The sequence below is a fragment of the Aplidium turbinatum genome, chromosome 3, assembly GCF_918807975.1.
Source record: "Aplidium turbinatum chromosome 3, kaAplTurb1.1, whole genome shotgun sequence".
Classification (NCBI taxonomy): domain Eukaryota; kingdom Metazoa; phylum Chordata; class Ascidiacea; order Aplousobranchia; family Polyclinidae; genus Aplidium; species Aplidium turbinatum.
The window spans coordinates 29,666,615-29,727,562 of NC_137474.1; the positions used below are offsets into that span (position 1 = coordinate 29,666,615).

Consider the following 60,948-nt stretch of genomic DNA (forward strand, 5'->3'; position numbering starts at 1 on the left):
GGCCTAATTTTATCGGACCCGAACCGGAACTTATAAAACCGGTTTTAAGTTTCTTCGAACCGGAACTGAACCAAATTTTGAAACAATCTTTGAACCAGAACCGGACCCGAACCGGAAAAATCAAACGGTTCGACTCCCTGGTATTAAGTCAGGTGAATTGCTCCTTTTACATTAGCTACTTGCTAGTTTTTCATAAAAAAAGCATTCAACTACATTATTTAACAAAGACACATTTTTTTTATTTACTTGTTTAAAATAACATTTAGCAACGATTTGGCAGTTTTTTTAAGTGCGTTGTCATTTTTTGATATTTAGGTCTGGCAACTCTTTTATTGGGCTGCTTTCCTGGTAACAACTAGAACATCACACAAATAAGGCGTAAGAACCATGTCCATTGAGTTCTGTCTTTGTCATGAGTTACCAAGGGGTTGGGGGGGACTTATATACCAGTCCCAGATATACAAGTTCCCCATCCCCCTTCGTAACTCATGACAAAATCAGGACTCAAGCTGCGTGGCTCTTTCGCCTTAGTTGTGTGATGTTCTAGTCGTTACCGCTTTCCCTTGACTTGTTGTGACTTGTGAGAGTAGGCTGGGCCGCTGGGACTGGGCACTTTTTGATTGAAAAATATAAAAATTTTTAAGTCGGTCAAAAGTTTTTCAAATATGAACTGCTTTTAACAAAAAAACAACAACAAATGATTTAGTGTGACTGTCTAATTGTCTTTATAGGCAATCGGACAACTCAGCAATTGATTGCTTGAATCTTTATCCTCAGACTGGGAAAGCTTTTTGCAGAGCTTAATCCTGGCAGTTTCGCATACTTGTAGAGGCTTCGGATCACTGACGCAGGCCCGCGGTCACCGAGATTGACAGAGTGAAGTTTCCGATTGTTGAAGTCTTGTTGCCGGGGAACTATTCCATCCATTAGATGCCGCTGAATGGAGAGCAGTCCTTAACGTGCGTTGCTATAGCGCACACCCCGAGAGTCGAACCAGCGCCGCTTGATCTTGAAGTTTCTTCGTTCCAGAAGTGACGCGCTAACCAATTGAGCTATCAATTACATTTTAGCTAACTGCCAAATCAGCAAATGAGATTTATGTGCTCATGTCGGATTAGGGTGTGCTTGGTCATCGCTTGTCAAACTCATTTTGTTGACTTGTGAAATTCCAATTTATGACTTGCTCAGTTTCATGATTTACTAATTTCCAGAGATGTACGTATGCGCCGCAAATTCTACGCCGCATACATGCGGCGTAGACTTTTTGTTTGCGCTAACGCTTGCGGCCACATTTTTTTGGATAGTTTGCGCTTGAGGATGCGCCGTAAAGTTTTCGCGGTTTTTTAGCGCATAGCGTCAACGCATACTTTTTAATGTCTTAGTTGTTGTTTGCAATTTTTTTTGTCAAACTGCAAAATGTTAACGTCTTGCAATTGCCCATTGTTCTAGTGTTGTGTCACAGTGTCATTTATTGTTCAGTCAGCTGGAGTTTGTTTGTATATCGCACTACTGCCTTTGACGCTAGAGTCCCACGTGGAGACTGAAGTCTTGCAGAAAAAAAGAAAGAATTAGTTAAAACAACTTAGGCCTACTGAGAAATTACCGGTCAAAACAGGAATGTAATGTAAGCAAGCAAGTAGGTAGGTTGGTAATGCCGCTCCATGTAAAATGTAAACAATGACTTGGCTTCGTAGTGTGAAGTTTTTTTTAGGCAAGCAGTGTTGAAGGCGTTTGTAAGCAATTGTGAGCACTTTAATTTATATTAGTTAAGTCTTGCATTTTGGGGCAAATCAGAAACTTCTCAGGCAATGAGCAGTGCAGCCTATGTATCTAAACAAACTCAAATATTTGGTCTCCGACCGTGATTGCTTGCATGATGTTGTACTCTGTATGTTATATGTAGTACATTACTTTGCCGATTATTCTTGTTGTAGGCTAGGCTATGTAGCGTAGACTGCGTAGTAATGTGTAGGCCTACATACAGTAGGCTATCAAGCTAAGGTAATTTTTACTTGACAATTTATACATTCTGTTGCGTAAGTATGTAATTATATATGTTTTGTAACTTGATGAGCAGTTTAGCAAAACATGCATCCAGGGGCCAATTGTGAGAGGCTTTTGAGTAGCCTACTGCTAATAATACTAGTAATGCTAACTATCTCTGAATGCTAATAACAAAGAGTTGTGCAGTTCAGAATCTAAACTTGCTTGTGTCTGGCAGTTTTGTCTTCCATTAACCCACTTTTTAAAAATCTTATCAGAAAAAAGCATAGAGCTTACTGAGAGAATTATGGCATTAAAAGCAATATTAGTCTTATTCAAACGGAATTATTTTAAAAAGAGTGTTTTTTATAATGGATTTTTAGGGAGCGACAGTTAGTATATTACTAGGAGCGACAGTTAGTATAATACTAGAATTTTCTTGATGGGCATATGCTACAGTTTCTTACACTACACTATTGTATTCAGGGAATAACTTACGGTAATACTAATCTCCAAGTGAAATGGAGCATGATAATACAAATCCATGGCCCTACATGGAAAAGTATTTTAAGCTCTTCTTCGAAAGGCAAAAACTTATATTTTCAATGCCAGATGTGCCTTCCGGCCAAAAAGATAATTTCTTGTAACGAGAAATCGCGAAGTGGCTTGAAAAGTGTGTTGTTTCGAGTAGTTTATACCGTGTGAATGTTTGGCACCTAGCAAACAAAATGAGTATGCGCTAGAGTATGCGCTAACGCTGACGCCGCCAACTTTTTTTACAAGTTGCGTTGACGCATGCGGCGTATAGTTTTTCGAACGTTTGCGTTTGCGCTGACGGCGTCAATATTTTTTGTATGCGCGTACATCACTGCTAATTTCAAACACTTGCTGAAATGTTACCAGGGATATCTATAACTACGGGATTGGAAACTCTATTCAGTGCTATACATCAGTAGGGTCATCACATTACTACGACTACAGAAAGATTGACAAAATAAAATACCGACTAAAAGATATACAAAATTTGATTTTACAATATTAATACAAAATACACTCCCATTGAAACTTAATTGATGTATAAAAGTACATTTACGCTGCTAGAAAAAAAAACAATGAATCCAAAAAATAAATGAATGTAACGAGTCCGAAAACCGCCTACTGTTGTTCTTTAGCATTTTGCGTACTGCAAATCGGATCAGAAGTAAATGAGGAGTGTTCAGCAATCAGTGAAATATGTTGTTGTATCATTAACTTGTTCACAGACCAATCCAGTACGAAACCAATTCGTTTACGATGTCATCAGAACTAAAACCAATTATCATTCTGGAATTTTCTTAAGCAGCAAAAAAAATACTACATGACTGCACTAATGGAATACGAACAAATAAACAAACCAGGCAAGCGTAGAGCTTACAATTTACAGCAGGGAAATTGATTGTTACACTTTTGGTTGTTCGTTTAGTCTACTACTTGATGCCCTTTGAGGTCAATTTATGTGAATATTTATCACAGCAGCGCACAAAGAAAAGTGACCCTACTGGTGTATAAAATGGTTTTCAGTTCCACTGAGTTTCCAATCCCGTAGTTATAGATATCCCTGAATGTTACTAGCTCATTTGTGGTTTGCTCAGTTCACAACTGCTACCTGTAACTTGTAGTGGAGACTTGTTTTTATCAGGTGCCAGTGCAACTGCAAGTATGATCTAGGTCAGTGCTCTTCAACCGGGTATACTGTATACCCAAGTGTATACCACATCAAAACTAGGGTATACAGCTGGAGAAGGGTATACGAAGGGTATACAGCTTAGATCTGTGATAGTGGAAGTCACAAGAGGTACGGTGGCTATCGCGAGGGAAAGTTCTTTCCCTTGTCTTTGAACTTCGCGAACAATTTGGGGCATTTTACACTGAACACGGAGACCCAAGGGCTTCCAAGTTTCGTGACATATTCTGGATTGCAAAATTGGCATAGCCTACTTGGCGTCGATTTGTGATCGTTTGAAACACGTGAGCATCAGTCTTCAAGGGAGAGGGGGTGATATATTTCGGTCAACTAGCAAGATCAATGCGCTGAAGATGAAAATTGCACTCTGGAAAGAGAATACTTTGTCGAGGAACTTCAATGACTTTCCTGTATTAAGTCAATACATGAAAGAGTCTAGCTGGGAGTTTGAGGAAGTTTCTACTGAAGATAACTTGTCTGCCTTTATTGTTGGTCACCTGAAATTACTTGCCGACAATTTTACTACGTATTTTCCTGAAGATAACGAACAATGTCTGGAAGCAAACTCGTGGATTATCCAACCATTTAATGACGAACGAACTGAGGATGAGGAATTATTGGAACTACGGGCTGATTTAAATCAAAAATACTCATTCCGAGAAGTGGATTACACAGAATGTTGGGTATCTCTTTTTGAATTTCCCGAATACAAAAATCTCGCGCAAAAAGCCATTGATGTCTTAGTGCAGACGCCTACCACTTATTTGTGTGAAGAAGGATTTTCGGTGCTGGTTTAGGATCGGCCGCTTTGGTTAGTGACGTCACGAAAATCTGTGACGTCATGCAAAAAAACGCAACTACTTTTAGGAAGGGTGCAAAAATGCGGAATAGAAGTAAAAACGGAATGACTATTGATTTTTAAATATTTGTAGACATTATTATTGATCTAGCGCTAACTTAAACTGTTACTATTTTGTACCAATTCTCAGCAATTCATTTTTACAATAAAAATACTTGCTTTATTAACGTAACAACTTTCACGTTTATATGTTTGTTACGGCCAATCTCTGTACAAATCAAACGTCATATAAAACCGTTCAAGTCTACTGAATATTACGTCATGGAAGTTGCTAGAAAATGTGCCAAAATTGCACCATCGCTCATAGACTTGTGTCAAACTTGTTTGGACTTGTTTGGGCCTGTTTAAACAGGAAATATTACATCAGCTTTAAACACCTGTTGGAATGACTTCATAATTGTCTTTCATTTATTGCGTCACAGTTACTTTCTACGTGAATTTGAGATATTGATATCTATTCTGGTCATTCGTAAAATGATTGTTTGAAAGTTGGCCGCACATTTAACTGTTGGCTTAGTGCTTGCTAGCTGGACAAAAGTTCCGTCTTTTATCCAAGTAATCTGTTGTGTAGTGACAGTTTAAGTGGTGTAGGCGTTGCACCCCCTCGTTTTCGGTAGCCTCGGGCTAATTTTACAGGAATACACTGTTTGAAAAGAAGTTCAAGTGTGTGTTTCTTCGGTCATTATATACAGACGAACGGATTAGGGAACTTTATGTTAAAATTTTCCCAAGAAGAGATTATGGTTTACCGCTGTGACCAATGTTATCTACAAAACGAGCAATCGTGGTTCAGTATAAACCGCCCACAGTTTGCTGTGATCGATGAATACTGCCTCCACCAAATATGCTGTAGCTTTCTCATTTCTGCTCGGATTTTAACAATTTTCCTATCGTTGGATGGCATTATGCTTCATCTACCCGAATGGATTAATTGCCCATCTAAAGTAGGCATTATATTTATGTAGCGCTAACTTAAACTTTACTATTTTGTACCAATTCTCAGCAATTCATTTTTTACAATAAAAATACCAAACCAACACAAATTAAAAGAGTATGTCTTGCTTTATTAACCTAACAACTTTCACGTTTATATGTTATCTACAAAACGAGAAATCGTTGTTCAAACGTAACCGCTCGACGAAGCTTTTTTCCAATGCATTTTTCAAGGCGATTCGATCGTGGTTCAGCATAAGCCGCCCGCAGTTTGCTGTGATCGATGAATACTGCCTCCACCAAATATGCTGTAGCTTTCTCATTTCTGCTCGGATTCTAACAATTTTACTATCGTTGGATGGCATTATGCTTCATCTACCCGAATGGATTAATTGCCAATCTAAAGTAGGCATTATATTTATGTAGCGCTAACTTAAACTTTACTATTTTGTACCAACTCTCAGCAATTCATTTTTTACAATAAAAATACCAAACCAACACAAATTAAAAGAATATGTCTTGCTTTATTCATATGTTAACTTTCACATTTATATCTAATCCACAAAACGAGCAATCGTTGTTCAAACGTAACCGCTCGACGAAGCTTTTTACCAAAACAATGCAAACACAAAGCGATCAGTTTCGAGTGTTCATTACAAGCCGCCCACAGTTTGATGCGATCGGTGAATAGTGCCTCCACCAAATATGCTGTAGCTTTCTCATTTCTGCTCGGATTTTAACAATTTTACTATCGTTGGATGGCATTATGCTTCATCTACCCGAATGGATTAATTGCCAATCTAAAGTAGGCACTATATTTATGTAGCGCTAACTTAAACTTTACTATTTTGTACCAATTCTCAGAAATTCAATTTTTACAATAAAAATACCAAACCAACAAAAATTAAAAGAGTATGTCTTGCTTTATTAACCTAACAACTTTCACGTTTATATGTTATCTACAAAACGAGAAATCGTTGTTCAAACGTAACCGCTCGACGAAGCTTTTTTCCAATGCATTTTTCAAGGCGATTCGATCGTGGTTCAGTATAAGCCGCCCACAGTTTGCTGTGATCAATGAATACTGCCTCCACCAAATATGCTGTAGCTTTCTCATTTCTGCTTGGATTCTAACAATTTTACTATCGTTGGATGGCATTATGCTTCATCTACTCGAATGGATTAATTGCCAATCTAACAAGGCATTACATTTATGTAGCGCTAACTTAAACTTTACTATTTTGTACCAGATCTCACCAATTCAATTTTTACAATAAAAATACCAAACCAACACAAATTAAAAGAATATATCTTGCTTTATTCATATGTTAACTTTCACATTTATATCTGATCCACAAAACGAGCAATCGTTGTTCAAACGTAACCGCTCGACGAAGCTTTTTACCAAAACAATGCAAACACAAAGCGATCGGTTTCGAGTGTTCATTATAAACCGCCCACAGTTTGATGCGATCGGTGAATAGTGCCTCCACCAAATATGCTGTAGCTTTCTCATTTCTGCTCGGATTCCAACAATTTTACTATCGTTGGATGGCATTATGCTTCATCTACTCGAATGGATTAATTGCCAATCTAAAATAGGCACTACATTTATGTAGCGCTAACTTAAACTTTACTATTTTGTACCAATTCTCAGCAATTCAATTTTTACAATAAAAATACCAAACCAACACAAATTAAAAGAATATGTCTTGCTTTATTCATATGTTAACTTTCACATTTATATCTAATCCACAAAACGAGCAATCGTTGTTCAAACGTAACCGCTCGACGAAGCTTTATTCCAATGCATTTTTCAAGGCGATTCGATCGTGGTTCAGCATAAGCCGCCCACAGTTTGCTGTGATCGATGAATACTGCCTCCACCAAATATGCTGTAGCTTTCTCATTTCTGCTCGGATTCTAACAATTTTACTATCGTTGGATGGCATTATGCTTCATCTACTCGAATGGATTAATTGCCAATCTAAAGTAGGCATTATATTTATGTAGCGCTAACTTAAACTTTACTATTTTGTACCAATTCTCAGCAATTCATTTTTTACAATAAAAATACCAAACCAACACAAATTAAAAGAGTATGTCTTGCTTTATTAACCTAACAACTTTCACGTTTATATGTTTATCTACAAAACAAGAAATCGTTGTTCAAACGTAGCCGCTCGATGAAGCTTTTTTGACAATTTTACTGACGTTGGTGTCGTAAAAAGTAGACTCAAGATTAACCTAACATAAGGCTTTATTCACTTAAAACGAAACATCTGAAAACATAAAGTACAATACAATAAGATACTCTTACGTATAGCTTACACCAAACCACAACCATCTTCACAGCTGACAACACTAACTGAAAGAGCGTCTACAACAAAAGAGAGAGAAACTAATTAGGACGTTTGCTTTTAGCAGAAGTCGTGAACAACAAACGGCAAGGAAAGGAGTTGATGCTCAAGGCAGAAACTGTAACAAGAGTTGTTCCTCTCATCACATTCATCCTCCCTAAAATATTACCATAAACACTTGCAAACTGGTTTATGCACAAACAGTTCAAACGTATGGAACACATTCATAACGATCTACAGGTTTTCTTATACGCGTGGATCTCCTTAAGGTAGTTGGAGGAGTTGGAGAGGAATCAACAGGAGAAGGTACATTAGATTCACATGAAACGTCAAGATCACGATCAGTATTATCACAATTATCAGGAACATCACGTGAAATTTCAGTAGGAACATCAACGTCATGTCTCTGCAATGAGTCCGCCGACTCTGGCAGTTCTGCGTCCATCGAAACATTCTGCTCACATGAAGACTGCCCTATCGGTGCAATATCTCTGAGCGATACTGTTGTTTCCCTCCCTGTAGGGAATCGAATGCGGGCATAGTTTGGAGTGGCATGAACAAGCTCCACTTCCTCAACAAGTGGATCGTATTTAGTAGAGCGACTATGAGACTTCAAATACACATTGCCAGGTGTACTCAACCACGTAGGCACGGAAACACCAAAGGATGAGCGACGTTTAAATGAAAATAGCCGTTCGTGGGGTGTTTCATTTGTAGCAGTACACAACAGTGACCGAATTGAATGCAAAGCATCAGACAATACAAGTTCCCACTGCGATATGTCAAGTTTACGTGATTTCAAAGCAAGTTTTACTGCGGACCATATGATCCCATTATACCGCTCACACTGACCATTACCAGGAGCATTGTATACAGATGTGCGGCTACACGCAATTCCTCTGCTATGCAAGTAAGTGATGAGTTCACGCGAAAGGAATGCAGAGCCCCTATCGGAATGAACATAGGCAGGCATTCCAAACATAAAGAACAGTTTGTTCAAACAAGAAATTACAGATTGTGCATCCGTACTGCGACAAGGAAACGCAAATGGAAAGCGTGAAAATTCATCAACAATTGTCAGTACAAATCGATTTTTAGTTGAGGATGGCAAGGGACCCTTAAAATCTAAACTTATACGTTCGAACGGTTGTGTAGCTTTTATAACTTGCGCTGGAGGAGGCTTGTAAAATTTGGGTTTTACTTCGGCACATATACTACAACTTTGTACAACGTTACGAACTTCATCGAGAGAATATGGTAAATTTTTCGCCCGAACAAAATGGTACAAACGAGTACCGCCAGGATGGCATAATGAATCGTGAAGTTTATACAAGGCGTTGCTATGCGTAGTGGCGCAATAAACCCGAGAAAGTGCATCGGGGGCAGCGTTACAGTGTCCAGCACGGTATGCTATGTCAAAATCATATTCGCCAAGACTCATGCGCCAACGCAAAATTTTGTCATTCTTGATTTTACCATAGTTCTTTGAATTGTACATGAATGTTACTGACCTTTGATCCGTAATTATGGTAAAATGTCTACCTGCCAGGAAATACGACCATTTCCGTACAGCCTCCACAATGGCCAAGGCCTCCTTTTCAACACTGGACTGATGACGTTCATTCTTATTGAGCATTCTTGAGAAGAAGGCCACAGGGCGACCTTGGTTTAGGGTTGCTGAGATAGCATTGTCTGAGGCATCAGTTTCTAGCACAAAAGGAAGCTGCTCACCAATAACTCCAAGTGCAGCTGCTGAGAGATCCTCTTTTAATGCCTTGATTGCTTGCAGTGCTTCGTCATCGAGTGGAAATCTTCGTGCCGCAACTAAAGGTTTAATTTTCTCGGAGTACCCCTGTACCCATTGCGCATAGTAGGCGAACATTCCCACCATGCGCTGGAGCTGTTTCGGGCTTGTTGGAATTGGCATGTCAAGGACAGGTGTAACACGGTCAGGGTCGGGTTTCATTACTCCATGTGATATGCAGTACCCCAACAATGTTATGGTCTCTGTACCATAAACACATTTGTCTTCATTTAAGGTTAACCTACATTCTTTGGCTGCATCCAAAAACGTCTTCAAATTTTCGTCGTGTTCCTCGCGCGTATTGCCACATACGGTGACGTCATCGAGGTAAGCGTAGGTTCCTTTGCATTTGTATGTGGAAATAATATCGCTTATAACCCGTTGGAAACAGGGTACTGCATTTTTCAGTCCGAATGGAATCCGCTTGAACTGAAACAACCGTCCATTAGCTTCGAAAGCTGTATAATTGCGTTCTTCTAGTTGAAGAGGGATCTGATGATAGGCGCTCCGTAAATCCAAAGTGGAGAAATACTTGTACTGTGAAACATTATGGATAATACTCTGCATACTGGGAAGGGGATACGCATCCAGATGTGTAAATCTATTTACGGTCTGGCTGTAGTCCACACACATTCGCTTTTTGTGGTTTTCGTTTTTGACAACAACCAGCTGCGCCCGCCATGGTGAAGAACTGGGTTCTATGATATCGTCCTTAAGGAGTTGAGTAACTTGACTTTCAATGAACTCCTGATCAGCTTTTGAATAGCGTCTAGATTTTGAAGCAACTGGACGACAATCCGAGGTCAAATGTTCGAATAATTGCACTGGTTTGACCGCTCTTAACGCATCCAGAACACCTAAGTGTAAAGAGTTATCAGGTCCCCCAAAGTTGAAATTGACACTACGGTGTTGTTTTAGGAACTCACGTCCGAGAATGACATCCCAAAGCAAACCATCCATCACTGAGAATTCGATATCTCGATAGCTCCGATCTAATAGATCTACTGAGGCAGAACAAGACCCAAAAGTATTGATAGATGCGCCTTCAACTGCCAAGTCAATTTTCTCCGTGTTTCTTTTGACAACAGTAAGTTTAGCGAGGCGAGCAAAGTCCATCTTGATGTGGTTACGGGTAGCACCTGTGTCGATGAGCCCTCTTCCAGAAACACCATTGATTGTGACAGCAACATTAACTTTGTCGTCATCAGAATTTTGCATAGGACACAAGACAGCAAGATTTGTTGACTCGTCACAAGCAGCTGCTGTAAGTTTCGGCGTTTCCTTGGAACCCCTCTTCATTCGACAAACTTTCGCGAAATGCCCCTTCTTTTGGCAGTTAAAACAAATGCAATCTTTCGCTGGACAGTTTGCCCGAGAGTGCCGTTTAGCACCACAAAAGAAACACATCTCTAGCTTCATGGCAGCACACTCACTTTTATAAGGCGTCCTTGCGGTAGACACGCTTTCAGCAAGAGGGCAAGCGATAACATCCTGAGCATCCGGTGTATGGTACGACTCGGCGTTTAACCGGGCATCGTTAAGTGCTCGAGCTTTGTGGAATGCTTGCTGAAGTTGCAGCACATTGTCTTCCAGCAGTCTCTGACGAATATACGCAGAGTTAATTCCAGCAATAAAAGCATCTCGAACGGCTGCTTCTTTGTTTTCCTTAAGACTAACGGCTTTAAAATTGCAGTCGGTACTAAGTTTCTGCAGCCTTTGAAAAAAATCTTCGAGAGGCTCACCCAGCTTTTGCCGACATGTATTAAGCTTGTGTCTAGCGAAGACCTCGTTTATAGGCTTCAGATACATCCCTTCAAGACGTGCCAGGACATCGTCATAGGTTGTGGCTTTACTGATGAGCGAGTACACGGAAGTATTTAGAAGGTTGATCAGAACGGCCAGTTTGTCATCGTCGGTAGCGTCGTCGATTCTCCTGACGTAGTTTTGAAAGGTAAGTTTCCAGTGTTCCCACTTCCTAGCAGCTTCAGGTGCATTTGGATCAACGTCAAATTCTTTTGGCCTCAAATGCTTATTCATGTTATTAAGTGAATAAATTGTCGTAAAAAGTAGACTCAAGATTAACCTAATTAACATAAGGCTTTATTCACTTAAAACGAAACATCTGAAAACATAAAGTACAATACAATAAGATACTCTTACGTATAGCTTACACCAAACCACAACCATCTTCACAGCTGACAACACTAACTGAAAGAGCGTCTACAACAAAAGAGAGAGAAACTAATTAGGACGTTTGCTTTTAGCAGAAGTCGTGAACAACAAACGGCAAGGAAAGGAGTTGATGCTCAAGGCAGAAACTGTAACAAGAGTTGTTCCTCTCATCACAGTTGGAAAGCACGATACTGCATCTACCCGAATCAATTGGTTGCATGTCCATTGTCCAAGGCAGTAGCGTATTTAGGGGGGAGGATAAAGGGCGATGGCCTCCCCCTAATGATCAGGTAAAAAAATAAAATAAAATACAAATTTTGCAAAAAAAAAAGTTGTAGCGCAATAATTGCTTGGATGATTCATCCTAGCGCGGGGGGCGGGGTATACTTTTTGCAATGTAATTTATCAACAGTTTTTCTTCCTTTTCTTGACAATTGCATGGCACAAATTTTTCAGTAAAATGTGCAAAAAACACTTCTTTAATAATCAAGAGTTATAAAAACGACATCCACTACCTGACTTTATGTCCATTGTTCTTATTTTTTGTATTTCTTGCGTCTGTATCTGTATTTGTTTTTTTTTTCTGTTTTTCCTTCCTTCTTCTTTTTTGTGTCAATTTGCTATTAAAAAACGCAATACTTTCTTTCGTAAAATTGTTTGAATGAGAGAGTGCAGACTCGACGACCTCCTACGCCTTCAGGGCTACGGCCTTTCGCACTCTCTCATTGGATGCACATTGTACGTTTGTGTTTTATGTACGTTTCGCATCCAAACAAAAATAAAATGACCATCCATCCATCTTTGACACTTAATGTATAATAATTTTCGTTGTTGCTGTTAATAAAAACAAAATTTCTTTGTTTGAGATCTCACGCGTGGAATCTGCTCAGTGCTCATGTTGCGGTAACCTCTCCAATATAGCTGTAAAAATATTTGGTGGAGGCAATCCCTGGGCAGTATTCATCGATCACAGCAAACTGTGGGCGGCTTATACTGAACCACGATCGAATCGCCTTCAAAAATGCCTTGGAAAAAAGCTTCGTCGAGCGGTTACGTTTGAACAACGATTGCTCGTTTTGTGGATTAGATATAAATGTGAAAGTTGTTAGGTTAATAAAGCAAGACATACTCTTTTAATTTTTGTTGGTTTGGTATTTTTATTGTAAAAATTGAATTTCTGAGAATTGGTACAAAATAGTAAAGTTTAAGTTAGCGCTACATAAATATAGTGCCTACTTTAGATTGGCAATTAATCCATTCGGGTAGATGAAGCATAATGCCATCCAACAATAGTAAAATTGTTAAAATCCGAGCAGAAATGAGAAAGCTACAGCATATTTGGTGGAGGCAGTATTCATCGATCACAGCAAACTGTGGGCGGCTTATACTGAACCACGATCGAATCGCCTTGAAAAATGCATTGGAAAAAAGCTTCGTCGAGCGGTTACGTTTGAACAACGATTTCTCGTTTTGTAGATAACATATAAACGTGAAAGTTGTTAGGTTAATAAAGCAAGACATACTCTTTTAATTTGTGTTGAATTGGTATTTTTATTGTAAAAATTGAATTTCTGAGAATTGGTACAAAATAGTAAAGTTTAAGTTAGCGCTACATAAATATAGTGCCTACTTTAGATTGGCAATTAATCCATTCGGGTAGATGAAGCATAATGCCATCCAACGATAGGAAAATTGTTGGAATCCGAGCAGAAATGAGAAAGCTACAGCATATTTGGTGGAGGCACTATTCACCGATCGCATCAAACTGTGGGCGGCTTGTAATGAACACTCGAAACTGATCGCTTTGTGTTTGCATTGTTTTGGTAAAAAGCTTCGTCGAGCGGTTACGTTTGAACAACGATTGCTCGTTTTGTGGATTAGATATAAATGTGAAAGTTAACATATGAATAAAGCAAGACATATTCTTTTAATTTGTGTTGGTTTGGTATTTTTATTGTAAAAAATGAATTGCTGAGAGTTGGTACAAAATAGTAAAGTTTAAGTTAGCGCTACATAAATATAATCCCTACTTTAGATTGGCAATTAATCCATTCGGGTAGATGAAGCATAATGCCATCCAACGATAGTAAAATTGTTAGAATCCGAGCAGAAATGAGAAAGCTACAGCATATTTGGTGGAGGCAGTATTCATCGATCACAGCAAACTGTGGGCGGCTTATGCTGAACCACGATCGAATCGCCTTGAAAAATGCATTGGAAAAAAGCTTCGTCGAGCGGTTACGTTTGAACAACGATTTTTCGTTTTGTAGATAACATATAAACGTGAAAGTTGTTAGGTTAATAAAGCAAGACATACTCTTTTAATTTGTGTTGGTTTGGTATTTTTATTGTAAAAATTGAATTGCTGACAATTGGTACAAAATAGTAAAGTTTAAGTTAGCGCTACATAAATATAATCCCTACTTTAGATTGGCAATTAATCCATTCGGGTAGATGAAGCATAATGCCATCCAACGATAGGAAAATTGTTAAAATCCGAGCAGAAATGAGAAAGCTACAGCATATTTGGTGGAGGCAGTATTCATCGATCACAGCAAACTGTGGGCGGTTTATACTGAACCACGATTGCTCGTTTTGTAGATAACATATAAACGTGAAAGTTGTTACGTTAATAAAGCAAGTATTTTTATTGTAAAAATGAATTGCTGAGAATTGGTACAAAATAGTAACAGTTTAAGTTAGCGCTAGATCAATAATAATGCCTACAAATATTTAAAAATCAATTGTCATTCCGTTTTTACTTCTATTCCGCATTTTTGCACCCTTCCTAAAAGTAGTTGCGTTTTTTTGCATGACGTCACATATTTTCGTGACGTCACTAACCAAGGCGGCCGATCCTAAACCAGCACCGGATTTTCCAGTCTTGTTGAGATCAAGTCAAACAAACGAAACTCGATACCTGACATTGATTCTTTAATGTGGGGAGGAATAGAGAAAGAACTAACACCACGTTATGTCCAACCCATGGTCCAACTTGCCGAAACAATGCAACAACAAGCTAGCCGTTAAATCAACTTCAATTTTGACGTTTTTTGCACTTTTGCATGCGTAGTTTCTTGTGCCCAGTTCAAGACTACCATAATCACTTTAACAAACAATTAATTAATTATTAGTTTTTTCTACTTCCTGTGCACAATTAAACATTGCTATTTGTGGGGTATACAAAGTTATTAAAAATTGAAAAAAGGTATACCACGGACAAAAAGGTTGAAGAGCACTGAATTCTAGGATATATGCATCAAATAGGCCCTTGATATTGTTGCAGTAGACTTTTCAAGTTTTAACTAAACAAAGTACACTTTCTGAATTTTTTGCAAGTCTCGTTCACTGTGACTATGTAACATAACTCTTGCTAATTGCCTTATTCCGGACTTCAATCAATGCTAGCGACTCTTAACAAATTGAAGTGGATGCAACCTAGTTCGTATCATGAACAGTTTGGATCGTCAGTTTGTACCTTGAAAAGATCGAGAGAGAAAATAAAAAAAGCCTAAGTCGCTGATCGCAGTTTCCGCAATCATTTTAAAATTTTCCCCCTGAAAAGATTGAGAGAAAAAATACCGTAGCTCAAAACCGAAGTCCACTGATCTCAGTTTCCGCAAACATTTTTTCTGCAGTTTCCGCTTACCCTAATTCTAACCATAGAGTAATCTATGCTCTAACCCTTGTTGATCGCAGTTTCCACAACCATTTTTCCGCAGTGTCGGCTAACCTTTACCCTAACTATAGAGTAATCTGTGCTCTAACCCTCGCTGATCGCAGTTTCCGCAAACATTTTTCCGCAGTTTCTGCTAACCGCAGTTTCCGCTTACCCTAACTCTAACCATAGAGTACCGTAATCTATGCTCTAACCCTCGCTGATCGCAGTTTTCGCAAACATTTTTCCGCTAATCACAGTTTCCGCTAACCCTAACCCTCGAGTTTGTTTTAAATTGTTTGAGGAAACTCCGATCAGCGACTTCGGCTTTGTGCTATTAAACTGCGATCAGCGACTTCGGCTTTTTTAATTTTTTCTCTTGATCTTTTCATGGTACGAACTGACTGTACAAATGGTTCAAGGTACGAACTAGGTTGCACCCAATTGAAGTAGAGTAAGCTAGGCCTATTTAAATAATTCAAGTCCTAAATAAAAACCTAAATCAATATTATATCATGGCATTTGATACCAGTTTAAATTGGCATGAAACTAACTTTCCTGATGATTGTTTGTATTACATTTATGTTGTACAGTAATATTGTGTCAGGGTTTCTATTAGTTTGTGCTGATATGACATCGGCAGAAAATGTGCAGGCACAAAAGGCAACTGCTGCCATCAAGCAATTACTAGCTGCCAATGCTAAGTTGCAAAGTGACCTGGATGCTGCACGCTTGCTTGGTCAACAATCACTTGAAGAGCACTGTCGACTTAAAAAGAAGTATGTACCAGTTCATTTTGTAAAGTGTTGTTAAAAGACTTTATAGATGATCTCTAACCATTTTTGAATTGTGTAGGTATAACGAGATCGTTACCAAAGAATCATCAGTAGTCGCACAACTAGCTTCAAGCTCAGGTCTGGGCAGTCCTTCTTTAGAGAATAAAGCCAGTGACGTCGAAAAACTTGCAGAGCAAAATATTGCATTGAAAAAAAAGCTGCAATCTTCATATAGTCCAAATGAAGTTCAAGAATTTGTGGTATGTTGTCCAAGGGTATTGTTTGATTTTGTCTTGTCCATGTGAAGTGTGAGATTTACTGTTAGTTACTGGTAGAAAACTGTAAACATGTAAAAATGTTATTTTGCTAAGTTGAACATTTTTTTTAAATGATGTTTGCTTGGTAGTTTAGTCAAATGGTTTGTCGAGTTAAGGTATATACTACAGAAAGAACCTTTTTTTTTAATGTTTTATTGTAAAACTTAATCTGAGAGAGAATCCAAAGGCCAAAGCATTTTTACTCCTGGAATGCAAATATCGGATTGATTTAACTAAAAATTAACTAAACTCTTTGCATGCTGCAGTCAGTGCAAGAATGCAGCTTCGAAAGAATCAGTTATTTTTAACCAGCAGTGCTTCCAACATATATGCATATAATCTCACAAATACTAAACATTTCAAATTTACTTATTACTCAATATATATATGGTATAATTTGTTGTACAGTAGTCCCCACACCTCAGCACCGAACAATTTGGGCCTAATGAACAGGTAATCCTATTAAGGGGGATGGGATATTTTCTATTGCAGGAATGAATGAGAGTAATTCTGGACTTAACCAAATTGGGCTTAATAAGTGAGTGAGCTTAAGTGGGAACTGCTGTATTTGCAAAACTTTTTTCTTTCTTCAAATAGCCTATATACTTGTTTTTAACAGAACTGTTTCGGAAAGGTCACTATTGTTTTTTTTGTTTTATGTGAAGCTTCCAGTATATAATATAATTAATATTATATACTTTGTTTGCAGGAACGGAACGAGTTCAACAGCATAATTCAGCAGTACAGAGAGATCATCAAACAAAAAAATAAAGAAATAGCTTTTTTCAAGAGAAATAGCTGCCCTTCAGATTTAAGAATTCAGGTATGTTTATTAGTGCAGATATACATAAAATAGGAGTTTAGAGCTATGTCCCTGATTATTTTTCTGAAATTTTATTTGAAGTTAAAACTGCCGAAATTGTTTCAGTTGTGTTTTGCAAAGTTAGCTCATTTAAAATAGTTTTTTTTATTACCAGTACCGGTAGTTTTAATTATCTTGAAATAAAACGTAAGCAAATTCCTTACAGACTAAATGTTAACTGAGCACTGCAAGTTCTACAAAGTACATAGTTTTTTAAAAACAATTTTTTTTAATGTTAACTTTAAACTACAATAGTAAGTAAATGCTTTTGACCCATAATCTATATCATATCTACTGGACTTACTCTTCCCTCCCTGAAGCCAACACACATGCGGATAGGAATGACCCGTTTCGGCGAATCCATTCGGAGAAGCCGATTCGGAGAAATCCCATTTCGGAGACAGATTATTTTGCAGAAAACCGATTCGGAGAATTTGTAGAGATTATATATTTAGGTACCGGTAGGCATTTTTGTGTTTATTATACCTTTCATACCCATTACCCATGCAAGAGGCCAGGCAATCAACTTAATCTATAATATAACACTGTTCAACAATAAATTTTTACAAGACAAACTAACAACCATTTCCACATAATTCTGATTCTCCGAACAGTAGCAGACTGCATACGAATATATTCCACTATTTTCACACCAAAGAGGTTTACTTGCTCCAAAATTACAGAATGCATAATAATAATGTTTTTACTTGAAAGCATATATTTCTGTACTTGTTGTTGCATTAGTGCAGAGTGCACCGACTTAATTATGATGAAAGGTTTTTGCTTTGTAACCGATGATCGATAACTTAGTATGGGATCAACTTTTGAGTTTCAAGTATCATTCCATTCTAGGTTGCTCAATGCTCATCTTTGGTTTTCAAACAGCTGTAACTACATAAATGATGTTATACAAATTTCTGAAGAAATTTTGTTCCAGGTGTCCCAACTAGAAAAGGCTTTGCAAAGAACCAATGCAGTGAAAGACGCATATATCACCGAGATATCGTCCTTGCAAACTCGCCTTGCTGCATATGAGCCACATACCCAAGAAGGTGTGTTGTTATGTTCTCTCAAGCTAAGCTACTTATATTAAGCTGCACATCTAGGGTAGCACAATATAAATGCATTGTTGAGCCACTCGTGTTTGTTGGGCCAAGGTCATTGTTGTTGTGATCTTACTGACAAAGCTGGTAGTTGTATTTATTAGTAAAAAAGTGATTTATTTGTCGCATTTTAGAAGCCACCACACCTCAAGCTGCATCAGATGATGCAGACCCAAATACTTCATCCTCATCTTGCTCTTTTTGCAACCTTGTAAGTTATGTTTTCTTTATAGATATATAATTGTACTCTACTGTTCTATTACGGCTAAATTTTTAACTACGCAATATCACAGTTATATATAGCTTAGCCACGACAATTCTCAAAGATATAAGTATTCTCTAAGGTGAACCTGTGGATTTGAAATAAACTTCAAAATATGGGTTACGCAGAAAATTAGTCCCAATAACTTTTTGGAGCCCTGATGGACAGTTGGACACATTTGCATTTTTTTTTTTTGTTACTTGTATGCATTTTTTTGTATATAATGATTTATTTGGTTTGAAATTGTTAGTTTAATAAGCAAACCTACAACCGCAACGTGTATTTATAGCACTCTTACAGTCAGACCATGTCTGATGTGAGCAACTCATTTAAACCGCTACTTTATTTGAGTTAATGTTTTTTCGTTTTTGATAGACCACAGAACACGTTGATAGACTTGAATGTGAAAAGAAGGTCTTGTTGGAGCGTCTGAATGGTGTTTTGGTAAGTGAAATTGCCTACCAATGAGTTGACGCACTGTTCAACAACCTCACACTTATCTGTGACGTTTATGAGTAGGCATTAGGCAAGTAATACGTTTCAGTCTAAAATCTGGTCACGTGGTCAGACTTCCACAGTCCACACTCTCTGTGTTCCGTAGTCTTTCATGCTTCTGTTTAATTTTAGCCTGTTTAGCCTTAAAAAATGAATTTTAACTCTCTGTGACATGATAAATTCTTACGCTTTAAGTCTATTTTGAAAAAATATTGAACTATTTAGTTGAAAAATGTTGTAACACTTGTCAATAACCACTCAGTTAACTTGACTGAGATATTGCGCATTTGGCTATGTGTCACAATCAATAATCACGACAAGCCACATTATGTCTTGACCGAGGGTACTGTTTTATTTGTAAAATTCTTATACGATATGTTATTATCGGTTACTGTCCTATAGTGACCTTTGATTGCGAAATCCTTATATCGACGAATTTCTAGAACATTCTGCATACGTGCAAGTCTGGAAGCTTCTCCACCTTTATCGAACAATAATTTGTTAGATAGTAGGCTGTTATGACGTCACAAAGATGTTTACGTGTAGTAAAACTTGACCAGAACAATGAGTTCTTATAACTTCTTATGATGTGACATTATCGTACCTTCTCGAAGTTACTAACCTGCTATAAATAGTTGCGTAATTTGCCTAAAGTACCGTTTTATAGTTGTAAATGGTATTATGGTAATATAGACTATAGAGATTATAGTTAGATTATATTGTTGACTGAAAGTTGGATTGAAGTTGAAGTTATTGAATACGCGTAGATGAGAGTTATAGGTGTAACCGTGTAAGTGTAATTATAAATTGTGATCGAGATTAGAGTTATAAGAGAAGCTGTGAGTGACTTACGTTAAAGTCGATGACCGTATGAGAGTTACAAGCGTTGGAATCTATTGCTGTTCACTGTTACTTTGATTAATTATTTGATAGAAGTGTTGAGCCATTCGTTAAAGTCCTTCAAGAATTTTCATTTGTCATCTTACTAGTAGTACTATTCGGCTATTTAATTGAGTCCAGCTTTTCATTGATATTCCATTAAACTACGTCATTAATTCTTTCCAATTCTTCATCACCTTTTTTTGTTAACAGATCACTCGAGAAAACGAAATTAAAGCACTCAAGCAAGAATGCAGCAGCATGGCCGAGCGCTTGAACGAAGCTATATCAAACGAAAAGGTGAACCAGAAGTAGCATAATCTTGTGACCTCTCCGTTTGTTGGAGGGCGATCTTCTTTTAATTTTTGTTGTAATTTTAGAAGACAAATTGCAATCTGTGGTTTGATCGTTTTTACACATTTCATCTTACGTCAAAATCACAGGAACTGAACTTTAATATACCATAATTGAAAGTGATTTGACGTTATGATGACTTATAAAAACACAAGTTATAATATTGAATTTTTGATTCAGTTGGTATCTTACTAAATCAGGGATGCCCAAAGTTATGTACTCACGGAATGCATTATGGTATTATACGCGAGCCTTAGCGGGCCACATCAAATTTTTCACCCATTTTGTCCTTGAAATTTGGAAGGAAATTCTTAAAAATAATATATGGGATAGTTAGGTGACCGTATGATTATGAAGTCATAAGTCATTATCTGAGCTTGTGTGCGTTATTTTGACTTGTTGGTCTTAAAGGATAAAAATGACCTTTGTAAAATTATGCTGCATTGGGCTACAAGTTTCAGAATTCATGCCGCATCAACTACAAAACTTCACAGAAGTCCGGACATCTGTCCAGAACTATAAGCGATATAACTTATATGTGAGTAGGTTACGATCCCAATCGGGGACCGCTGATATTGTTCCCGTAGGCCACTCTTTAGGCTTCCCTGCATTAAATTCATAAAATGGAGCTGTCTTGGCTAGTATACCATGTTATGGCTCTCACCCGTCGCTTTAGTTCTGTATCTTTGCAAGAAATGTAAGCAGGAATCTCAACTAAGTCTTCTGGTTTGTTGCCTGACTGGGTTGTGGTAGTTTACTCCCTTGTAATTCAGTATGCAGTAATTTATTTTTATAAAGTGTAGCTTATCGATTCACCATTTTCAGCCTGTGGTAGCCCACTGCTAGGCGAAGGCTTTCTCCTTTTCTTGCCAATCCAGCCGATCGTGTGTTTTCTACTCCGGTTTGTTGTTTCGCTTTATTACGTGTTTCAAATTCAAAAGTTTTCACAGACCGCTTATGCTCTTGCTTTTAAATAAAAAACGTCAGATTAAAAAAAAATATTACAATGTGCTTTGTTTATTTAAAATATATTGACATTTCACAATTGGACTTTTTTATAAAGCATCGAATAGATGATGTTACCTACTGCAGGCCAGGTGTGATGGCATAGCAAATAAGGTGCTCGTTTTCCAATCATGCAATCCTGGTTCGACTCCCGGCTTTAGCTGGTTGTTGAAAAACGACGCTCACCTCTACCCAGGGTGTAATAAATTGGTTGGGCAATGTGCGTAGTTGCTGAAGAAAAGGCGGCCAAGATTAGGGTGCATCGTCTCCCGCTTTTTTTTTTTAAACTGGTTTCGTAACATTGAGAAGTGTGTTCCACTTCAAGAAAAATTCAGCCAAAATTTTTTTTTTGTTGAAGAACCCCCCTTCCACTCGCGCCTTGCCCCCCCAAATTGCGGACATAAAAATCGTCATAACTCCAAAACTAAAATACTTAAACATAAAGTGTTTGGTATTAAATTTTTAACTATATATATGATTTGATCCAAATTTAGTGAATAAAACATATTTTACAAAGAAACAATTTTTTTACTCTTCAGGAGACACTGTTCACTCGAATACATCTAAAAAAAATAGCTATGAAATGATAATGCACTGTTCGTTTTATGCATGTTCCCTCTCAAATATTATAATAATGTCACTGAATGAACTAAAAATATCAATAAGCCTAAAGAGAATTATGTTTCATTACTAATAGTTATAATAATATTCAATAAAACTTTAAAAAAAAGGCAGACTTTGTCTCATAGAATAGCCTTGAAAACGGTTTTAAAAAGAGGGGGTCCAACGAACGTTTTCGTCTAGCTCTCTTCGGGGGTAGTCGCTAGAATAGATTCTTCAGGCGAACAGGATTGTATTTGTAGTAAAGCTGTTTTAAATAGTTACATTTCACGGGCATCTGGTGGCGATATAGTTACGCACAGAACTCCAATTTTGTCCTGTAATCAAAGTCCACTTTTTAAAGTGGAGTTGCAGGCTTGTTAGATGGATGTAACTGCAACAGTTTATGACTTTTGCCGCAAGTTTGGTCTCTTAGATTTGCTTTGTTCAACCACCTGAAGAATGCTTTCAAAGTTTAGGATATTTTGAGCTGATGATCGAAAATCTGTGGCCAGCTTGACATCACGCTCTGAGCAGCCATTTACAACCGTTTCCGTTAGCACAGGGGTGGGCAAACTTTTTGCACTGAGGGCCACATTTGAAAAAATGTTGCAGCCGGGGGGCCGCACACTCTCGTTACAAAGTAGGAAAATTTACCCGGTGTGTAAATAAACGCATATTCATATTAAACACAATTTTTGTATTTCACACTCAGTTACGTTTAAAGCTATGCAATCATCATCACAAAAGTTAATGAGATTTTGTGCAACTGTTCACAGTTTTTCACAATCTTTTGGTTTGGTTGTGTCTTTTTAAATTGTACTCCTTGAAAACAGCCACGGACTCACGGCAAACTGCTTTATTCCCAATTTCGATAAAATAGTATTTAACAGTCCATTCCTTATTGAAAACACGACTTTCATCTTCAATCTTTCGCTTCTTAACAGCACTCATTATTTTAACAGAGTAAAAATATAAATCTTTTATTTTTTAACAAAAATCCTGTCGAAGTAGAAAACATTAAACAGTGTGTCTTAAATAACAATGAAAAGCTATTTGGAGGAAAGTAGAAGTACTGGTAGGCCTACGGTAGCCGCTACCGTATTTGTATATTATGATCAAACAATTGCATCAAACAATGCTTGAGAGCATGTTGCAATACATGCGCGACTGACGTGTGTGTGTTTACGCACTGAAAGTGAAGAGAAAAACACACTCGGAAAGGGAATAATATTTTGTCATGTAACCTGTTTAATTAAAACAATAAGTGATGAGTAGTAGTTTCTGCAAGTGCCGGCGGGCCGCATGCGGCCCGCGGGCCGTAGTTCGCCCACCCCTGCGTTAGCATTTCTGCTTTTAATTTGGCCAGTTTAAACTGACTATCTTGTTCCTACTCTAACATTTTTTTCAAAAAAACATTGGGCGTACTTTTAACAGCTTAAAGAGATACCAGTAATCTTTACCAATCAAATCAATCAGTGAAGTGTCGGCATCAATTGTGTCTGGAAAGCTTTTCTTTTCAGAGGTTCCTGAATTGAACCATCAGCTGCTTGCATTTTTAACAAAGCAGTAACAATTCCTCTTTTCGTTTCCTTTAGAGCATGGTAATCAAACAGAGAAAGAGGAATCATTTCCTCAGTTAAGTACCAGAGGTGGAGATCTAGCTTCTTCAAAGCAGTAGAAGCTACAATGGGATCAATCTTCTCAAACAAATGTAAAGTTTTCATTAACTTGAGGTCTGCCTATGGTACAGAAACTACTGAACTGCAACGAAACCACCATGGCACATACACATATAGGAGGAACATTGCAAACATTTTCAACTTATTAGTTTCCTTTGGCTGCGAAATCAAGTGTTCTTGGGATGAGCAGGATCCATTAGCCTACTTCTTCAGCCCTTCCAGACAATAGTGATAACTTTATGGCATAAATAACTTTAGCCACCCACCGAGCTTTGTGAATAGCTCCTGGTCGTTTAAATTTAAATGGCTTCTTGCATGGCAATGGATAGTTGAAGCTAAATTGACACAGCTCCAATAGTTCTCTGTAGTCTTCTCGAGGTAAATATCTTTCATCATTTTTTGTAAGCAACTGGGTTGCAAGAGCTACAGCATCTTTAAAGGTTTCAAGGAAATTCATTTTACTGATTGACAAGCACTTGTATGTAGGCTATCTAAATAAGGTGGGAAAGAGATGAGGTCTTGAGAAATGATGTTGAAGTGAGTACGAAAGTGAACAAACATAGTTATTTAAGGCGATCGAGATGTTTCAATGCTCAGTGCTTCCAACGCATTACCTACGATTAGTTCTCCAACATCTTTTCTGCATGCACACCATAGCAATGACTTCTTCAATTTCTGTTGCAATTCAGCACAACCTCCAGACCAAAGGCCAGTGTTTGTTGATGTAGTGTCAATACCATGCTGATAGCACCATCAACAGAACAGTACCATGCATCCAATAATTCAGTAGTGAAATCAGCTATGATGCTCCCAATTGATTGCTCTATTTTAGCATTGAAAGAGGGCACACCAAGCAGTTTGGTTTAATTTCGAGGACTGAATAGTTGATTGATGGTACAAAACTTGAATAAAGCCTTGAAAAGAGACGGATCCATAATTCTTTGTCTCATAGAGTAGCCTTGAATAAGGCTTTAAAGGGAGAGTCCAACTTGAACGTTGTCAACAAACGTAGCAAATTTTTTTGTTTCTTTGTAAAATATGTTTTATTCACCAAATTTGGATCAAATCATATACTGTAGTTACAATGAATTTAATACCAAACTACCAAACACTTTATGTCTAAGTATTTTAGTTTTGGAGTTATGGCGATTTTTCTGTCCGCAATTTGGAGGGGCAAGGCGCGAGTGGAAGGGGAGGTCCCTAAACAAAACAAAACAAATTTTGTCTGAATTTTTCCTGAAGTGAAACACACTTCTCAATGTTACGAAACCAGTTTTTAAAAAAAGCGGGAGACGATGCACCCTAGCCAAGATACAAGAACTGGCTACCTACTCTCATTAGTGGCGAACACTTAGTATAACAAAAACCTTATCTCCCGATGCTTGAATTCAAGTATGTGATTCATTGCAAGTTTATTAAATTGTGTTTCTTACCGCAGGAGACCCAGTTTAAACTTGACGAAGCGATAGCCAATGCGATGCAATTCCAGGATGACAATGACAGATTGCTACGAGAGAAAGCCCAGCTGGTCACTTCAAGCAAAAGTGCCGGTGAGAACTTTTATTTGGTTGGTGATAACATGATTTGTGTGGTGTCACTGTAATTAACTTGTAAATTTGAAAAATGCAATGTATTGTAGATACTAACGACCTGTTTTAGCTTGATGCTGCGAGTTCGCTGCGGTAATTGTGGTTTACACTAGCTTTCGGAACACAGTTCCTTAGTCTTGTGCTATGACGATATTCGTCACAGCACATGACTAGGGAACTGTGTTTCTGACTTGCATGCAGTAGAACACTCCTCACAGACATATTATACGCTTGACCTCAACTATCGAAGGCAATAACTCTCTATAACGATGGAGTTAAGCTCATAGAAATTTTTCCAAGCTAATTGCACTCTCACTGCGGTGGATGCAGCCTACCAATTGACCAATCGTGTCACCAAGATAACGAAAGATGGCCACGTAGAGTCGACAGTCGAATTGGAACCAGAAAAAAAGTTCAAGAAAACTCATTTTTGAGTAACTTTTAATTTTTGAAAGATAAATTTTGGTGTATTTTCAAACATGCTGTGGTAATTTTCCATTGCGAAGTCATCTTATTTTAGAACGTGACGTAATGATGGCTATTTGATGTCGCACAATGTCAGTTACAATGAAGATATCATGTGATCCGCTTTACAAAGTTGCTAAAAAACACGATTAGTTAAAAATCATCACATGGCAAATTAATCAAAAACTAGTTTCTTTTAAATAACTTTTTTTCTGCAGCCGACACATTTTTCGACAATCATAAGCGATCATAGGAAACCATCTCTACTGCAAATTTTCACACGAAGTTTGTCACTCTACTATACATGGTTTTCGAAATACGTGAAAATTGGGGTGTTTGGAGCTTCAAGGGTCGTGCTTCACATCTTCAATTTAGTGGCCATCAGAGATTAACTTGCATCTTTCGATACACACGATTTGAAGACAGAAGTGCAAGGTTGTTCTTCATCTTGAGATGGGACGGCAATTTTGGAACGGTTTCCCCGTTTTTACCACATCTCTACAGTATTACAACTGAGATTGTGGGCCATCAAATAGCTATCATTACGTCACGTTCTAGAATAATATGACTTTGCAATGGAAAAAATACCAAAGCATGTTTGAAAATACACCAAAAATTACAATATAAAACTTAAAATTCACTCAAAACACGAGTTTTCTTGAACTATTTCTCTGTTCCCAATTCGACTTCGACTCTAGAAGTGGTCATAAGAAACCGTATCTTCTGCGTATTTTGTCGCTCTAGCATTTAAGTAGTTTTTAAAATACATGAAAATAAGGTATTGAGAACTTCAGGGACGTGCTCCACATCTTTATGACGTCATTATGAGCTAAAATTTTGGGTGTTGAGTTTTTACCTAAACCCAACTACATCAGACCCCAGGCATTTTGAAAATCAAAAATGGTAAAAATATGAAACAATATACATGGCACTGACAGTAGCTCAGCCACTTGATATGATCGTGAAGGTCAAACTGCTGATTACGTCAAGTTTGAGACTAGACAGTAATGCCATGAAAGCAAATGATTCGTAACTGGAAAGAAAGCAATATTACCTGGTCAGCATGAACGAACGTAAATTATTGTGTCTCACAGAGGAACAACATCTACAAGCTCAACTGAAAGTCTATGAAGAGGATTTTGACTATGAGCGGAAAGAGAAGGAGAGAACGTACGACACCAATCAAAAGCTGATGGATGAAAATTCAATGCTTAAGCGTAATTTAGAAAGGTAAGTGCACAAGTAACATATTTTTGGTGCTTTAATTTTTTTTTACTGTCGCCATTATCAGAGACCGTTCAATCAGATGCACCCAATTACCAATTTTATTGTTTGTGACTTGGTGGATGGTGTACTATAGTTTTGAGCTGGCAAGCTTACGAGTGTACGGCTTTTTTTTACGAAAAAAAGCTTTACAGTTCGGAATTAAATATTCCCATTTTTCACAAATCCTTCTGTGCCCACAAATCTCCGCCACTTCAGCTATGCTCTGTAATTCTAACCTTGTTTGAAGAGATTACTGAATAAGAATTAAGACGCTCATGTAAGAAATATTGTTATGCTTGTTCAGTATGTCTCAAATGCTCCACTCAAAGCAAAGCGACAAGCTATCGGGGAATTCGCAGACCCCTCGAAGTCCTCTTGATCACCACAGGATCCATACTAGCGCCACATATCCTGAGAGTTTTACGCATTATGGGCAAGGTACAATGTCATTTCAGTGTGAAACTACGTATTTTTATGCTTGTCTGCGTTTTTTGTCGCGAACACACATTGACCAATGTGCGGCTTATGCGCCAAACCAGCAAATCGTTTGTTTTTTCTATCTCTTTTTAAACTTTTTGATTTATTTAAGCGATTTATTTCAACGCGTGCTAAGTAAGACTTTTAACACCTAAGGTTGTTTTACCAACCATCTTCATTTGCAAACTACTATAAGCATTAAGCATACTTGAACAATGAGCTTTCAATGAATTCATGTCACTTTCTACACTGGTTTCGACATGAGTACGGCATTTTCATCACTTTCGAGAAAGTAGCTAAATTCCAGTTTCCGTCGTTTTCAAATTTTCATTACTTCCAAGTTGCTTGCTCTTGAAGATGCGTACTTATTGTGTATGAAGCGTCAGTCAATCACAATGATATGCTTTAGTTTTGCCTGTATCATTTTTATAATCTGATAACCATTGCTCAAAAAGCAAGTAAATCTAGACAACGTTCGACTTTTTCGGAAAAGAGTTTTTGCTGCTTAGTTTGTAAAATGCTGCAGAATAACCTGACTGTTAGTTTTGAATTACTGACTTCCATGGTGGTGAGATTTTGTATCCAAGTTTGAAATTTCTTTCCAGCCATAAAATCAGTTCCTTTTTACATTGATTCACCATCTGTAGACGTTGAACTAACATAAAAAAGAACATTTACCGGCCTGGTGCTTTCCAGTCAAAGCCTTTACAGCAATAGTGGAATGTTTGGTTTCTAATCGGTATCTGCTTGTGCAAGAAGCGTTATTATTATACTATTTTGTGCAGACCCGACAACCAGGATGGAAGATCGCTACAGGCGACCCCCCCAACCCCTCGGACACTACCATCACCCGTCTGAACGACACAGGGACGCGAACCACAGTGGTTTAGTATGTTCATAATCAGCTAGTGGCCCTTTATATTGAAGATTCTTTTTATTCCATATTTGTGTTGATTTGTAATAGTATTTATTAGGATGTTTCATTTTTTCACGATTTTTGAAATTGAAAATGCTTGGGGTCTAATCAGATCGGGTTTTGGCCACGTATAGCCGATCCAAAATATATTTTCGATCGGACGACTTTTAGAGGGTGCGCGGCCCCCCCCCAAAGTTTGAAAATTTGAAGCGTGGGAAAATTTGCAGGAAATATGCGATATCTCGGTAACGGAAGGAGATAGGAAGACGGGCAAGGTGTTAACTTGTTCGGAATGGCCAACTTCCTATCTGCGCTTAATACATTTTACTACCCTATCTGCAACGGAAAAAAGTTAATTGCGAAAAACTGTTTTTTTCATATTTTTGATGTTTTCTTCCCAGTTCTACAGAAGCAAAACCCTTCCAGTAACTGCAGTGATGACAAATGACATTTTTTACGAACAACAGGTTTTGTTAAATGTGCTATGACCTAACAATGCAGGTGGACGACTTGTAGAATATTATACTGTGCTTTTTAAGTTTTCAGAACTACATTCTTGTTCGAGTTTGTAGTAAGAAGATTTGTTAGAGTAATGTATAGGGTTGTTTTGAGAAGCTCCCGTTGCAGGTTGAGTCGATGTCATTCGCCATCTGCTGTTTTAATTTACCACGGATTGTCATTGCAGCTGTTAAGATTTAAGTATTGGCTATTTGTACCCAGAAGTAGTTAGTTCAATTGCTATTATGTCAGAAACAAGACTTGACGCCAGTGAGACATTGCAGAAATTTGAAAAGCTGCCAGGGAATGTATTACCCACAAACATAAGCGTTCTTCACCACTACAATTTTTTATGCAAGCAATGCAGTGAAACGAATCCCAAGTTCTTTAAGAAGCCTCCATGTTTTGCTGATGTCAAGGGACAGTTGATAAATGATATAGTTCATGTTTGGGTTAGTGCCAGCCTTCCGGTGATAAGCATCATTCGAGTTGAGACCAGGTTAAAACTGCTCATAAACAAATTTAAGGCAATCAAGAAAAGAAAACAGCCACAGACGGGAGCGACAGAAGGTATATTCTATGAGCTGTTTGATATCTGCAAGTGTAAATGTGCCATTCCATCACAGGTGAAGTTTTACAACGGCAGACTTTCTTGTAGCTGTCAATGGATGCACCGTATCCCAGAAGAGGAGGTTGAGTTTTTGCAAGATCAAAGATCTGCCAGAAAGATGTTTATTACTGCATCTCGCGACAGATCTCTTATTTTAAGGGTAAAAAATAGATTGAGTCATCAGAGTTCTTACCAGCAAAAGTTACCAAATGAAGATGAACCATCTTGCTCTTATTCAACTGCTCAGAAACTTCCAGCCTGGTAGCACAGGAGAGGCTAAGGCGAAGACCTGCAGATATGATTACACCTGATATAACCGTTTCCAGCAGTGAGTCTTCGGAAGATGAGACACGAGGCTTAATTCTTGATCCTGATTTCCTGACTTTGTTCCAGAAAGATCTCCTGCAAGGTTTTGAAGCAATTTATTCCACACTCGTGACTGTGGTATGGCGCTACTATCTGGATCATGCAAAAAGCTGGCTCTCTCCACAAAATGTTGCCATAAGCATATATTCAGACAATCCACCTTTCTCTAAAAATGTACTGACAGATCTTACTTCACTACCTAGTGAGGTAAGCATCGAAAATATGCTGCAACAAAGACAATCGAACCGGAAGCATTTCTTCACTGTTCAAAGCAAGCAAGCACCCTGTGTTTTGTTTGGGAACAGGCAGTTCTGGAAGAGCGTCAACAACCACAATAGATCAAATGAGAGGGAAATAGAGAAGCTCAAAGAATTGCTACAACGAAAGAAGATTATTGACATCTGATCAACAAAGCAAAGTTGATGTTAGACTGAGGTCGTATTTAAGCAATGCTGAAGAATAATCATTAAGTGTTACAAGCCGGCAGTAATTTTTATTCTTGGGTAACATGCCCGATTTTTCGTTCTACATGATGTTGCTTATTTGTTTTGCTTTCACTGGTCATGATTGGGGATCCCTGTTCCTGGAGCTGCGTTTGAGTACCTCTAGCCCGCAAGTATTGTAGGGGAAGGTGGGGTTAGTTGAGTCATGTTTCAGATTTTTCCTTATAATTTTTTACCTATTGTAGATACACCTATCAAAGTCTAAGTGAAACAAAGGTAATGAATTATGCTTGCTACTACCCATTTATTAAAATGCTATCTCACGTTTAATTGTCATTTTTATTACCTTGAACACAGAGCACCGTTTGACTCAACCAACCCCGCATGCAGGGTTAGTTGAGTCAGTGGGTGGGGTTAGTTGAGGCGCAATGGCATTCATGAGATGCATAATTTTTTGGGGCTATTGGGCACCGTCCCCATCTGGCAGACTGGCACCTCTGATCTATGCCATCAATGAACGTTTATTGTATCCAGAAGTGGGGAATAACCTATACTTTGTACTATGGGCCACAAGAAATATTAAAAATACCACGCGGGCCACATGGCTCCTCCAAATTCGCCCGTTTCCACAAACTTTTCATAAAAAAAGGGTTTTCACAGCAACCAGTCACAAATTTTTCTCGATTTCGCCCGACTTTATGCCATTTCTCTAAAAAAAAGGTCTTCATATCGCCCAGACCCAAATTTCACACGTATTATCGAAAGTGACATGAAATCTAATACTTTTCATGCTCCCACAGGCCACATTATATTGCTTTGCGAACCACATTTTTGCAATTAACTTTTTTTTCGTTGCAGATAGGGTAGCAAAATGTATTAAACGCAGATAGGAAGTTGGCCATTCCGAACAAGTTGACACCTTACACGTCTTCCTATCACTTTCCGTTCCGAGATATCGCATATTTCCTGCAAATTTTCCCACGCTTCAAATTTTCAAACTTTGGGGGGGTCGCGCACTCTCTAAAAATCGTCCGATCGAAAAAATATTTTGGATCGGCTGTTTGTGGCCAAAATCCGATCTGATTAGACCCCAAGCATTTTTGATTTCAAAAATCGTGAAAAAATGAAACATCCTAGTATTTATGTTACTTTGTATTATTTCAACGTTTGGTCGGTCAAACACTGTTAAACAAATGCACAAGAGAACTGGTTTCTTGGTTTGGCAACAGGCCATGACTTTTAGTTCAACTCGAAACCACTACGCTGAATAATAATTTCAACAAACTTTGATATAAAAGCTACAATTATTTGTTTGACTTCATCTCATATTTTTCTGCTGAAAGTTCAAACTGCATTTTTTGACTATCTGTATATGCAATTTATGATATATGCATATAACATTCATTCATATTATGTATGTTTATTGAGACTGCACTACAGTAACATGGTTGCTTAATAAAGACTTTTCCTTTTTTGCTTGTCAGTTATGATCATTATATTTGCTTAACCACTTTTGTTTGTCCTATCCAGGCTTACGCCCAGTGATTTAGATTAAGTTGCGGGAAGGCAGGGAAGCCAATCTTCGTGACCACTTTCAGGCATGTCTTTAAGTGTCTTATCAAAGACGCAGACGCATGCTCTTGAGCGGTGTCGAACGTCGTTTCAGGGCTCTCACCACTCGGCAATGCAGCCGACGCTTAACCACTGTTGACGCCTGATAGGCGATGCAAACTTTCTACCACGTTCGCTTTTCGTATGTAGAACCTTCAAATCCGCGAAACTGACCACGCACCCCAGCCGGACCTCCAGAGTGCTCCTCCTCATCACCAACGTCCTGGAGGTGACTTCTTGTACAGTTCTCAACTATCGCAACCAGCCATGCCATACGTGAGTATCTGCGCTACGTCATGCGTGACATCACTTGCAACATCATAGAAGCAACATCAATCGCTTGTCCGTCAAAGGTAGATTTCTTCAAGCGACAGAGCCTCGTGCAAGATTAGCCGAATGTACATCTACTTCCTACATATGCTCAATTGCTCATTGCCTAGGGTCTGCTACTATTCGGTGAGTCCGATTCGGTGAGAGCCTTTTTCGGTGAGAGCCCTATTCGGTGAATTTTTTGAATTTTTTTTTGAAAATTATCGGGTACCGTAGCCTCATTAAAACCCTTAACCCCAAACCCCCTAACCCCTAACCCAAACCCCCAAAAAACCCTAAACCCCCAAAAAACCCCAAACCCCCAAAAAACCCCAAACCCCCAAAAAACCCCAAACCCCAAAAAACCCCAAACCCCCAAAAAACCCCAAACCCCCAAAAAAACCCAAATCCCCAAAAAACCCCAAACCCCCAAAAAACCCCAAACCCCCAAAAAACCCCAAACCCCCAAAAAACCCCAAACCCCCAAACCCCCAAAAAAACCCAAAACCCCCAAACCACCAAAAAACCCCAAACCCCCAAAAAAACCCAAACCCCCAAAAATCCCCAAACCCCCAAAAATCCCCAAACCCCCAAAAAACCCCAAAACCCCCCAAAAAAAAAAAACCCCAAAACCGCAAACCCAAACCCCCAAAAAACCCCAACCCCAAAACCGCAAACTCCAACCCCCAAAAACCCCCCAACCCCAAAAACCCCCAACCCCAAAAACCCTCAACCCCACACCCCCAACCCCAACCTCAAAAACCCCCAACCCCAAAAACCCCCATACCCCCTAACCCCAAAAACCCCCAACCCCCTAACCCCAAAAACCCCCTATCCCCTAACCCTATAACGGCAATGATAATTAGGCTACGGCGCGCAATAATTTAAAAAAAAAACTCACCGAATAGGGCTCTCACCGAAAAAGGCTCTCACCGAATCGGGCCATTCCGCATTGCCTAAGTAGTCGACGCATTTGAAATTTTAGCGTAATGTGTGTGATTGAGGGAGTGGTGTTTAAATCAGTTTCTAGTAAGGGTAAAGCTTGACAGAGTTAAAACGAATTTTAAACTTGAAGCAATACGATTTCTGTGCACCCAATAGAATTGCATACGTACCGCTTTTAAAGCTGATTTCGTTATTGTGATCGACTGTCCGAAAAAACTATGCTATCCGACAAGCACGATCCCAGCTAGAATTAACGTTCTTGTGCTTCTGAAATACCCTGTTTGTTTGTGCAGTGTTGTACGGTTCGAAAATGTATAAAATATTTTAAGCAGTTCATTGGGATAAGAGTGAGGGTTGCTGCCTTTGCACTCCTTCCAGTTGCAGTGAACGACTTATATAACAGACGTTCCAAGTGTGATCGCAAAGTTGTTTTAATTTTTCGTGTACGTTGCTTTTGATGTCACTTTTTATTTTTGATTGATCCAATAAATACAGACGCTGAATCAATGTAGATTTTACTAGCTGGGTTCCTGTGGCTTGTTTCCCAATATGTCTCTTTTGTTCCAGAGCCCCTCCTACTCGCGAGGGCGTGTTCAACCTGACTCCCAGTCTACTCAAGATCAATGTGATCTGTAAGTTTAGAAGATGGTCAAACAATTGAGATTTACTGTACTTTTGTCACATTTTTAAAACTAAGTTAGTGTTAAAGTCATGCAGTTAAACTGTCAATGCATCTTTCGGTGTAAACGTTGGTTTCGTAAACTGCAGTATGTTGCTCGTTACGTGGCTTCCTGTAGTCATAGCGCCTTATATGCACAGGCCTTGCCAATGTGCATACCTGTAATAACATAGCTTTGTAAAACTTTTATTTCTCAAACTTTCTTTTACCACAACTCTTTCTCGACCACGGACGTATGGGTATTGGGTACGTCTTGGGATTTTTACCATGATGACCAAGGACGTACCCATACGTCCAAGGTAAAAAGGTCTTTCAAGCAAAAAAATGTAAATGATGGAAGATCCATGGTCTTTACCTGTCCTTTTTTGTCTATTTAAAAAAAAAGTTTATTTTGGCGGTGCATGCATCAAATGAGGACTTCTTGAAGATGGGGACCCAGTGGATTTTTTTTTCCTTTCACTCATTGAAATTGGCAGTCAAAACTGGCTTAGCAACCCCTTACTTTGGAATTTCTCGATCAAAAAAATTGCTTTGAAATCAATACTATGTGACTCAGCAATTTTAAAACCATTTTGAAATTGGTCAGCAGTTCTAGACTTCTAGTGAGGAATGAGAAGGTGTTTACTGCATGGTTGAAATGAGAGGTTTTTTGTGTACTTGGTGTAGCAGGTAGTGTGCATGAACTTTTATTTAAGCTTAGATGTATGTCCACATATTTTGATACACGTTGCTGTACATGATACAGTTGCATAGCCTAGGCTGTTCTCACTGGATTGTAATTGTGAACTTGTTATACTAGGCTATCCTTTATAAGTGTGATTTGTGTATTCAATAATTTGTTTTATGTATTCAGTAGGCATACTTTTTTTCTTAACTGCTTTTTATTTATTTGCATAGCCTTGCTAATATAATCAAGAATTGATCATAATAATTATTGCTGATGTTTTCATCCTGACTGTATGATGAACTCCAACAGCCATCTTTCTACTTCATCCATCTCCTCGTGTAGTGATTCTTTTGATAGTGCTTTAACTGATAAATCTTCTTCTGATGATGACAATAGTTTGCCACCTAGAAAACAAAGACACCAAACCGTTATGACTGCTAATTATGCGGCTGGTACTGTCATTTCAACATCAACTCTTCCAGCAATTTCTGTTGCGTCGGTTCATCTGCGTGGTCGTGTTGCCACAACACATCGTGGTTAGAAGTCGTGGCAACCATAGATTCTCTTTTACCCCCTGTAAGACATTCACCATCACCTGTGTCAGTTGATGTTCTGCCTGCTGACTGGAGTGATAACATCGCTGATATTCCTCCTGCACCATGCTTTACTGAAATACCTGCTGTGAACATTGGATTATTTAAATATTTAATGCTGATGTTTTGCCAATTGATGTGTTTTATAAAATCTTTAATGATCAATTTTTTCGATGTTAAAGGAACAAACAAATACTTATGCACGACAATGCAAGCGAAGTACTGCAGCAAAAAATATAGGCATTGCACAAAAATTCAAGACATGAAAACTTTTATTGCTGTGATATTTCACGTGGCATTACTTAAGAAACCTACACTGTATGATTCCTGGTCAACAAAGAAAGTGCTACAATCCACATTTGCACCAGCATGTATGCCCCGACACCGGTTTTTAGCAATTATGTCCATGTTACATGTTGCAGACAATGCAGATTATATTCCGAATGGCAACTCTGGACACGATCCTCTTTTCAAAATATGGCCACTGATTTCTTCTCTGCAGGAAAAATTTCAATATGCTATGGTACCAGAGCAAAAATTGAGCATGGATGAAGGAACTTTCCTATTGAAAGGCCGTGTCAAGTTTCGTGTGTACAATCCAAATGAACCAAACAAATGGGGAATAAAACTGTAGCAAGTGTGTGAAGCTAGCTCAGGCTATTGCTGTTCGTTTGAAGTATTTGCTGGGACTGATGGTGACTCCAGCAGCAGTACATATGACACCACCATGAGAATTTTGAGAAACTATCTTGACAGGGGCTATTGGGTTTTTATGGATAGGTATTACTCATTACCTACATCATTTGATGATTTGGCAGCTCGGAACACCATGGTAACAGCTAACAGGTACAATGTACATGCATGCCAAATCGAAGAGGTCTTCTATTGTCGTATTTATGTACTACTCTGAAGTCTGGTGAAGTAATAGCTTGTCGTAGAGACCAGAGACTATTAGCTCTCAAATGGAAGTACAAGCGAGATGTGTTGATACTTTCTACTGCACACAGTGATGAAATGTGCCAAGTCAGTGTGAGAACAAGAGGAGGAAGAACAACAAAAGATAAGCCCCTGGTTGTACAAGATTACAATAAACACATGGGGGGTGTTGATCGAAGCGATCAGCTTTTATCTTGCTACCCATTTGCAAGGAAGAGTATGAAGTAATGGAAAAAATTGTTCTTCCACTTATCTTTGGGTATGGTTAATGGCCATGTCTTATACAACAAGATCAGAGAAGGACATCACTTGCAGAAAACAACCTTTCAAACGTGCATTGAGAGCATTACTGAGGCACTTATTCATTCTGCACCATGTTTGCCAGAACAGCCAGCTCCAGTAACTCAACACAGGCTGGTTGGAAGACATTTTCTAGAAAAAATCCTCCCACTGCTAAAAAGCAAACTCCTCAGAAGAAATGTCGAGTGTGCACTGTGCAGCCACAGAGGACAATATAAAAAAGAACACAACATCCCCATCAGGAAAAGAAAAAAAACAACTTTTCAGTGTGATACCTGCGAAGTGCCATTATGCGCTACACCTTGTTTTAAAATATTTCACGCAGTTGATAGGTATGAAGTTCCTGATCAGGATTGAAAGTATATGGGGGGCCTTCAGAATATTTACCAGAGGGGCCACTAAATTCAGTCATCAAAGACGTGCTGAAGGTTCAAATTTAGAAAAATTCTGTAAGAACTTCTTTATCCATTTTTTTTAAAGTTTATAGCTTTTTTTAAATTCCCTTGAGATAACTGCCCCATTTTTTGCTAGGGCTCATAGCCCCATACCTGTGCCTGTATCACCTGCACATTTTTGTTATATTACAAGTTTTTATGTGTTTAAATGTTCAAAGTTAGTGTTTTTTATTATTTTATTTCTTTGTCACAACGTTTAATAAAACCGTTTGATACGTCATAGTTTGCCACGTCTCAAGCTGGTGTCGGTTATACAGCTGGTGTTAGAGAGCAACTGCATTAACCGCGATTTTTTTTTTGCTTAAAATTTTCCAAATTTTGTCCATATTCATTAGGGTGGGCCAAAATTGGGAGTTTTTCAAATTTATCTTTCAATCGCTTCAATAAATTGGTAAAAGTTGCCATTTTCTATATGGTTAACGATGACAAAAAATTTTTTTTGAATAAAAAAGTTTTTAGGGTCCCGCAAACGCCCCAAAGTGCTCCAATTTTGTTAAATTTCGCAAAAAAACGAATTAAAACGCCAATTATGCCATCTGAATTATCGCCAATCGATCTTATACTTGACAAATATATGGAGCAACTTGATACACAACATGTAAAAAAAAATTGATTAACATGGCTGAAATACTTAGTGAGATATTCATGTTTAAAAATTTGAAAATTTTAACCACATGGTGGCGCTTTAATTTTATATTTCCTTTAATAACTGGTGACACACTAAAGCCACCGACATATACAAGGTATCAATGGAAAGGTAATTAGCACGGCTAAGCGATTGTGTATTGAACTTGGTCATGATAATGTTTTGATGGCGTCATTATGACGTAATATATTAGAAATTGAGTTCATATGAACGATTCATTTGCCTTTTACAGCATATCGAATTCTTAAAGTACAACTTTTAATTAGTGATATTTTCTTCCCAGTTTAAAGTAAATTTTCTTTTGGATGCAGGTAATTGGAAGTACGTGGTGTGTAATTATACACTTATACAGACAGTAATTGATACTAATGCACAACACTATAAGTCAAGAAATCAGCCAAAGTTTTTTTGGTTACTCGTTCAGATGCAGTAGCTGCAGATCGTTGGAATTTTCTAACTGCATCAATCACTTTATATGTTGCTTGTAGCTGCTTTTCATTTTTAGGCTTTGTAGGACCATGAAGAGATGTTGCCATGCCAAGTGCTCTTTCGGCACAATCATTTACCACTGACGGATTCTTGACAACAAATACGGTATATTGATAGTCTGGTAATTAAGGTCATTTAAACGCTAACAGTTTTAGCAACTCTTCAAGGAAATGTAGAAGATCAAAAACTCTATTTGTGTCGGCCCCAAACAAAATTTTTCAATTGCTTATTGGAGAATGAAAAGCATTGTGGCATCTCCTGACTTTTTTGAAGAGGTTTTCCTTTGTATTTCAACATAGCTGAGCGCATTGCTTCTTTGGTTGAATTATCCACTGATGTATCGAAAAGAGCAAAACCTACCAGCCGTTCACTCAAGTACCAAGTGTGATTTTGAATCTTATCTAGAGCAGGTTGGACAATCTTTAAAAACTCATAGGGCAATATTCCTTTAGCACTGCAGATTTCCTCTAGTGCTTTGATGAAAGCCAAGTCATTTGAGGGAGCTTTGGAAGCAAACATGCATGTTAGCCACGCTTTGGCATAGTAAACGCTGTAAAATGTTGTCAAACTCCGGAGTCTATGTCATGGGCAAAATATTGCTTAAACATTGTTAACTTCATAACGTAGAGAACTTTAGACATCCATCTTGCATGATAGTAGGCAGACGGTGCCCGCAGCTTAATTGGCAAATCTTTTCGTGGAAGAATATCACCAAGATACACGTAGCAAAGTTGGGCCACTTCTAAATAATCATGCCTTAACACTGTGTCATTTTCCAACCAACTTTTCAAAAATTGTTCAGCTTCTTCAATGTGGCGGAATAAAGTGCGTGAAAGTTTCTTCTTATCCAAGAGTTCGAGATTTTGTGTATCTGTATTAATATCATTCCAAGCAGAACACAGCTTCTTAAAAAGTGGTTCATAAGGTGCTGTGGTCTTCTTCTTATCTCCAGTTGTAGACAATTTTCCGAGGACGGATTCACTTGTTGCACCACAAAGCAATTCGTAAACATGATGCCGGCAGGCTAATTCCAACAGTGCATGGGATAAGGAAGTTTCCAAGCGTTTCACAATGCCAAATTTTACACCAGTATTAACTGCGGTAGCGTCAAATACGCATGCGATTATTTTGTTTAGTTCTATGCCCTTTTCTATTAGCAGATTAAGAATTTTGGAGTGCTCTTCAGCTGCAGATCCATTTTTCACAGGTATTATTCCGAGTAATATCTCGTCTCCCTCAGAAGTGGTTGGTAGCACGGCCACTCGCTCCTCCTTGTCAGCACAGTGAGTGAGAGCTTTGGATATTTTCCCGTCCCAGTGAAGTGTGAAAAAATCAGTAGCTGCAGCAAGTTCATTAGCTAAGAGATTTCTTTTTGCTTCAGTAGAAAATTTCATCCGCTTTCGGCGTACAGTATTTACAGAGAGAATTTTGTTATTAAGACTATTTTCTGCCGTCGCGGCACCTACCATTTCAAACACTTGCCTGTTCGACAAAGAATATTTGGCTGCCAGGCTGCAAACTTGGGGTGTAAGAACTTGCTTTTTCTTGGTTTCCGTTGTCTTGCTTGTTTTTGCCGACAAATCCCCCAAATAGGTTTGATCCAGATCTTCTCCACTTTCTTCTGAAGAAGTACTGGATTGCAACAAATCTTGCGGAAGTGGTGTAAAGCATCTTTAAGTTTACGTTTTATACCTTGATCTTGTCTCGTTTTCTTTCTTTTCATTTTTATTTGCTCTTGAATATCTAAAGAACCCAAAGTGGCTTTTCGATTTTTACCCCTGATTGCTTCAAAATAATTCCAGTTCTCCATTTTCTTAGGGTTGGTAGACGTTCTCAAATCATCTTCTACGTTTTTCTTAACAATCCATAGCGTATCTTGCAAATCATCAAAAAATTTCTTTCTGTTTCTCTTTCTTTTCCTGCTCTGTGTTTGCATTTTTTCATACCGGTCTGTCAACTTCTTGACCATGTAAGTTATAGCATCTGTGGTTTTAAGACCGATTCCTGTTTTCTTCCACCATTGTTTAATATCTTCGACAACTAGAATTATTGCTTCTCGTTTCGGGGAAGTACCTTTAGATTCTTCTTGCTTAATTGTGTGATAACCATGAAACTGAAGCAAGACTTCTTTCCCACATGGAGGATACTTTCCAATAAATCCAAGTCTATGGGCACCAGCGCTGAGATTTAGCAAAGGTGATTCGTCAATTAGCCATAGTTTTTTTTTTGATACATTTTATTTGATTAATTGCAGAAAGGCAATTTTAAATAGTATGACGTCATAGTGACGTCATCAAATATTAGTTTTGCCAAGTTTAATACATGATCGCTTAGCCCTGCTAATTATCTTACCATTGATACCTTGAATGTGTCGCTAGCTTCAGTGTGTCGCCAGTTACTAAAGTAAATATAAAACTACAGCGCCACCACGTGGTTGAAATTTTCAATATTCAAACATCTTCTCCACATAAATATCTCACAAGGTATTTGAGCCATGTTCATCAAATTTTTTTAATATGCTGCGCATCCAGTTGCTTTATACGCGTATCAAGTATGAGGAAGATTGATGGTAATTTAGAAGGTCTTATTGGCGTTTTATGTCGTTTTTTTGCGAAGTTTGACAAAACTGGCGCACTTTAGGGCGTTTGCGGGACCCTTAAAAGTTTTTTAATCAAAAAAATTTTTTTACCATCGTTAATCATATAGAAAATGGCAACTTTTTCCGATTTATTGGAACGAAATTCCGAAGTCGGTTTTTTTGGCCCACCCTAATATTCATTCTGCTGTATCTCCTAAAGACCTAAAGTATTGCGCGTAGTAACAAAGTAAATTTTTTTTCATGTGCAAAATTGTTTTAGCATTTGATTAAACTACATATATTTTCATATTATTGCTTCATGCTTGGGTAGTAAAGATTATAATGGTATACTTTCTGCCAATTTTCATTTTTTTTAGAAATTAAGAAAAATACCGTTTAGAAAATTACTAGGTGTACAACTGTACAACTGAAGGGCTTAGTGCAAAAGGGAGGTATGTCAATTTTTACCGAATTTGAGTTAAGCACGTCAGGAAGTTCATGAGCCTGCTGCGCGTCTTGTGTAAAAAGGCCGTATGTGTATCTTGAGAAATGAAGGAGATAGGCGAAGGAAAAAGGGGATATGTCACATAATTTTTTTATCATTTCAGCGCAAAAAAGATATATGTTTGACATATATTCTTTTTGCGCTGAAATGATAAAAAAATTGTCTGACATATATCCTTACTGCAAGCAACAGATTACAACAATTGAACATATAACCTGCAAACCGTAGGGGAGCAAGTCTATTAGGCGCAGACAGTTAGGCGCCGGTCAAATAGGCGCGCACACTGTGGGGTCAGGATATTTAGGTGCGGAGCACTGTGGCGCTGGTTCATTTAGGTGTTATTCCTAGTAAAGTCTGCAGATTGTATCAGCTTGGCAGGTAGGGCAATGCTTTTCACACAAAATGTTATGTTGAACAGAAAAATATGTTGTTTTGTTAATGCGCGTGGATTTATTTGCTGTTAGTCATGGCTTCAGTGAGTGAAGCTGCTTTATCCGCAATGCTTTTCACACAAAATGTTATATTGAACAGAAAAAATATATTGTTTTTTAATGCGCGTGTTCGGCATTTATTTGTTGTTGGTCCAGGTTTGCGTCGGCGAAAGCTTTATCAATAAATTATTCAAGTTTCCGAACATGACTGAGTTCACTTTTAGTTAAGTCAATAATAACTACACTAAACAACAGCAAAAAATATATATACCGTAGCCTATATTCAAGCGGGTGGTAGGCTGGAGTGAAGAGTAGGCTAACTTAGTTTTCCGTTAATACCCAGACTAGGTTTCGCCAAAGCTGAGCTGATACAATCTGCATACTTTACTAGGAATAGCACCTAAATGAAAGGGCGCCACAGTGCTTCGCACCTAAATATCCTGACGCCACAATGTGCGCGCCTATTTGAAATACTATGGAAATATTATATCTTGTTGATGAAGTGTTGCAAGCAGCTCATCTTTCAGTAATCCGGAATCGTTTTTATAAGTTTTGACCTACAACAAGCAATGCCTCTCCCAAAAATATCTACATCTGTTGCATTTTATTTGAGACAACTTTGGATGTATAACTTCGGAGTTTATTTGATCCGAAAATATGATGATTCGAGTAATGTGGAAGAAAACGGATTCATGCACTCTTGGGTAGAGAAGAAGGAGGCAGAGGGTCGAAAGAGATCATCTCATCTCTTTATGCTTTTATGTTAGAAGCTGAGGTACACGGTGAAACGCTAATAGCTTGGTCGGATTCCTGTGGAAGTCAGAATAAATACTTCTATATGATGGCTTTCTGGCACTTTCTTGTTCAAACGAGGAGATTCGAAAAAGTTTTTCATAAATTTCCGATTGTTGGGCATAGCTATATGGACTGCGACAGAGACTTTGGTCTCATTGAGAAGCAGCTAAGAAAACATCAGCACATGTACTTGCCAGAGCATTATAGAACTGCCATACGGGACACAAAACATGAAAACAAATTCCGTGTCTATGACATGGCAAACAGTTTTTATGACTTTAAACTGCTGTCTGAACAACTGGGACTACTTAAAAGGAGCAAGAATACCTGTTAGGAAGAATTTTCCATTCAGAAAGTTAGTGTGATGTTTATCAAGGAATGCGGCACAACTTGCTATAAAAACGATTTTGAGGATGAAGAATGGAAAGCTTTGGATATTAAGCATAAAAGAAAAATTGTTGATTTCAACATTGATTCCCTTCGGTTGCACCAAAACTACTCACGTGGAACTTCCAGTAAAAAGTTTGCAGATATCCAGAAGCAAATGCCTTTTGTTCCTCACCAATATCACTGGTTTCACCAGCGTCTCGTACAACGTGATGCAGAAAAACTTGAAGAATAGGATGGCCGTGCAAGATCCAAACAACTTAAACGAACTTTTTTAAAACAGCATAAGCAAGAAATATATTGTCTCTTTGCTTTGTTCTTGAAATCCTATTCTTGAGTGTGACATATCTCCTTTCATGTGAATAAATTGTTGTGCAAAAAAATGGTATGTCATTTCTTTCGCAAAGTAAAGACACGCAACTTATTTTCAAACAACAATAAACTGTACTGGCACACTTCAACAACCATTAGGAACTGACACATGACCATGAAATTTGGTATAATGCCAAGAAAAGAGCAGGGTACAACGATATACTTTAACCTTCATTTACTCAAAAGTGCGATTTTTGACATATATCGTTTTTGCTCTAAGCCCTTCAACTGTACATTGAATGTTTTAAATTTTATTGCAAAGCTTTGCATCTTCGGTTAGCTGAAAATGTATGCTTTCATTTGATGTCAAGATTGTGCGTCTAGGTCGATCACATGACATGTTATTACGGCGTAAATACAACCGATTTTTGTGAAAAATGCCTGGTTTTTTAGATTAAACGTTGCGATCACGCGTGGTTGCGAAAGAGAAGTCGTACTTGATTTCAAATTCTCGATTATCTTGTTCGTTTGCTTACAGCGAGGCGTTCATCTTCAGCAGTTAAGCCTCGCATTCATTCATTCATGTGTTTGACTTTTGAAAGTGACAGAGCTATCTGAAAAAGGCGACCTGGTACCAAGACACTTCCTCAAGTGGGCGAACGGCATAATCAGAAGCAATCACCGAGAAAACAAATCAACATTTTTTTTTCTAAAGTCTCAACCTTACAATCAGTTGGCTCGACTAGAACTCACAACAGTATTCAAACAGACAAAAAATTAAAAAAAAAGATTCATAAATTAAAACACTAAACAATAAAACATTTTATAATTTTTTTTAATGTAACTTTTTATTTAAATACGGTTGTGAGTGATACCCTAGCCAAACGAGTTTTAGGTTTAGACTTTTGAAAGGAAAAACTATCAATTTTTTGTTTATCAGTTGGCATACTTATTAGTTATTACTTAATAGAGGCTTGAATCGGTCGCCCAGATTGACGAAGTTTCCACTTGTCGCCGAAGTGTTGGCTGTCAACAATTTCATCCACTAGGTGCCACCAAATGGAGAGCTGTCCTTGAAATGCGTTGTTCAAGCGCACAGCCCGACACCGAACCATCGTTGCTCATACTCTCCCTTGTTATTTCTTGGTTTACAAAGTCGGACTTTTAACCAACTACTCTGTCGGGTGAGGTGTCATCGGTGACACAACAATGGCGAAACATAAATACAAGCGAATGAAAATGAGTCGAACCCATCGCGAGGTCATCATTGCTTGCGCTGACGTTACATTTGTGCTTGAAAAACGCACGATTTTAAACTATAACGCAGTTTTATCATTTTAGCCCTTCGGAGATTTCCAAGGAAGAAAACCAAGGAGACTAAGCAGTGGTGGAATCCTTGTGATGCTTGGACCAATGAACGTTTGTGATGATCTTCAAAACGTTTGAACTTTTTATTTCACCTTGTGTATAATTTTGTCTAAAGTAAAAAAAAAAACTTGTATGAGATTATAAAGGCATTTGCTGTCTTAAAGATTTCATCTACTGTACAAAGCATTGTGTGAGGTGTTGTTTATTTGATTGTTTAGTGTTTCTGCACTATGAGACCCAAGTTCATTTACCAAATGACAGGGCGAGGACGATTTGTCGGTTGGCAATTTTGCAATTGATCATTTCATTGGTAAAAAAATCAATAGCGCCATCATGTGACGTGTTTTAGCAAGTATTGTGGCTGTGTCTTCCCAAAGAAGTGAGAGCGAAAAGATAAACATTTGAATAAGATAAATTCAGAGCAGTTCAAGCATCTGTACCATGAACACTAAACACATTGCCAAGATATCTGTACCTAAGCCACTTTTTGTGTAGATATCTTGCAGATGCTTGTTATAAAGAATAGGGCTTATTGCCTATCTACAATCCCTCCTTCGCTCGCTCTACTGCCTCACACGTAACTTGCGATTCTTTATTTTTCCGATTTAGTTGATATTTTTTGACGCGCACTTAAGAACTTCAATACGGTTATATACTCAAAAAACTAAAAACACAAATCTTTGGGAAGGCGCCCTGTCATCCTCGCTTATTAACGGATGCTGAATTTCCAACACAAAGAGGTACGTGGCTTTACAAATATAATGGTCTTTGGGAGGCGATAAAAACGATTATGGAGTGAAAACACCTGTCCGCAGGTAGGCCACAATACATCATGGAAAACAAACGCGAAACAATAAAAAAAATAATGTGGATAGCACTGGATGTATTTTTTTTAAATGTAACGTACGTAGCCTGCTCTTCGTTCTCACCTCTTCAATTTGAAGTTTGACTTATTTGAAATTGAAGTGTAGATTTGTATAAAGTAACCACTATGTTTTAAAGGCACATTGTAATATCCAAGTGGTGAGAGCCCTAGTTCGACGTTCGAGAGAGCACTGTTTCGACGCCGCTCAACTGCATGAGGTTGTGTCTTGTGTCACATGAGGTCTGTGTCACACCATGGTCAAGACACCTAATAGCATGCCTGAAGGTGGACACGAAGGCTTCCTTGCCTTCCTATCCACTTAACTCCGAGGCGTAAGCTTAAATGCGACAAAAATGTAACGTTGTCAACGGTTTGATGAAATTGCAACCACAACTATCTCGTTTCTCGCTCTGGTTAACTGTCAGTTGTACCCTCCCTCTGCAGAAGGTTGAACTGTTACCCATACTGCGTCAAGCTCTGGTTTGACACAAATAACTTTTGCTGATCGGGTAGTGTCCTACTAAGCATCACCATGGCCTCCCTTTTGGTTTGATCTCTGTACTTAAGTTCCAATTACTATTAAAATGATTTTTCCATGTTACAGTAGAATTCGTCTTATTTGTCTGTTCGTCACTTCTAATTCTCTTGAGATGACGAATTGTATTACAATTCGAGAACATCTTCGGTGGCATTTTTCTCATACCTTTTAATTACTAAATAATTGGTGGCGATTACAATTGATTTTAAAGTCTGTTAAATTTCCAAGCAAGCACTCTTGTTCAATCCTGTGGGTTCAGTTACTGGTACAATTCTCTATCTTTTATAAGGAAGTTTTGCAGCTCATTTTCAATCACAGTTTAACATGACATTATCTTGCTTGTAAGAGACTGAACTGCAACTTCGTTATTGGTTTTGTGTTTTACTCTACTTATTCACAGTGTTGCCAGACGCCGACAGATGAATCTCCTCTGAACTCCCTGGTTTGCCAGATCTCCAATCAAGCTGTTTTAAAGCGATTTTTCCGCCGATATCAATATGATCTCTAAAAATAGAACAAAAGTTTTCACTTCAGTGGTAGGTCTCGATACCAACACCATTTTTTGGACCCAGGAAGTTTCCCAATCTGGCAACACTGTTCAGTTGTGTAGGTATTTAAATCATCATTGTCCTTTGAACTTTTCTGCCTTTAACTTTTCTGTGTGTTTTTATGACGTAACTCTTCATTGAATTGATTTTGTTAATTTGCCAATAAGGGTGTGTCGATCATGGTTAGAGAATAACATAACACAAATCGACATGCTGATCTGTCGATATCTTCGTCATGTGCTTTTGCTTGTGGACTCAGTTTTTAGATTGATTTCTGGCGTTCAAACGTAAACATTCCATGATGAAGTAACTTTTAATATCTTGTTTTCTGCATGCAACAACGTGGCCTTAAGCATGATTCCTGCCGCTAGTTCATGTCCAAAATGAACTCTAAAGATTTCTCACGGCCGTTATATTGCTCTTTGTCAGCGTATTCTTTTGAAAACTAAACTCAGACTTGAAACAATAAAAATTATCTTTCTTTTTTTTGCAGTCAGTGGGTTACCCCACCATGACTGATGACCCGTGGCTGAAGCCTACCAGCTGATGCATGAGTTATCAGCCAAAGTGCCGGTGGGTCTGATAATACATCGAATTGAAACTAGCAAATTTTTATGTCAAGTTAAATCTTTCGAACATGATACTTAAACTTTCACACTGCCCTACCTTTGGGTGACGTGATCCTAGATTTTTACCAGAGGAAACGTCCCTAAAGTGCCATAAGTCACACTTCTGCATATTTTTTATTGAAAACATAAGCCGCCGTGTTTCCTGCTTGGGAGGCAAATCGGAATGCGAAGTTCTTGATGATTAATGGAATAGGCCACTTCATGATACCCTTAGTCCATTATTTTTAACGTGTTTCCGCCTTGATATATTTACATTTTTAATTCATAATAGCATATGATCTTGCTTTGTTAGAATATTTCCATTAAGAAACGTTTCACGTCTAACTGATGCAAAGTAATAAATACTGAGTTATATTCCTTTGAAAACGCCTTTTCGATTCCAGGATACTGGTGGCCTACTGTAACAGAGAAGTTCAGATTAAGAACGCAGCGGGCTATGTTACAGTTTTGCGTAAACTTCAATTGGATTCAGTAACTGAAAATTTCCACTGAAAACGCGAAACAACGTTGATGTAGGCTACAATTTTAACGGTAGGCTGTTAAGAATAGGCAGAAAAATAAATCAACATCACACCAGCAAATTCATGTAGACCAGCAGCGAATCTAGCTGGAAACATTTTATAGATACAAAGTCTCAAAAACCGAGAACACACTCTTTTAGAAAAAGTAGGATAAATCTTGACCATTTTAAGACTCGTTTTTGTACCGAATCACTTTTTTCTCTTACAATGTTTGTCACAACAAAACTTTAGCGCTCTCTAAAAATGGACTACTGTATGTCTAAAGTAGCTTACACAACGCTTTGTTAATGTGATTTACCTTGGACGTTAGCCTAAATTTTCTTTAAGGCCCATGAGCTGCAGGAGATTTGACCACAAAACATCCTTATAATCACCCTACAAGCTTGCAAAGATTAGGAGACTTATTAGAAACTGATTTTCCAGACAAATACGCCTGGGTGGCCAATAAAAGGTCCAAAAAGTTGCCTATGCATCGTTTGAAATGTTTGCAATTAGCCTACGCAGTCGGTGTCATTCTGTGGAGGTGATTGAAAGCTAAGTTACTGTACACTAGTAAGCTTGTCAAAAACATTTATTTCAGAACTTCTGCGAATTCAAATGTTTGTAAAAATATCCAAAGTTCGATTTTTGCAAGATATAGGATGTCTACAAAATAGACGATGTTTGGGGCTACTGTACAAGTGCGTCATTGGTGAGGTGTCTCCATGTAGGACCTGCGTCTTGCATACCTGTAGAGACAAAACCCAGAATAAAACATTCTATATCGTTCTGTTGTTGCGGTCGCTGGAGATAGAACTCCTATTGTTTAGGACTAGAAGGTGAACGCATGGATCTTAGTTTGTGATCTTCTGTTGAACAGGAGGTCGCAACCGTTTAAAAGTTCTAAGCAGCAATGAGAAAAAAGCAATTGTCTTACTTCAACGCCTATATTCCAATAATACAGCAGAATTCTCTTGGCACATTGCACGCAAAGTGATGCGGGAAGCGAATCTTATCAAAAGTAGCATTGATAACGCTTAGCACCTAGGTGGCGCTGCTGACACGTTTGGAAAGATAGCCTAGGTTGCAGGCGTCAACTATCTGGTCGAAATAAATTTATATTGTCAGCTTGGACTTGCATTGTGGGAATGCCATGGGCTAACAACTTGGAGCAGGAATGAGCAAAGCTGCAACATGCCGAATATGCTAGTCGAGCACATGGCTGAAGAATAAGATTTTAAATAAGCTACAGAATTTAAATGATTATTTTTCGAAAGATTGTTTAATTGATTTTGGTACAGTATTGTGTCTTGTCGGCCCATAATGTGAACACACAATGCAACCAATAAGAAGTTGAAACCTGCAGTGTATGCTTCTAAAGGCGACGACTAATAAAGTTTTGTGATTTGAAATGTTCCATGCGTTGGCCTAATTAAACTAAAACTGAACCAATTTGATGCTCAATTGAGGCTAAAAGTTCTTGTAATAAAATTGCCGATTTGTCACTGCTTTGAATAACAGCATATTGTAATTATGGGGTAGGCCTACCTCTCTTTCCCATTGGGGTTGAGTCTAGGTTACTTGATCGAGAAAGAGTTAAAATTAGTAGCCTAGATGGTTACTGTAAACTATTGGTCCTTCATACATTGTACACAGGAAATACTTTTCCCTCAAACTATTTACTTTTCCTTTTCTCCATCCAACTCTGACCATCATCGACCAAGCATGACTGCCATTCTTCCATTGTTAACTTCTTGTTTTTGTTCGCATCGCAATGCCTAAAGTAAATATATATTATAAACGGAGATCTATTGAAATTCTGTACAAAATAAATACAAAAATTGCCTTTCATTGGTTGCCATCACTCATGACAACCAGCAATCAATATTTTCTTGGTAGTGTCAGGTCAACTTTTCTTACAAATAGCTTTGTCAGTCAATAGCCCAGCTTATATCTTATGTCTAATTCTTGTAAAATGGCTGTGTTTCTGTAGGCTAAACTTTTTAACATTTTTTTACCACAATCATTAGAAAAGCGAGCGCCTTAAAATGCGGTGGAAAGTTTTAGCAAGGGCACTACCGGTAGGCTACAACATAAAAAAAGAAAAACTTGAGGTAAAAGTTAGACGTAGAAGACAAGCAATGGATTGACATGAGCTAGTCCTGAAAAAAAGTCCAACAAACACAATCATGAAAACGTTAAGAAACCAATCGAAAGCAAGCCTGGGCAGGGCTGTTGAAAGGATAATTTGGACCCGGTGCTTAGGTAATTCTCGGGCCTCAAATCAAGACACTTCTAAAAAGGCGCTGTAGGCTATCCAAAGAATTCCGGTTTTTATTAGTGCTTCCGCCATCCAAAGAACACGAGGTGGTTCCTTCAATTTTCCGGCCCTTTTCAACGCTGCTGAGCCTTGGTAAAATAACATTGTCTTCATTCTGCCGTTAGGTTTGCAATCACTTAGGGAAGACCGGGGCGTAAAGTAAGACGGGTCGGTTGTAACACTCTAAAGTGCGCCACCCACAGACAAACTGGAATCACGTGATTAACATATCGCATGCGCCTTTCAATTCATTTTCGCCATTGAAAGTTTGAGCAGGCTTCCTGAAGTACAAACGAAGTTGTGGACAAAAACATATATTTCAGCTAAGAAAGTAACTTTTTTTACTTGTTTAGTTTTTGTTAGTGTTGTTCAACCATTTAACTTAGAAATTTGAAAAGCATACAATCTGATTAAGCATTGATTATAGTTTATTGGTACATACTTTATGAACTAGTCAGTTGACTGGGCAAGTGGTGAACGAAGGTAATTATTGGCTGCCATGGGTCTGGGTCGGTTGTAACAAATTGACTGGGGTTGGTTGTAACATTTGAAATGTGTTACATCTGACCCCGAAACAGTATAATGTATTAAATTTATAAATGGTTCATTCCAGCCTAATTCTAATTTTAATCCTGAAGAACTTCGTCCATTGCCAAAAGCACCACCGAGACAAATAGTTGGATCCAAACGAAAAAAGATGCAAACAGAAATTTTAAAAAATACGCCAGTCAAGAAAGCAATAGAAGAAGCGGGGAGACAGATTTCTGTTAAAGCTAAAAGAAAAATAATGCTGCCCAAAAAGTCGACAAAAAGAAAACAAAATAACACCCCAAGAAAAAGCGAGCCACGCTAACTGATTCTTCGGACGACGAAGAAAATTACTGTTTGGTTTGTATGGAACATTTCAAACGAGCTTTGGATTCAATGTGTCATATGTCACTTGTGGGCCCACAAAGTGTGCACCCCCGACATGAATTATTCGTATTTATGTCATAACTGCGACTCGGATGATGAAAATTAATTTGCTAGATAACTATGGTAACCGTACCTTGCGATGTTGTCTCATGTGCATAAAAAACATATTATTTTTGCTGCTTTTTTGGTTTACCTTCGAGTTGCTCAAGTTGTTGTCAGTAGCCTACTAAAAACCATCAATTTCGTTTAGGCTAGTTTAGTAATTCATGCCCATCCGAGCCTGCAGTTTCAGCTGTAGGCTAATTGAACCTAACAGTAATCGAAATTTGTTTAATAGCAGTAATCCTTTCCTTTTGCACCTCCTGGTTACACCCGCTCTGAGACCTACAACCTTATAGTAGCACAATTGGTCTATCGTAGGCTAATACTTTCTGTTACATTTGAGTTTGATATTTCGTTGAAGTATAACAATAAAAATGCATTTCCAATGTGTTTATGCGGTTGATTTCATTTGTTACAATTCTCCTCTTCAAGTGTTACAACCGACCCATGCATGGGGCGGGTTGTAACACTTTTTTCATCTTTTTTGAAAGGTCATAACTTTAGCCGAGGACAAGATATTTTTATAAAACCTGCAGCAACTTATTGCCAAAAGATTGTATTTTTATATGGCGAAAGTTTTATTTCATTCATTCGAAAGTTAAACAAACCATTAGGTAATATGTCAAAATTGTTACAACACGCCCCGGTCTCCCTACATAAACCTTGGAAAAGTAACTATGTTACGCCAGCATGTCATTAATAACAAATCGTAGGCCACACTTCAACATGAATAAAGGATTTAATATCTGTAGGCTATCTAAAAAGAACGATGTCTGCTCATCTTAGGTCACCTGATAAACCTGATTTTAACCAGCTCACTTAAAAAAATCTTTTGCGCAATGTTCCAAAGGCATCAAAGCATAGCGGAATCTTTTCAGTTCGCGACTGTTCAGTTTTTCATCTTTGTTGGTGTCAAGTTTGTCGAATTTCCACTACAACAAAAAAGAAGTAATAAAGTGAATGTGATTTGCAGGCAGATTGGTTAAATTCGTTCGCAAACTAATTTCTAAAGAGTTGTTTGTCATTATTTATTGTAGGTTATTCATAAAGAAAAAATACTTATTATGATAATTGTTCAACTTTTTTCAAATTCTTATTAAATTAACTCAGACAGCCACTTTACTTGGAAAGATTTTTACCAGGTCTGGACCGGTAAGGCAAAGATCTGAACTAACTGAAGTGACTGTCTGGGAGACTGGGAACAAATGTGGATGCAGAGTCACAGTAGCCTACATTCCATCAGTTAAACCTCAAAACTTTATTCTAACATGGCGATCTAAAGATGCGGCCTTGATTTGTGACATTCTGCAAATTTTTTGCAGAGTTCACAAACTTTTGCTAACTGTCTGAATGAAATTTATAGAATTATGTTTTAACGTATTTTTAATTGTCTTCCCAAAATAACACAATTGATTGAACCTCTTCAGGTAGCCATGATTCCAAACCACAATGGTTGGTTGGTTTTCATTTTTATCTTCGGACTGACAAAGCCCTTGGTGGGTATTCCTGGTAGTTTCGCATACTTGTAGAAGCTTTTGACGCAGGACCAGTTACCGAGATTGGCAGAGTGGAGTTTTCCTATTGTTGTTCAAGTGTTGTTGACGGAGAATTATTCCATGCACTAGGTGCCGCTAAATGGAGATCAGTCCTGAAATGCGTTGCTCAAGCGCACACCACGAAAGCACCAATTTGCACCAAAATTCCAAAGTGCTTTCCTATAGTTTGGCAGTACATCTTTTTATTACGATGGCAACGAGAGCAAGAGGAGAACACCAAAAAATAGCTCAAAACGCTGGCAATCAAGATGTTAACTACTGAGCTAACGAGGCGGACATCATCCAACAACAACAACAACAAAACTCACCTCAGCGACTTGTTGCATTTCCATACGACCGATTGTTGAAATTGTCTTCTCAGGATTTACCCTTCCAAACTCATCTTTCTCCTTGAGATGAACGAACCAGTTCATGAGTCTGAAGGGAAACTGAAGCAATTCGTCTGCATTGCACTTAGTTTGAGAAGCTGTAAAGTCAAAACTAATTGCTTATACCGTGTTGAGTGGCATCATGCGTTGCATATCAATATGACTGTTATTTAGGCCAACAAAAAGAGACCAGCCCATTAGGCTACTGTAAAGCACAAGGTAAAGTGATGGAACAAGTAAGCTGGCCTTGGTTTAACTTTCAAACAAATGAAAACATTTTCACGAAAACTCTTAGGCCTATGCTAAAGTGCTAAACCAATAAAACGTCGTAATCTATGAAATATTTAGGCTAAATATTTTGTCAAAGAACGAAACTGATATGACATCAAAAATGTTAATCGCTATTTTAAGCCAATTAACTAAAATAAACTTTGTTTCAAGTGGAGAAGGCTAGCGACTTTTTAAAAAAAATAGTTCTCGGGTTACAATTAGGCTACACAGTACACAATGATAACAAGCGCTTTAGTACTGTAGACAACATCACCTATGCAAGGCCCTTCATTGGCAATCTTTATATTCTTTTTCTTCTTGCAGGCTTCTCTGTGTAGCGTACACTTGCTATCGTATTGTCTTCCAAACACACTGCAAACTGGTGCTACTTTGCTATGGACAACAAAATAGCCTAGTGATGATAATTTCAATAGTATTTCTGTGTAAATGAGTTGGATCTTTCCGAAAACCCCAGGAAGTCGTATATAAAGCCAATGGCTAAAACAAGACGTTCAATAGATCGAAGGCATAGCAAATGTGAAATTTTATTGAAATTGCGCGCGTGAGCAAGACTTCCATACCGTTTGACGCAACAGAAATTTACCAAAATGTAGCAGTCAACTTCAAGTCGTAAACCGACAGCTTTAATGCAAATTCATCGCAGTCTACAGGTTTGAATACGGTTGACACTGAATTACAATTGGAATTATTCTTTAAAGTTTAGATAATAGACCGAATTAACATATAAAAAGAATAATTGCTTTATCTTAGCTCAGGGCAACAAAGCTTTTTCAAAGATTTATTGTCGGCAAGCACACATTTACAGTAAATTAGTTATTTGGTTTGTTGTCTGTTTTATACGTGCGCGATTTCATTGACAATCTCCAACGAAATCACATTTGTCTTCTATTAAATTAGAGTGTGTAAACATTTTACACTGCCAGACCAATCAGAGTTGGATCAATTGTAATTGTAATTGATGTAATTAATTACAGTTTTTCATGTAATTGAGGCATTTTCATTCTGTGTAATTGTAATTGTAATTTGCTAAAATTTTGGCTCAATTACACTTTCAATTACATTTAGTAGTGTTCCGCCTCAGCTACCACCTTATCCAGTCCTTTTTTTCCAAAACCCCTTCTATTGTAAGAAACGCCAATTAGTTTATTGTGCATTATTTTGCCTGGTGAAAGGCGCCCCTTTTTCATTTATTGATTTTTCTACCCACAATGCCTTTCGTGTGTGGAAACTTGAAATTGTAATTGAAATTGTAATTGTAATTGTAATTTGACATTTTTAGCACTGAGTAATTGGAATTGTAATGTAATTGAAACATTCAAGGGAGTAATTGTAATTGTAATTGAACTAAATTAATGTAATTGATCCAACTCTGGACCAAATATACCTATTGGCCTACGGGTTAGACAACGGGCCAAACTTTCATTTCTCATTTACTAATCCTACCACGAAAAGAAAGCAATTTAGTTTATTCCAAATAGCCGAAATTCAAGAAAGCTAGATAACACAACCAGCTTTCGTTTTCCCTTATATGAACTGGTTGCACTTTAATTAAAAAAAAAATGCATGACTTTTATTTTCAAATCACAAAATTGTCTGAGCAATGCAGCCCTTGCTTAGCCTACGCATTTCGGTAAAAAACAACAGGTCTCTTAATACGCAGGGTTAAGACCATGCAAAAACATAATTACTGCAGTGCAATGAAAAAGCTTGTCAAATGTACTGGATTAATATGTTTCATTTCAAAGTATTCTTGGCACGGGACAGAAACCAAAACCTGCTGCGTGTCACATATTTTCGCTTTGCGGGACGCAGGCTGCATATCCATGCCTTAAATTATACAATAGAGGTAGTTTTTTGTGGCCGTCTACGTCATTTAACTACTACTTACGTCATATCACAAGAAGTGGGGCAAACGCATGACGCTTTTCGTTTTCCATCCTCGTCAACATCAACTTGGCACATGGATCCTCTGAGACGTTTCCCGCACCTTTTTCTCATACATAACCCTGTACAAGGTCACCTCCAATAAGTTAGATCATTGGCAAGTCCAGGCCGTTCCAACAGTATTAATCAAGCCTAATTCAGCAACACATGGTAAAATATTTGCTTAGTAGGCCTACTGTGAGTTCTATCATACCGCACGCACATGATCAATTTGACAACCAAAACTCTATGAATGCAAAAACCGGCTGGGCTGTATTGCTTTTCGCAGCCTAAACTATAAGCTTTCACTTCTAAGCATGAGCTTAAAAGTGATTGAAGTTGATAAAAATAAAAATATGATCTTGTTCAAAAGAAGTTGGTTTGATTTTTGAATCTTTATCATCGGACTGACAAAGCCTTGATAGGTTATGCCTGGTAGTTTCGCATACTTGTAGAAGCTTTTGATGCAGGACCAGTTATTGAGGTTGACAGAGCATTCTCCCCATCGATTATTTTGACTTATTGCATTAACATTGCAATCTTATAGAAAACCTAAAACAAATTTTAACTGAAAAGGTATAAAATGTACATCAAGACTTAATTCGTGGCTAAGCTTTGTAAACAAGAAATAAAGTAAAAAGAAAATGTGTTGTAACCATAAAACAAAATTGTGGTCGGCTATGGAGCTTATCCACTGAGCCATTCCACCATTAAGTGGGCTAATGGATTTGAAACTCAAACTCCCTGCTCAAATTGCAGTAACGCTGTGATGAATGCTTACTTTCATCAGGCAGTAGATCAAATCTTGCTTTGGAAGATCTTTTTCTTTTGGCCTAAAATCACAAAAAAAATTTTGAAAGAACCAAATAAAATTTTACAGAATTCATCATGTGCTAAATCCATGTAAAATATTACGTTTACTAAACTTTGCCTGGTAAGGGCAGAATTTTTTAATCAAAAATAAATTCACTCGTTCGAAGTAAGTTTAACATTTGAATAAAATTTATGATGATGAAGCATGAGATATTATTGAATTGCAAATCTGCAAGCTCTGATTCAAATAAAACCAATGAGGGTAAGTTAATCTTCAAAGTGTCAGTAAGAAGTTAAGGAAAGCAAAAAGAGTATGGGTGTCCGTTAGCTAATGGTTCAAGTTTAGTGACTATCAAACTGTTTTTGACTACCAAGACTAATTGTATCATTCCAGTCTGCAGACACTGAATCGATGTAAAAAAGGACTGATTTGATGGTTGGATGAGCTGCTAAAACTTGATGAACTGGTACGGTACTTGGTAACACCATGAGAGTGTATTCCGCCTCGTTAGCTCAGTGGATACGCACACAACTCTATATCACGAGGCGCTGGTTCGGCTCTATGGATGTGCGCTTGAGCAACGCATTTCAAGACAGCTTTCCATTCGGTGGCACATAGTGGATGGAACAATTGGCCTATTCAGCAAGAATAGGCTACTTCAACAATCGGACAACTGCACTCTGTCAATCACGGTAACCGACCCTGCGTCAAAGGCTAGTGAAAATATACGAAACTACCAGGAGTAACCTATCAAGACTTCAATGCCAAACCAAACGTGACATGACGTAAGTTTGAAAAGTAGCGACAAGCCTATTTTGGAAACAGCAGTGACATGTTTTTATGCTTTGAGCACAATTTATCTTATTCCGCAAGCATTCAGTTAATTTGAAATACAGTATATTCAGTCTCAATAGGATAGCTGTGGGAGAGAAGCAATTTTACAATTAGATAACTGAGATAACTAACAGATGACTGACAACAACTTACTGGATTGAATAGCATTATTCAAAACAAATACAATAACAGAATAACAATATAACAAATTCAAACGTTTTCGGCAAGAATTATTTGCTCTCATCAGGAATATCTAATAGGCCTACAGCAAACACAAAAAACAAACATTCAAATAACTCTAAATAATGGTAATAATAAGTGGCTGAACAAATAACTGCAATACCCACTTAGCTAAGTGCATACACAACTGAAGAACAGATACCAAAGGCGTTAACATTATTTGTCCAGTGACTTATTATTTACATACAGTTATTCGTTTTGTTTTTTCTGTTTGGATGTATTCTAAAGGCATTTCCTGATGAGGGCAAGGAGTTCTTGTCGAAAACGTTTGGATTTAATATGTTGTTATTCTGTATGTGTATTGTAAAGGTAAAGGTCCCATACTCAGATACTGAGCTTTTGGGAATGAGAAGATAAGGTTCTCAATATACTAAGCCTTCGGCACTAAGGAGAGTAGAGTGGCCAGTTCCTTTCTCTCGGCCGCCTTTACTTTAGCAACTACGCCCACCCAATTTACTGTATTACACCCTGCTGGGTAGAGGTGAGCGGTGTTTTTCAACAACCAGCTGAAGCCGGGAGTCGAACCAGGTTTGCATAATTGGATAGCCAACGCCTTATCCGTTGCGCCATCCCACCGAATACCGTACAATGTTTGTGTATTATGTTTGTTTTGAATAATGCTATTCAATCCTATTATATTGTCAGTCATTTTTTATGGTATTCAGTCTCAAATAACGTAGATTAAAGTTAAACAACAAAATAGAGTTAGTTTTCAAACAAATGAATTGCGGTTACATCAAAATTTATTAAAAGGATCTGGGTCGTTCTACATCGGTGGCCATGACGCTTAAACAAACTTGGCGTATGATTGTGAATTTATTTTCAAACAGGAACACCATAATGCCTTCTCACGAAACAGCGGATACCACATCAAACCGATGCGAAAAAAATGTAAAATAATTTATTTCTTTTACCTGTACTCACAAATGCGTGACGGCACTTAAAGTACGCAAATGCCGCATTAGCAGAAACTTTATAACTTAATCAGGCACTGCACTTTCATAAGCATAAGCATATGCGAAGTAAGTAGGCTACGCCTTGTACATTTTTGCAAAGTGATTTTTGCATTCATTTTGACAATGATATAATATCCAATAACATTGGATAGACGGAAAATGTGACGTAATAGTGAGAAATTTTGTAAAAAAAAAAGTAGCCTATATAAAATTAAAATACAGAATCAAAAATTTTTGGAAGGATCACAATCACTATCTGATTCTAATGCGACTTTCATATTCTGCCTAGCCGAGTGGGGAAAGCCCTGGTATGGTATTCCAAAGGACGCCGGTTTTACACCGCTCAAGAGCATGCAGCTATAATTTTGGCAGGACACTTTGACATGCTTGAAGGTGGACACAAACCTTGCATTCTTGTCCATTTAATCTAAATCTTCAACCACCGGGCGTAAGTCTGGATACATACGACACACACACACACACACACATTCATATTCTCTTGCATTTAATGCAAGAGAGGAATCTGATGATGAAATGTAAGTACTGTAAGATTCAAACCAAAATTATTAAAACATCAGTTGCGCACTGCCCAGAGAAAGAAAGTACATGCCATGCAATGTTTAAAACTGTTCACCTCTGATTCAGAAAAATAAAATAGAAAAGTAGCAGATTGTATTTTCCTGCGCAGGTCTAGAAGTGCAAAAACAGCAGGATATCCATCAACTTACTGTCAAACGGTTCATTGCTTTCTATCACAATCTGCAACATTGCACACGAGCGTAGGTGACTTTGCCGATGTATTCTGCATTTTCCATCACCGGGAAAACATCATGAACTTTTTTATCTTATCTTTCTTTTATCTTATCCATTTACTGATTACAGTGACTGCTGAGTTGCCACCCAGAGAGTGAATTGATCTGGTGATGATCTGATCCATATTAAGAGGCTTCCCAGGAAAATTGTCTGAGGAAGGGGTGGTTTACAAAGCAACATGCATCACCGAATCTCAAACTAATAGTTTCTTTTTCAGTGAAAACTCTATTCATAAGAAGTCTCAAGAAACACAATAGTCTGCTTAAGAATGAGATTGATCGAGTTCTGCGGCATGTTAGAATTGCGTATTTTCAACGTAAAAAATCAAACTAATCAACCAATGCTTGAGGCAATGTCCTGAATCCGTTCGTGATTGTATGGGCAGTGTTTTTTATAAGGTGTTTTGGGGGACCGAAACGGTCCCCCAAATTTCTCCAGCGGTTTCTCAAAATTTGGACTTGCAACTACAGTAGAAAAGTAATGGTTGTTTCTCGCTATGTCTTAAGCAAATATGGCTATTTTTTGGTATTTAAATGAAACACTTGCGGTCTCTTAAAACTACTTAGCGGTCACCCAAACCAAACCTTGTCATTAACTAGTTTTTCATGACGTCATTTCCGTTACGAAGCGCTTCTTGCTCAGAAAAGGTGGGTTGGGCTAACCAATCAAACCAAAATTCAATTCAATTTATTTTTTGCTGCTGGCGCAAACATGTACAAAACGGTAAAGTAAACATACGCATTTGACACCAACAAAACCAATTTTAAAGTTATTTGTGAAGCCAAGTTTGTGGAATACTTAATAATAACTGTCAAACCTACTTCTTTTATAAATAGCACAATCTCCTAACATCAATTTGACAGCAACCAGATCAACTTACTTTGATGAATGATGTAATCGTAAACAATCGAAATAACTTGTTGAAATTAAGTAAAAAATGTTTTCGCAAAACAACCGACCTCCTTTTGATCGACACTAAAGATTTCAAAAAAATAATACCATAGCTGGATATTTCAATATCTCGCGTGATGAGCAAAAAGTAAAAGGATTTTTTTCGTCATTTCAAACTGAGCTCCATTCAGCACCATTTTATTTTAAACGTTGTTTAGTTTGTCAATTAACAAAAATGTAGCAAAGAATCTGGACTCCAAAGGAGATGTCAACAAAAGTTTTCCAAATACATTTTTGAACCAACACAATTGTAGGCTAAATCCTTTAAATAAATTAACCTTTCTAAGATTACGGAATCAATGTCTGCTGCCATTCTGGTATTGTGGATGCTATACTGCTATAGCCTACATTTAAAAGCCAAACGTTGATCTATAGACAAGAATTGTCTATGGTTCAAGAAAATCACCTCTTAACCAAAATTATTGTAACGTTGATCTCGCTGTGCATAACTTACCTCAACTGCGTATGGCAAGGTTATCACTAACAACCCAGCAAACAGAAACAATTTGATCAACTTCATTCCCGACCACCTCCACACTACAGACAAGTCAGTTATTTTGTGATCTACTTCTAGGCTAAAGTATTTGCAATTCAGAAAGATTAAAATGATATAATATCTGTAGGCTAGAAAAAAATAAAATCTTCAGCTAAAGTACGGTATAGTTCCTGTAGCCTTCGTTAAGCCAGTGACATGCACTGTCAGCAGCGTTGACAGGAAGTTCAAAGGGTACGTTTAGACATGGGCATTTGATGATTTTAGACGCCCGTGGCCTTTCCAAGAGGCCCGGTAACTTGAAGAAACAACGCATATTCATTAGATTTAAAGCGTTTTTCTCAGAAATGTCTTAGATTTGGGGCTCGAGAATTTCATTGGTTACGGGTCCAAATTACCACAACGGCTCTGTGTACTGTGCTGTGATGTACAATTTGCTAGAGGTAACCTACGTAGATAAGCTTCATCAAAATACTATACCCAACAAAAGTTGTCCTTTTTGCATTGGTTTGATGTCGCTAGACGTTGAAATGATGCGAAAAGGCGACTTTTGTTGACTGGAACAAGATATGTTTTTAAAATCAATTATTGTGCTTGCTCAAATCGATTAAAGAACACAATTTCGTTTATCAACTTCATTCCAACCTATATGACCTTTTAAGAGCATAACTATTTATGATCCTTCTCTTGTAGTCAAGCCTTTTAGGCAGAGGGTCTGTCTGTCCTTTTCTCACAAAATGCTAACGATGTTTTCCAAAGCTACATCACTAGAGAGCAGCCAGTTCTTCGCTCTAACTTCCAAAAACACGCAAACGTTCTGGTCCATTTG

The 60,948-nt window shown here is 37.9% G+C and overlaps 2 protein-coding genes across 4 annotated transcripts; one reads left to right on the top strand and one right to left on the bottom strand.

Moving 5' to 3' along the window:
• The first annotated feature begins 16,092 nt into the window (after window positions 1–16,092).
• On the top strand, window positions 16,093–45,929 carry LOC145766427 (uncharacterized). The gene is made up of 14 exons (XM_082578135.1): window positions 16,093–16,271; window positions 16,348–16,528; window positions 17,295–17,408; window positions 18,385–18,499; window positions 18,685–18,761; window positions 19,188–19,256; window positions 20,400–20,486; window positions 25,266–25,377; window positions 26,976–27,111; window positions 27,452–27,585; window positions 28,410–28,513; window positions 32,219–32,344; window positions 33,890–33,954; window positions 44,437–45,929. Exons 1-14 carry the CDS (start codon window positions 16,123–16,125, stop codon window positions 44,474–44,476), a joined length of 1,509 nt encoding a protein of 502 aa, XP_082434261.1. The 5' UTR covers window positions 16,093–16,122; the 3' UTR covers window positions 44,477–45,929.
• A 2,191-nt stretch (window positions 45,930–48,120) lies between these two features.
• On the bottom strand, window positions 48,121–60,246 carry LOC145767430 (SPARC-like). Of its 3 annotated transcripts, none has more exons than XM_082579249.1 (8): window positions 60,081–60,246; window positions 55,800–55,851; window positions 54,984–55,101; window positions 53,349–53,467; window positions 52,745–52,902; window positions 51,700–51,812; window positions 49,232–49,321; window positions 48,121–48,291 (listed from the first exon to the last, which is right to left on the bottom strand). In XM_082579249.1, exons 1-8 carry the CDS (start codon window positions 60,144–60,146, stop codon window positions 48,234–48,236), a joined length of 774 nt encoding a protein of 257 aa, XP_082435375.1. In that variant the 5' UTR covers window positions 60,147–60,246; the 3' UTR covers window positions 48,121–48,233. The 3 variants fall into 3 exon arrangements, with proteins under 3 accessions (XP_082435375.1, XP_082435374.1, XP_082435376.1); XM_082579248.1 differs by having other exon boundaries at window positions 48,121–48,292; window positions 49,227–49,321; XM_082579250.1 differs by having other exon boundaries at window positions 48,121–48,292; window positions 49,189–49,321.
• Window positions 60,247–60,948: the final 702 nt, after the last annotated feature.

Bases quoted from the DNA above. Each gene is read 5' to 3' on its own strand.
- LOC145767430 (XM_082579248.1), bottom strand. From the start codon at position 60,146: ATGAAGTTGATCAAATTGTTTCTGTTTGCTGGGTTGTTAGTGATAACC. The intron at 55,852-60,080 runs GTAAGTTATGCA...TTGTGATTTTAG, and splicing joins CCTTGCCATACGCAGTTGAG to GCCAAAAGAAAAAGATCTTC. The intron at 53,468-54,983 runs GTAAGTAGTAGT...TGTTGTCCATAG, and splicing joins CCCACTTCTTGTGATATGAC to CAAAGTAGCACCAGTTTGCA.
- LOC145766427 (XM_082578135.1), top strand. From the start codon at position 16,123: ATGACATCGGCAGAAAATGTGCAGGCACAAAAGGCAACTGCTGCCATC. The intron at 18,500-18,684 runs GTGTGTTGTTAT...GTCGCATTTTAG, and splicing joins TGAGCCACATACCCAAGAAG to AAGCCACCACACCTCAAGCT. The intron at 32,345-33,889 runs GTGAGTATCTGC...CTTTTGTTCCAG, and splicing joins CGCAACCAGCCATGCCATAC to AGCCCCTCCTACTCGCGAGG.